At 35.9% G+C, this 72,089-nt stretch overlaps 1 protein-coding gene across 4 annotated transcripts; it reads right to left on the bottom strand.

Annotated features, from left to right (window-relative positions):
* Positions 1-13,684: 13,684 nt before the first annotated feature.
* LOC131148762 (ABC transporter G family member 28-like) lies at positions 13,685-36,682 on the bottom strand. 4 transcript variants are annotated; one of them, XM_058098675.1, is made up of 14 exons: positions 36,032-36,634; positions 35,861-35,937; positions 34,684-34,959; positions 34,180-34,243; positions 33,938-34,084; positions 33,713-33,747; positions 31,204-31,277; positions 29,520-30,436; positions 28,379-28,675; positions 25,342-25,836; positions 24,707-24,855; positions 24,176-24,465; positions 23,916-24,049; positions 13,685-14,000 (listed from the first exon to the last, which is right to left on the bottom strand). In XM_058098675.1, exons 1-14 carry the CDS (start codon positions 36,271-36,273, stop codon positions 13,997-13,999), a joined length of 3,201 nt encoding a protein of 1,066 aa, XP_057954658.1. In that variant the 5' UTR covers positions 36,274-36,634; the 3' UTR covers positions 13,685-13,996. The 4 variants fall into 4 exon arrangements, with proteins under 4 accessions (XP_057954658.1, XP_057954656.1, XP_057954657.1 ...); XM_058098673.1 differs by lacking the exon at positions 13,685-14,000 and adding an exon at positions 17,054-17,242 and having other exon boundaries at positions 36,032-36,682; XM_058098674.1 differs by lacking the exon at positions 13,685-14,000 and adding an exon at positions 17,054-17,242 and having other exon boundaries at positions 23,887-24,049; positions 36,032-36,553.
* Between the last annotated feature and the right edge of the window lie 35,407 nt (positions 36,683-72,089).

Raw genomic sequence — 72,089 nt, forward strand, 5'->3', positions numbered from 1 at the left:
TAGTATTTAACCAAGATATAATACCAACTGTGATGAGTCGAACACTTCACACCTTGTGAATGGCCATGCAAAACTAGCTGAAACACTCTTGTTTAACTAGTCAATCAAGAAATTATAAACATAAGTTGAATGAAAAGCAAATAGTAGTAGTAAGTAATTCATATAAGCAAATAACAGGCATGTGTTAATCATTGAAGTAACATAATTCATTAACAACAATTCTGTAAGCAATTTGTGTTTAGCAAGGAATGTTAGTAGGCTAAACACGTTTACAAAATGCTAGTGAGTTTTACACGATTTATGAACACTCACCCTCGCTTAAAGAGCTTTGTACATTACTTTATCTCTGACACAAGGAAACATCAAAATGACTAAAGAATCAAACTCCATTCTACACTAAGCCATTGACTTACTCAATTAACAAAACCTGCACTACTATTTGCATTGTAGTAACCCCTCCTATGCACACAAGGCAAGTGGTGACAAGTAAGCATGTCAATAGTTATTTTTTTTACCAAAGAAATAATAACTTTGCTGAATAATGTGAAATAGAGCTAAAATGAAGAGAGGAACAAAAATTGTATGGGGCGGTCAACTAACCACGTAAAGGTGGTCGAATAAGCACATTTCCCTTAACTGTTTCATCGTGCACACTCAAAGGAAATAGAGCCAACTTGATAGCTATTGACCGGCCTTTATAGGGCGGTTATTCGGTCTTATTAAAAATCAAAATTTGAATTTTGTCTCTTTTGATTGGCTTATGGATTTGGGCATGCTACTTGTTCTAACAATTTTAGGTCAAGGCATTGGTAGTTGTTTATTGGCAGTTTTTGTAGTTGGAATTTTGAATTTTAAATTCAAAATTTCAACTTTCTTTCCCTCCCTTTTGCATGGTCTATAAATATACCATGGATGGGATCATTTCTAGGCACACCCGGGGGGGGGGGGGGGGGAAGGAGTTTGTTGCTTGGGGAACACTAAAATTCTTTACTTGTTGGAAGGAGATTCACATTTTTTATTTTTTATTTTTGAGAGCTATCGCACATTCTTTACATTCTTCATTTTTTATCCTCTATGTTTTTTCTTTTTTAAATATTTTTCCAAACTAGCATACATAGAGTTTCATTGTTCAGGTTAGTCCTCTCATTTTTTATTTTTTTTATATTTCATGTTTGCATTTCATGTATGCATGCATAAATGTACACTGTTATGATTTTTTTCATGTAGTTTAGTATTTTGAGTTTAGATTTGTGTAAAGGTGATGAATTTGGTGTTTTGGTGAAGTAAGACATGCATATGTCACTATCAAATTGATTTTGGTGTCATTTCTTTCAAAAAAATGTAATTTTTCAAAATGAGTATGCGAATATTTTTATCCATTGTCCCATATATGCATGTTGATTTTTGGCATTAGTATGTCATTAAGATAGGTGTAGAATAGACTGAAAATTTGGATTCGAAGACACATGCACGAAAATTATGAAATAATGGAAATTGAATGCAGACAGTCGATCAACCTCGAAGGCATGGTCAACTAGTCTTCCTCCCACTAAGGAACTATCAACTAGCCAGTCCAGAGGGCATGTTTGTCCATTTTTATTGACTTTTCTTGATGTTTTGGATTGGAACTTTGTTCATATACTCTCTAGAGTGTTTACTAGAGTTTGATGGCTGTTTAAATGATACTAGTTTTATGGTTTTCTTCTTAAAAAAATAAATAATGCCAACAACAATAACAATAACAATAATAACAACAACAACAACAGTAATAATAATAATAATAATAATAATAATAATAATAATAATAATAATAATAATAATAATAATCATCATCATCATCATCATCATAATTTTTTCAATGATTTCTTTGAAAGAGAGTTTTTTTGTTTTTTATTTTTTGTTTTTTTTGGAAATGAATGTCCATGATGCGTCTTTTGTAATTTTTTTACAATGTTTTTTTCTTGGAATTTAAGTGTTCTCATGGTAAGTTTGTGGTTCTCCCCCACCCCCCCACCCCCCCCTCCCCAAAAAGAACCAATAATTTAACTTTTTTTTTCTAGAAAATAAATCATTTTCAAAGTGATAAAAACCTAATATGCGACTTTAGGGTGGAAAAAATGGTTTTTTCTTTTCTGAAACTTTAGTAGTTTCAAGGCTCTGTTAATTTAGAGAGTTCTCTGGAAAATCATATTATTGTTAGAAAATACTAATTTTCAATGTTCTTTTAAAAGTCCAAAATATTTTTAAGTAAAATTTAGAAGTGTTCTGGCGAACTACAAGTGGCTTGACATCTCTTTTAAGATAGAATGTACATCAACATAGATGTAGCGATAACTTTTAAAACTATAAAAATTCATTTTCCTTGTCTATTTTTCTTGTGCATTTCTTAATTTTTTTTGGAATTTTGCAAATGCAACAAGTAATAGGGTATTTATGGGGCATAGGTCTCTATACACTATGAAAGTCATTTCAAAGGGTTGGGTCATTATATGTTATTTGGAAGTGAAAAAAATAAAAATAAAAAAATCGCTCATTAGGGGATAGTCAACCTGCCTTTGAGGGTGGGCGATTGGTCCTTGCCTTCTCTCATTTCTTAAAAAAATTTTAAAATTTCAATTTCAAAAAATTAAATTCTTTTAAAAGAGACACATACACACAAAATAAAAGTAGTAATCATTCTTAGAATGAGTGCTTTAGAGTAGTATCCTCTTAATTCTTGTTTTAAAGAATTAATATCTTACCTTCCCTATCAAAAAAGTAATCTTGAATCGAAACTCTTCGAATTTTTTTTTTTTTTGGCCTTTTCAAAAATATAAAAATAAAGTGATGAATACATTTTAGTAGACGAAACTTTTTAAAAACTTTTCTTTGCTAATTCTAAATGTTGGGTATGGAAATGTAAATAGGATAGCCGTATATGGGATGGCTAATGCCATCATTGCCTCCCAAGCATGCTTTAGAATAATGTATGAATTGTTATAGAATGGAAAATTAAGGCTTTGATCATGTTTTACACTATATTTATCAAGAAGAAAATTGTGAAGCATGCCCTTTTGTAATAGGATTTTAAATGTATTGGCTATGAAAAACCAATACAATATGTTAAGACACATGGTGTTAAATTTCCTATAAAATTGTTCAAAATTTCCGTTGAAATTTATGCTTTCTACCACCCTTAAAATTTAAATGGTAGAATTTTTGTTGAAAGTTTTACGTATCACTCAAAATTTATCAAGATTTCAAAATTTTATCCATTTTTTATAAAAATAATTAACAATAGAATAAAATTTCTATTAGCTACAACATCTTGCTTGTCTGTTTATGTCTAAATCATCTTTACCATATAAGTTGTCTCGACGTCCCAGACCCACCAGAGACCACTGCTCTAGCAATCGGAGTGCGGCTGCGAATTAGGAAAAATGGATGTGAATTTTGAAAATAATTTTCATGGAAAATAATGTGTGATGAAATCGCTACTAACCTTTTGAAGTGCGGTTAGAACACTTGATTACTACCTCGTTAGGGGTAAAATCCGTTTGCGTTACCAGAGTCGGGTTCGGGCGTACGGTTATGCGAGGGGAAAGTATTAGCATCCCCTACGCACCAATTCTTATGAACGGTACCAAATTATTCGAAGATTATCTCAAAATAAATTTAACAAGTCTTTCAAAATTACTACCTTTCAAGAATCGAAAAAAATACACAAAATAAAATACTATATAAGTATTCCCTCATAATCGGGACAATCCAATACTCCGAAAAGTCCATGCCCTTTGTTGCAATCATCGGGACGGAAAATCAAGAAAAAAGGATACAATATACGGTCCCGAGGTTTTGAAATCTGTAAGTTTTTCTAAGTATAAAAGTAGTATTTCGGGAGGTTTTTGGACTTTGTTTGGGATGAAAATAATTTTCTAGGGCCTAACAAACATTTTTGTGATTTTTCCTAAGTGTGAAAACATTTTTTGTGATTTTTAAAATATTTTTTCTGAACTTCAAAATAGCACAAATAAAAACCATGAAAATCAAAGTATGAAAATAGTTTTGGGATTTTATGAGAATTTTGTAATTTTTTGTAAATTTTCTGCCTATCTAAATAATAATAAAAAAGTGAGATGAAAAAAATCGAGGTGAACTGGTTCGGAGAAGGAGTTGGTTAAGCACTAACTGGTCCGGGAAAGACCCAGTTTAAAGTCTTGATCGAGACCATTGTCAACACGCGACGCCTATGGGGCGAGCAAATTAGCGTATGTTTTAGAGTGTGTAGTTGTATGTTTCAATGTGTATGTGCATGAAGTGTGTGAAAAATGTGTGTGCATGGATGTGTGTTACATACATGGTTGCATGGTGCATGTGAGTTTTAGTGTGTGTGGGTGATTTTAAATTGGTGGGTTAGTGGTGTGTGTGTGTGTGTGTGTGGGTGGGTGATTTTGAATTAGTGGGTTAGTGGTGTGTGTGTCAGTTTGTGTGTGCAAGTAGGTGTAACAGTGTGTGTTCAGGTAGTTGTAACAATGTGTGTGTTTAGGTAGGTGTAACAGTGTGGCGTATGTTTTTTATTTTTGTGTAATGTGTGTGTAGATGCGTGAGTTTTTTTTTTTTTGTGAAACAGTGCGTGTATGTGTGGTGTGTGTGGCAGTAGGGGGTGCATGTAGGAGTGTGAGTGCGTGAAAGTCGTGAGGTGATGCTGGGAGAGTGGGTGTGTGCAGGCCATGAGGTAGTGTAGGTGCTGGAACTGTGAAGAGTGAGGGTGGCTTTGCTGAGTGTGGGAGAGAGAAGATGAGTGTAGAGACAAAAGAGAGAGGCGAAGCTGGTGGCAGGCTGGTTACTAGCGATGATGCTGCGGTTGTCGCGCCAGAGGATGGCGGAGGTGCGGCTGACTCTGGCTTTCTCCTTCTGCTTGAGATGTTCGGGTTTGCCTTGACGTCGGCAAGGAGGGGCGGCAATGGTGTGTTGGGCTTTTTGTGGAGCCTAGTTGCGTTTTAATTTGGATGACGACCCGACCTCTATTTAATTAGAGATTTCTATCCTAAGGCTTAGTCCATGGAGCGAAGGCTTGGGCCGTAAGGAGATGAGTATGTTGCAGCAACTGAAGCTGGAAAGGAGATGATTTGACTACATGGTTTCTTAGAAGAATTGGGTAAGAAGCAGAAGATGGGCATTCTACACAGTGACAGTCAGAGTGCAATTTTTCTTGCTAAAAATTCGGTTTTTCATTCAAAGTCGAAACACATACAAACAAAATACCACTTTATCCGTTACCTCGTTGAAGATAAGCTGGTAATACTTGAAAAGATATGTGGATCTAAGAACCCAACAGACATGTTGACTAAGGGTGTTACTATTGAGAAACTGAAGCTGTGTGCAGCTTCAGTTGGTCTTCTAGCTTGAGGAGAGGAGGTTGAGTTGCAAGGATGAGGGGTTGTTTTTAGAAGGATTGCAGTTGATATTGGTGATTGAACTAGTCTCTAAGTGGGAGATTTGTTAGGCTTTTTGTGGGGCCTAGTTGTGTTTTAATTTGGATGACGACCCGACCTTTATTTAATTAGAGATTTCTATCCTAAGGCTTAGTCCATAAAGCGAAGGCTTGGGCCGTAAGGGTTGGTGTGGAACCTTAGGCGCAACATATAAAAAGGATTGTTTTCGGGTGATTAGGGTTGGTGTGGTTGTACCTGCAAGAGAGCGAGAGCGAGAGCATTGTATCCCCACACTCTCTGTGTTTTCTTCCTGATAATATTGAAATCCCAGCAACTCCGTGGACGTAGGCAAAATGGCCGAACCACATAAATATTATCTTGTGCGTGTGATTGATTTTTTTTTCTTTGGCGTTATTTTTCTCTATTTTGTTTCTCATAGTTTTTCGGGAATTTGTTCGTTATTCCCAACACGGTGCGACGGTGAACGGATGGTGCGACAGAGACAACTGGAGACGAGATGGAGCAGGTTGAGATGCTCACGGCCGAGGGTGGTGGTGACAATGACTGGGGATGGTAGCTTCAGCTCGTCCGCATGGAGTGAGGAGGTAGAGGTCATGGGAGCTGCAAATGAAGGATGAACAGCCGGAGAAGATAGGCAAGAGGAAGACCGTGGGAAGGTGACGATGAATAGTAAAAAGAGAAAACCTCCCTGTGCGTGAATAGTGGAAAATAAAAATGGAGATCCCTCCAATTCCTTCGATCTAAAGCTCTCTCTAAACATAGAGTGTGTATGTTCCTGATGGTTTCAAAAATTTTTATCCAATGGAGTTGGTAAAACTGTTCACTGAGTGCTAAATATGCGAAAGAGTTTGAATGTTCGATGAAGAGAGAGAACTTCTAGAGGATAGGACGGAGAGGAGGCAAGAACAGAGGATGGTTGTGTACTTGGCTATGTGTGCTTTAGGTAGCTTTTTACAGTCACACAAGCTTACATACTAAGTGGGCCATGAACTCCATAATAGGTTCTTAATGAATTAAAGCCTGCATGTACCAGTACGCAGATAATAGACAGGTAACTCAAATTAACTTTTCTGTCTCACCTGTGTTGTAATGTCCGAATCAGCAACTGTGGAGATGAGGATCCATGAGCTTCCGCCACGCTCCTCGCACCTTCTGCACGGCAGCGCCACCCAAGCGAGCCACTGACCGTCGGCGAGGTCCGCCAACAAAAGCTATTCGTGAAACAACCACCGAACCAGCACGGGGACAGAAGCGATATGATCGCACTTCGCCGCCAACGAGGACAACAGCTCAATGATTTTGGTTGACGAAGTGGCAAAAGCCGTGGAGGATGTGGCTACGGTGATGGGCAGAGGTCTGGGAGACGGGTATTTTGCTGTTGAAGAGACGAGAGAGTGGGGAGAGGTGAGCTCGGGTGATGAGGGTTTGCTATTGGTGGTGTTGAGAGGTGTTGTGGGTGATCTGGGTTGGTCGTGGGTGGCCGAAGATGGTGAAACAGGGAGGTGGAAAATAGGGAAGGCTCCTGCGAGAGGGTTCAAGTTCTGGAAGAGATGGATTTGGGGAGTGAGCTGGGTGTTCATGACTGGCGAATGAAGGCGGGGCCACGGGTCTGAGAGATATGGGAGAATGGGTGATGGCCGGGCTTCCCTATGGGTGCTGCAGTGGTTGCTGTTATGATAGATATCAATAAACAACCACAACGGAATAATTCTTCTCCCTATATGCAAGCAAATATAGTGTATCTATACTTTTATACATGCTGAAAATAATAAGAGAAATAATCAATCACACCAAGTCACAAGAATACAAGCAGTTTTTTACGTGAAAAACTTTCCCGGTGTGAGAAAGAAAAACCACGAGACCTAGTCCAGTTAAAATCTCCACTATCAATCAAATAATGGGTATACAAAGTCTTCTCTAATCGTAATTAGAGAATACAAAAATCTCTCATCAAGATATCTACAATCTTGACAAATACAAAGAGAATTAGAGAGAATATACCAAATTTTCGGTTACTGTTCACGGGCAAAAATCCCAACTCCTGAGCTCCAATCCGATCTTCACCGTTCAGATTGTAGCTCCTTGAGTCGTGAATCTCTCCTCCAAATTTCAGGTCAATCGGACCACAGACGAAGCGGGATTAGACTCTTGATGAAATCTGGGCAGTATGAGAAAAAATCACGTTTTTCTCTCTTTATTTTGAGAAGTGACGGCTCCTCTCTTCTCCCCTCTCTTTTTACAACTTCCTTTAGGTTTTCCACACTAAAAGGGTTGGGCTTGATCTTTTAATAAAGCCCACTTGGACTTTCCTCCACATGAAAGGAAATAACCTAACAGTTGCAATGGTTGTGGTGGTGCTAGAGGAATTGAGTTGGTGATGGTAAGATCGGCGACGATGGAGGAGTTCGAAGATGAGGGTGAGGATGAGCGAATTGTAAAAAGATGGTGAGGGCAGTGGATCAAAATGGAGACTGAGAGTGAGCGAGAGATATGGGGAGAGTGAAAGAGAGTGAACAATGCTTGATGAGAGGGCTGCCAAGGTGTTCCATGAATAGTGTCGAGTGGGTGCATTTATAGGGAGCTTAGGTGGAGAGATTTGGAGGGCAAAAGCACGCAGGAAGCCAAAAATATCCTAACATAAAAAATATTCCCCTGCCCCTATACGTGCTTTCTATTTGGGAGGGAATTATTTCCCTAGCGTGCAATGTTTTTTCCTTTTTTGAATTATTTATTTTTTATTGTCCAATTTTGTCTTCCCCAAGAAAAACTCGGGTTTGAAAATTAAAACTTGATTCTCGGTAACGGCGGACCCAGACTTGAAAATAAGAACGACTCAAATAAAAATACTCAATTTAAAAGACCCAATTTAAACTTAAACGACTCCATTTGGGAACTCACTGACTCGATTTAAAAACTCCCTTCAAAAAATTTGAAAGACTTAGTTTAAAGATTAATACTCAATTAAAAATTGTAGGACTCAATTTAAAATTAAAAGACTCAATTTAAACTACAGGATCCCGATTTAAAACACCGGGACTTGATTTAAAACCACCGGACTTAAATAAACATACCAGGACTCAAATAAATGTGTTGGGATTCCACTAAAAATACTGGGACTCGATTTAACATATCGAGACTCAAGTCAACACATACCGGGACTCGGTAAAAACACTGGGACTCGGTAAAAACATCGAGACTCAATTGAATACAAACCAGGACTTGGTTAGAACACTGAAACTTAGTACAACACTAGGACTCGATAAAAACAACGGGACTCGGTACAAACACTGGAACTCATTGAAAACATACCGAGACTCGGTTGGGTTTCTCAAAAGGGTCGTCCCATTTCTGGGGCATGAAGTCAACTTTTATTATGCCGGGTTTTCTAATGAGGGCTTGGTAAAAATTAGGGTGTCTACAATGATATCAACTTGATTTGTGAATTTCATTCATACATATGAATTTGATATGTTTAATATGATTATTACAATACAATTATTACACCTTATGCACCATATACAAATCCTTGATGTATTTTATTTGTAATATTTTAGTTTTGAATCTTGCATAATTATCTCATTAGTCTCTAATGATTATTAGCAATCTCTAATGATTATTAGAAAGAATTCCATGATTTAATTTTAATTTTCATCATGTGCGTAAGTCAAAATTGAATTTGACATAGAGTGAAAATTTTTGTCGAAATTTTTGTAATTTTTTTGCCTCAAAGTTTGATCCAAAATTAAAGTTTAAAACCTTGGACTACTTGTGCTACTACTTAAATTTATACATATTTGCCCATAGATAGCAACTTGTGATAGTCGTAGGTGTCGCAAGATGTGGGAAAGTAATAATAGGAATTGTGAAAAAAAGTTCACACACACAACCATGCCCAAATTGAATAATAAGGATATAATTTTCTAAAATAGGACTTTTAATGTCTTTTGGTTAATTGTATTTACCTTTCAAACCCTCTTCAATGAGCAACATGGTATTATTTTAATTTTAGTGCGCTATATGAAAAAAGAAGAAGAAGAAGAAGTTATACTTCTTGTATTTTTTTTTTTTTTCTAATTTTTATATGTATGGAAAACTAATAGTCTTACAAGTCACCACCATGCATGCAAAATGTTGTACATGGAGGCTCTTCATAGTGCGAAGGGTTTGAGATTGAGAATCATTGCCCCATATTCATGGAAATACATAACTAAATTGGCTTATGTTTATATCATTTTTGTGCTACTTTTAAAATTCTACTCATGGTGACAATTCAAATGATGAATGAGGTGAAATTTCTCCTCTTCATCATATTTTGGATCATATCTATACCCATAGGTTGGGATTGGGGCTAGTTGTGACTAGAGCCATAGGAATAAGCATATGCAAGAATGGATCATAATTTGGTGGATAAAAGACTACTATCATGAGATCTCTTGTCATCCAAAGTCTCTAAATCTACGAGTGACACCACGTGAGAATGTTTGATTCCTTTATTTGAGATTGTGGGCTTAGGTATGTTCCTTTGACCAATGCTCATTTCAATCAAGAGGCCTAAGGAGATACGTAGATTTTTTCTCGAATTGATGGATTTTATTAATTTACCAACGTTTGGGATGCTAAATTTCAAAATGTTGTTTAGGAGGTTTAAGTTACGTGGTTTCACACCATTGTTTAGTGTTCATAGGTTTCAAACTAGTTCAATAAGGCTCACCTTGTTCAAATTTGAAAATATGTGGTGGACACATCCTTCAAGGAGTGTCTTTAAGAGATAAAAGGCCAATTTCTAGGGTGAGAAGCAAGCTTCACTTTTATGAAAAATAATTTGTAAGTGTGGAATAAATAGGTGTATGGCATTTAAAAAAAGTGAAACAAAAATGAAATCCCCTTTCAGGTTGAAGGTTTGGATAGGGGGAGGAGCTTGCCATGGAGTGAGGAGGATATAGTTAAAACGATTTATCTTAATGATGATTTCGAGGTGATTCTTTTTTTGAGAGAATCATTGGTTGGCTACAAAAGTTGAGGTTAAAATTAGTGAATGAGTGGATTGCAACAATAGATTGTTTTATGAGGGTGGCTAATCATAAGCAAAGGGAAAATTTTACTATTTAAAGGGCTACAATTGGATTTGGGTTGCTGTTTAAGAGATCATGAGAAGATTGGCGAAGTTTTTGTAGACTACAAAGACTTATAAAATATCAACAAAGATTGAAGATATAGGTACTTCGTTAGAGCCCCTTATTGACCTATTTATGTTTTTTTTTTTTTTGGTGGGGGGGGGGGGGGGGGGGGGTGGGGGGAGGAGATTGATAAGGCTCTATGATTAGAAAGGTCTTTTGATGTCGAGGAAGTTAAGGTGGTGGAGTTTGGGATGGATTGGGATAAAGCTCCATAACCTAGTGGTTTTACGATTTCCTTTCTCTCAAAATAGTTGGGAAGTTAGTAGCCTCAAAGTCATGTTCTCTTAGTAGCCTTGAAATTTGTCCCCAGCATCTTATAATTTTGATTGCCCCATCTTAGAAAAAGTTCTACTTCTCTCTTTATGTTACTTTTATATCATGGTTTCATGTGATTTTTAACCTATTAATCCATTTTTATTTAAATTTTAAACTTACTTTGATTGTCTTTCCCAAGTGAATAGATCTATAGCTTTTATTTGATGAATTAACCTAATTCTAATGTGCAAGAATTAGTGCACAAGGCCCCTACGCGACTAGAGGGTTTTTAGGAGGGTAAGATGGATGCAACCTTACCTTTATGTTGGGAAATTTTGTTTTCATAATTTGAACTTATGATCTTTAGTTTCAAGTGCAATACTCTTATCATTAAGTCAAGGCTCACTACTCCATATTCTAATTTTGAAAAATGAAATATAGAGCATATTATATTTATTGTATAATATTGAGTGAGAGATTGTTTTCATATTTAAAATATAAATTGTATTATAAGTAGTTTGTATTCACTTGCACAAAATAATTCAAGAAATAAAGAAATTTCATTCTGTTTTGATGGTATGAGAGGTAGGTTTCTAAACCTTAGTTAGCCATGGCAGACGCTGTAAACAGCACAGCTCCGTCGTCCGATCGATCCCTCAACGTCCACTCTCTATCTCAACCGAAAACCGCTGTAAATGGCGGCGGTGGCGACGAGCTCGATGTAGACGACATCTTCTGGACTGGCGACGTCGGCACGGATCAGGCGCGCTACCGATGTCATCGTGGGATCCCACGGGCGGAGAAATCTAGAATCCTAGCCGCATTGCCTGACAATGACCGGGATGGGATTCTCAGAGGCCGCTGATCTTGTGTCGCGAAGCTCCAATTTCCTCATCGTCGTTCTCATCATCATCATCGATGTCGTCATCGTCATCATTATCAAGGATGATTCCTTCCACAACTGGACCCTCTTCGTCGCGGATCCCCGGCGGTGCGAACCCAAGAAGTTCAGTGGTCGTAGTGCTCGCGCCAGGTTCCAGAAGTCCTACGGCTACAAGGCGCTGCAACCCATCCTCCTACTCGGCCGCCACTGCTTCAAAGGGGTCGACTTGCGCATTCGCGTCAAGGGCGGAGGCCATATCTCCCAGATGTACGCCATCCACCTTCTACATTCACAAACACAGTATCAACCGTCGCACGGATCAAATCCCCCTCGGACCTCGCAGAGACGTCTCAGTTCACGAAACAATCGAATCGATGTGCTAAAAAAGACCAGGTGATTTCTCCGACTAGTCAACGTTGCCTGCGCGTCTCGTCCGCGGTCGCCTTTGACGACAGAGCGCGAGTAGGATGCCAAAGGGAAGAAATGCGTTGCGTGGCCGAGAGAAGGAAAAAGAAGAAGACTGGATCGAGACTTTGATAGAGAGATTGGGATTGATGAGAAAAAGTTGAGGCAGCTGGCGGACTAGACCTTGGTTTGTTGTTACGGAGCATCTTCTTTCACAAATATTTCTTCGGGTTTTTTTAGTGCAAAGAGGTAATTTTTTGCAAGTTTTAAATATAACCTCTAGATCCAAAACTTATTGGATTATTGATTCTGTTGCATCTATTTACATGACCGATGTCAATTATCTTTTTTCGTCATATTTACCTTACGCTGAAAATTTGAAAGTTAAAATTGTAGATGAATCATTCTCGTCTGTTATAACCAAAAGAAATATCTGACTCTCTAACTCCATCACACTAAAGTTCGTTCTTCATGTTCCTAATTTATCCTGCAACTTACTATCCATTAGCCAATTAACTAAGAATTCTAATAATTTTGTTAAATTCCTTCCATCTCATTGTATTTTTCAGGATCTATCAACTGTTATTTGTGATTCTTCATCTGTTTCTTGGGATAGTGAAATTTTGTTATGGCATTCTATGATGGGTCATCTAAATTTTCAATATCTAAAACATTTATTTTTTTTCATTTGTTCAAATAAAACGTCTTTTGAATTTCAATGTGAGATTTGTGAACTTACAAAACACTAGTATAATTTCTTTCCAAAATTCTCATACAAACCATCCAAATCCTTTACCATGATTCACAATGATTTATGGGGGCCCTCACGCTCTCTTAATCGCACTCACACAAGATGATTTGTTACTTTTATTGATGATCATACTCGTATTTGTTGGGCTTACCCATTTAAAGATAAAACTGAAGTCCGTTCTATATTTTTCAGTTTTCACTCCATGATTCAAACACAATTCTAAACTCACATTCAAATTTTACGTACTAATAATGGTATTGAATATTTTAATAATATCTTGGGACATTATCTTCAAGAAAATGAAATTGTTCTTCAAAGCTCCTATGTGGATACCCCTCAATAAAATGAGGTTGTTGAATGTAAAAATAAACATATTCTTGAAGTGGCTCGGGCATTAATGTTCACTACAAATATGAAAAAATATTTTTGGGGCAATGTCGTTCTAAAAGCTACATATCTCATTAATCGAATGCCTAGTCGGGTTCTTTCTTTTGCCACCCCTCTCCAGAAATTCCAAGAATGCTTTCCCAACTCTCAGCTCCACTCCAATCTCTCTCTAAAAATCTTTGGGTGTATTGCACTTTTTAATGTCCATGCTCACAATTGGGACAAATTGGAACCTAGTGCCATTAAGTGCGTTTTTATTGGTTACTCTAATACTCAGAAAGGCTACAAATGTTATGATCTTGTCACAAAAAAATCGTTTATTACCTTTGATGTCACATTCTTTGAAACCACTCCTTACTTCCCTAAGTCCTCTCTTCAGGGGGAGAAATGGAATGAAGATCAGTTTTTTGATTTCTCTATTTATGAATCTGTGCCATACACAGAGTCTACCATTGCATCATTTCTTGACTTGTCATGTACAAAAGATCACTCAGCGAGAGATGCAGAAAAACAAAACAACACGAAAATACTTGTTTACTCAAGAAAGCCAAACACAAAGAACAGGGAGAATCTCATACCTAAGGCACCAAGAGAGTTGGAACCGGTGATAGCTCCGAGCAATTATGAGTCCACACCCAATCATGATCAGGTAATAGATGCTCATGAGCTCCCTTCTGATAAGCTCATGCCTGATGACATCAATTTACCTATTGCAGTCAGAAAACAAACTAGGTCATGTACTCAATATCCCTAATCAAAATACATGTCTTAAAACAGTCTGTTTACAGAGTATCGTGCTTTTACTTCTAACCTTAATAGGATAAAAATTTCAAAGAATATCCAGGAAGCCTTGGAGATTCCTGAATGGAGGGAAGTTGTCATGGAGGAAATGTGAGCTCCAAAAAAGAATGAAACTTGGGATGCGATGAATTTGCTGAGAAGGAAGAAGCCAGTAGGTTGTAAATGGGTCTTTACATTGAAATATAGAGCTGATGGGACAATAGAACGGTATAAAGTTCGACTTGTTGCAAAAGGGTTTACACAGACCTATGACATTGACTACATGGAGACATTTGCACCAATAGCAAAATTGAATACAGTTTGGGTCCTCCTGTCCTTGACAGCCAACTTGGATTGGTCACTGTAGCAACTTGATATTAAGAATGTTTTTCTAAATGGAGGGATAGAAGAAGAAGTCTACACAATGATACCTCCAAGTTTCAGTAAAAGAGGTGAAGAAAACAAAGTATGTAAACTCAAGAAGACCCTTTATGGACTCAAGTAATCTACTAGAGCATGGTTCGACAGGTTTGCAAAGGTGATAAAAAACCAAGGATATTGACTAGGACAATCAGATCACACTATGTTTTTTCATCAATCTAAAGGTGGTAAGAAAACAATTCTGATTGTGTATGTTGATGATATAATCCTAACTGGACATGATATGGTGGAGATGGAAAGATTGAAGAAAGTCCTAGCTACTGAGTTTGAAGTTAAAGACCTAGGAAAAATGCGATACTTCTTAGGAATGGAAGTTGCTAGATCAAAAAAGGGTATCAGTGTCTCTCAGTGAAAATATATCCTTGATCTCCTAACCGAAACTGACATGCTTGGATGCAAACCTAGTGAAACCCCCATTGAAGTAGTAAAGAGAGTTGAAAACTGCGGAATATCAGTTGAAAAGGAGAGGTATCAAAGATTAGTTGGTAAACTCATCTATTTATCACATACCAGACTTGACATTGCATTTGCAGTTAGTGTGGTAAGCCAACACATGAATTCACCTAAAAAGACTCACCTAGATGTCATGTTCAAGATCCTTAGGTATCTCAAGGGCTCTTCGGGAAAAGGACTCTTCTTCAAGAAGTGTGAAAGTAAGGAAGTAGAAGTTTTCACAGATGTAGATTGGGCAGGTTCAGCGGAAGATAGAAGGTCTACCACCGGATATTGCACCTTTGTATGGGGAAATTTGGTGACTTGGAGGAGTAAAAAACAGAATGTAGTAGCTCGAAGTAGTGCTGAGGCTGAATTTAGGGCAGCTGCACAAGGGATATGCGAAGGACTGTAGTTACGGAAACTCTTGGAAGAATTTCAGATTCCGGTAAAATTCTTTATCAAACTCTACTGTGACAACAAAGCAGCCATCAGTATCTCTCTCAATCCAATTCAACATGACAAGACTAAGCATGTAGAAGTAGACCGACACTTTATCAAAGAAAAGGTTGAAGAAGGAACCATTTGTATGATGTATGCACCTAGCAAGGAAAAAACAGTAGACATCTTTACCAAAGGGTTAGCCCAACAGAGTTTCGATAATTTCATCTACAAGTTGGACATGATCAATATCTATGATCCAACTTGAGGGGGAGCGTAGATATCCCGTGTATCTTGGAGAAATTTAGGGGGTATTTATTGTATATTATTGAGTGAGAGATTGTTTCCATATTTAGAGTAAAAATATGTATTATAAGTAGTTTGTATTGGCTTGTACAAAATAATTCAAGAAATAAAGAAATTTCATTCTGGTTTTCAACATATACATATATACAGAGACACGCGCGCACGCACACACACACATACATATACATATACACATGCATACAAGCACAAATGCATGCATGGACATATGTATGCATGTATGCATGTATGAGTGCATGCTAAAGCCAATTTGATATGACTTCTCTTATATTCTTATCGTTTAAACTTTACGTATTTGTAGTGTTGCCTATGCTCAACTTCTATGTCCTTAGTTGATGTAGAGATAAGAGGCCATCTTGCTCTCAAATTTATGTGGTATATGGTTTGGAGATGAAACGTCTACTTTTGGTTATCAGAATGAGTAGGTAACCTCTATTATATAGAAATCACTCTCTTTCGTTTGTAGCTAAAACCATGTCATTATATCTTTGTCCATGAATCTTAAAAATGCAAAACCTACAAATAGAAAGGATGAAAGATAAGTGGAGATCCTTTTGGTTTTGTCAGATACGGCATTTATATAACACACAATATTCTAGGTTGCCCATCTTTTATTAATGAGTTTTTTTTTTTCCTTATATTAGAAATTTGTGCTCACAGGACTAGTTTTTCTTCAATTACAACCATTTAGGAAACATCACCTCCATTACCAATTTTGCAAGAGATGCTACCCGCTTGCTTAGATCTAGTATTGATTTTGGATTTGAGGCAAGTCATGAAGCTGCTAACCTTAAGATGGACTAGGGCACATGGAAGTTGCCATGCCCTCATTAGGTATTCAAGGAGTAAAATCCTAAAGGTAGAGAAAAAGTTTCTTTTGTTGGTATTCTGAAACAGTGAGATACCATTTCTTTAATAGAACGTAGCATATTTGAGATGAAAGATATTAATGTTTTTGCATGAGGTAGGCATTGATATGACCATGGATTTGAAGGAATCTTTTGCCATGGCTTCATAATTTGCCTTTATTGAAAATCACATTTCTTTCATCTTGATATTTGCAGTTACAACAAATCTCATAATTGTAGCAACTGTTGGTCTTGATATCACATACAAGTGGAAGATCTTGATGCATTACTCGTATAATGTGTATATAGAATTAATGGGGAGTATTTGTGGACAAACAAATGCAATATACTTACACTTGTTTGTATTATGCTCCGCATGAAGCTGCTTCAGGACATTGACATGTGATGATTTTTAGGAGGTTTGAAACCCTTGAGAGAAATTTTCATCATTTACTAAGATTGAAGTCTTCTATTTTGTACAAGAAGAAGAAGAATAAAAATGAAAAGGAAGTATATTGAATTAAATTTATTTCTTTTGGAATATTACCATACAAAAGAAGGCTACGATACGACTAATTATACCAGTAACAATCAATAAGGTTAGACAAAGAATCCAATCATTGATATTATAGTCATAATTCAAAAGTGAACCGCATCGTGTTATCAACCACACTCCAGAGTACCTGAAAGTGTTGGAAAAACAAAATTTGAAAAACCAAACGTTATTTCCCTTATATATGCTTAAAATATTCAGTAAAGCATTGAGTTTTTAACCATTTATGTACTTGAAACATTCAGTATAGCAATCCACTAATTCTCAATATAATGCATAATTTCCTAAGGCATCAGAAACTTCATGTTAGTTCATAGAGCCATTGAGCTGTTCAATTAATGCCAACATGCCCTGCCAAAAGATCTTCTGTATGGTTTGCCTCTTGTTTTCATGTCTAATAGAGTTATTTAGATATTTCTTTTCTTTTTTCATCAAAGCATTAATGCCACAGTTAGCTACTATAATATTGATGCCAACATTGCTAATCAAGTTTTATTTCTCTAAATAATATCTACATGGGTAATCTGTTTTGAGTATGTGTGTCTTAGTGTTCATTTGATCTTTGGAAAGAACTTTAAATTGTCATAGAAAAACCTTTTAAAACATTGAAGGAAAAACTAAACTAGCATGTTTTAGATCACCTTGTCAAGGACTTCTTTTGGAGGAACTTTTATTAAATTATCAATTGTGTTACTTTTTAAATTTTTGAATTTTATTTTTAGGGATTGATAATATTTTCTACTTATTCATTTCCTTATTTAAGTTTAGGGGAAAAGCCCATATAAAGGCCTTCTATAGGTATGTTTGGGACAACTTTCACTAAGAATCGTAATTGAAATAATTTAAGGTTTTACTTTATGAAAAGATTAGGCCTTCCAATAGAGAAACTAAAAATCTGGAATGTGGTAGCTTTTTGGTGATGTTTGCTCTATAAAAAGGTTATTCATTAGGAATTAGGGGGAATAAAAAATATTAGAAATGAACCCTCCTTGAGAAGATATATTTGGCAGACGAGTTCGATTGTTGAATGACTATGAAGAAGTTGTTTTATGGGAAGAGCTGAGTTGGAGGCAGATATCCAAAATGAATTGGGTTAAGGATGGGGATTTTAGTACAATATATTTTTATAGTGGCAAGTAGTAGGAGAAGAAGGAAATTTATTATGGAGTTGAGAGGATGATGAGGTGTGGTTACTAGGGATCTTGCTTGAATAGAAGGTTTCATTTTATAGGAACCTTTTTTCATTAGAGGGTATGGCTATGGTTGAAGGGATGGATTGGTGCCTTATTTTAGCAGACAAAGCTGATTGATTAAAGATACCTTTTGAGGAGGAGAATGAAGGTGCAGTTTATGATATGGAAACAAACAAGGCTCCTTGGCCATATGGGTTTATATAGGTATTTTGATGGGGCATATTGGGAGTTCTTGAGAAGTGATCATTCCAAAGTTTTTCGTGAGACTTTTGGTAATGGGATCACTGGATGGAGTATGAATTGTACTTTTATTACCTTTTGTGCCTGAAAGAGATTTTGTCATTAGAGTTAAGGATTTTAGGCCAACTAGCTTAGTAACTAACGTTTATAAGATATTGACTAATCTGTTATCAAAGAGAATGGTTGCAGCCCTAGAGAATACTACTTCCCAGAGTGCTTTTATCAGTCATAGGCAGATTCCATATGCAACTTTGATAGTGAATAAGGCAATGGAATATGCAGTTTATAAAGAAAAGAGGGGTCTAATTTTGAATTTGGACTTTGAAAAAGCTTATGATAGTGCAAGTTGGAGCTTTTGATAGGGTTATGGATGGAAAAGGTTTTGGTTTGAGATGCAGGAGATGGAATTAGAGATGTTTATTTTCTATTGGTTTTAGTGTTAGTCAATGAAGAGGCTAGGTATTGGTTTCAGAGGAAATCCTCTTTCTCCTCCTCTTACTATCATGGCTATTGCTTTGAGTTGGATGACTGATGCCCTATTCAATGGAGGTTTTGTGGAAGGACTCATGGTAGGCCACGAGGATTTTACCATATTGCATCTCCATTGATACTTTCTATCTTTTAAAGGATCTGGGTTACTTATCGAATTTGATGTCCCATTTTTGGAAAAATGTGTAGCAGTTAAGAATTTTCTAAAAGTGATATGTGGGTTTAGGTATGATATAGATCATTTTGCTAGGTTACCAAGTTGTGCAATTTTGAGTAGGTATTTTAATTATTTAGGTGCGACCCTTTAGGAGATAATTCTATCGCTCACTCAATTGGAACTGGGTTTTTGAGAGAGTGGCTAGGAGTCTGAATGTGCAGAGAGTATGTTCTCCACTTTTGGGGTTGTACTACTCCTATCCATGCTCGTGCATCCTCCATTTGATTTGTATTATTGAGTGTTGGTGAGTGGTAGAGAGACCTAGTGGGTTGGGCAACTATATGTAGGTTTAAAAGGAAGGTGGTGGGGTTCTGGGTAATTCGATGTCAAAAAACATCGCCATGGGAAGTGGTTGGCAGTTTCTTTTAGAATCAAATTCACTTTGGCACAACATAGTTTGCAATAAATTTAGTTTTGTAGTCTTCCATAAAATGGATGGGATACTAAAGTGGATTGATATAACTTTGAAAATTTATTCTTAGATTTGTCATTCTTTCTTTCCTCCTGTCCAATACAAATTTAGGGAGAGAACTTGATTTTAGGAGAACCACTACATGAGGGAGGTGAATTTGGCTTGCATATCGTCATCTTTTTTATTATTTTATCATCATTAATCCCCTATTTTGTGTCTTCCTCTTTTCATAGGGGGGATGATCATTCTATAGACTTCCATTTTTGGAGAAACCTTAATGGGTTGGACTTTTGACCAATTTGCTTGATTCTTTTCCAATAAATTTTGGAAAATAATAGAAAAGGTTTGGAGGTTAGATTCTTCTAGGGATTTCTCTTGCAAGTCCTTTTTTTCTTATTTGATTCATGATAATAATATTGCTCCTTTCGCTCCGTACTCTTTGATTTGGAAACATTTGGTTCTAGCATCTTTCAAGAATATTAAGAATGTGATGGAATGTCTGTAACATCTCATTTGCACGTTTGTTTGAGCTTAGGAATCTGACTGGACATATTCACATTCTTGAGAATGAAAGGACTTCTATGAATTATGGGCATCCCATTCTCATCTCCCCCTTGGGTAAATATCATGAAAATCCCATTCTCATGGGAATCCAACTTTTTGGACCAATTGCCCTCACTATTTTGCTTTTGGACAATAATTCCCCATTAACATAATATAATCACACTCTATTATTATATTTAATAATAAATTTAAATATTTAAATTATTGCAAATATTAATTATTTTAATTGGAATGTTAGTTAAATATATTATTTACAAAGTTTTAATTAAAAATTTAATTAATTTTTAATTATAAATAGTTAATAGAACATATTATAATGGCATTTAAAAATAATAATTAACATAATATTATTTATTTTTTAATTGTAAAATATTAAAAATGTTAATTACATATGGTACTCAGAAAATTTTAATTAATTTTTTAATTAGACAATAAATGAAATGTCTAATTAAAGTGTTAATATTTAGGCTAATTAACATTTTAATTGACATTTGTAATTATTTAATAAAACTCATATTATTATTTTTTTATAAATATTCAATATAATAGTTAATATTAGACACTACATCATCCCCAATTATATCAATTAATCAACTATTAAGTGTTAAATGTTTTAAATTTATAATTATTAAAAATTTTAGGATATATATATATATATTGAGTATGTATTCCTAGAAGGTTTTTATTTTGAAAAAAAAAAAATAATTGTTCTTGATACATTCATTATACACATGTTTAAGGTATAATATTTGTCATCTTTTTAAAATACCTATCAAGATTCTTATGTTAATCCAAACATTAACATGGGAATCATGTGGACATTCTTACATATCTTACAACGCAAACCAAATAAAAACACTCCCATGAGACAAGCTTCCTATTCCTAGAATGAGATTCCTAATAATATATTTCCATGAGAATATTTTCGATGCCATGAATCAACATCCTCCCCTCCCCTGCCCCAAAGGATCCATTTAGTTTGGAAACATCTTTATTTTTGATTTTTTTATTTTGCAAAGAATTATAAAAAATTCAAATTATTTTGTAATCTTTCAAGATTCATATTAAAAACATTGAAATAAAGAGCTTGTTTAGTTGTGCAAGAAAATTTTCATTTTTTGATTTGTAAATTTCAAAAGAACTGTGAAAAAGACAACTTATTTTTCAATTTTCAAAAAATTATATGAAATATTCTGGATAATGAATTTTGGGCTTTGAACTTGGATTTATGTGAATTTGTAATAAACTCAATACATGGTCCGCACAAATCAAATCCCAAAATCTAAATTCCCTACTCCCATATGCAAATTAAGAAGTTAGAAATGTAAAAAATAAAAAAATAAAAAAATTTCCAACTTCCTATGAAAATTATAAAAATTGAAAAATAAGATGACATTTTTTTAATTATATGAAAATATAATAGAATGCAAAATTATTTACACTAGCAAATAGTGTTAGAATTGTTTATTATCGTTCATTTTTTTTTTTACAAATATTTTAAAATTAAAAATAACTATTTTTTTTTGTAATTTTTTAGAAAAAAAAAAACTAGCCCTTAAGTCCCCATCTAAAAGGAAAGCTTTTACCTGGGCTATGATCCTTGAAAAGCTTGATACCAATGACTTTCTTCAGCTTGAGGAAAAAAATTAGGTCCTCCAGGAGGACCAACATGGCCCTCCCATCACACCCTACCATCCAATGAAAATATTCCAAATAATATATCTCACATGGTAGCCCACATATAATCTGATGGAACCCACTATATGGAGTGTTATCATTAGATGGAAAGGCCTAATGGGTGGACCATGCTGGTAATAAGGGCCCAGTTGTCTCACATTTGTGTTGTGTGTTGGAGGATTGGGGAGACGCTTCAGATTGGCTTTTTGGAAAGGGAAAGGATAGGAAAGTGATACATCATTTGACAATTATGTAGGGTGTTTGGTTGGAAGGAATGCCAAATCTTTCAAAGGTGCTATTTCTAATAACTTGATTTGGAGTAGAGTAGTGTCTCTTGCGTGATCTGTGCTCTGGCAAATGTTTGCTTTCGTTGTGTGTTTTTTGAATACTTATGGCAGGATTGGTTGGCTTCGCTTCTTAGCCTTTGTTTATCAGTTGTTTTCCTTTTGTAAAGGGAGGATACCTTGTTCTCCTTCGTGTTGTATATTTAATACAATTCTTTGTTTATCAAAATAATAATACTACTAGTAGTAGTAGTAGCAGCAGCACTAATGTAGTGTTTTACTTTTCATTCAATTTTCTTCATTTTTCTGTTAGTTTTCTTTTAGTTTCCTTTGTTCCCCTTATTGCCAATTGGTCCAACATTACCTCGTCTAGTACTTCTCTACATATTTTTAGGACATGACCACCTTCCGGTGTGATTGGTATTGATTTAGCATAAATTAACCACATTCCATGGTTCATGTCATGGCACAATTAGATTGTTGTGTCATGAGTCCCTTACTCCCCCTTCCTTTTCTGGGTCACAAAAAAAATCCCATATACAGGATTACAAGCCATGATTATAAGATTAGACAAAAGGAACATTTCAAAAAGTATAAGCAAGAAAGGATAATGCAGAGATGGATGAGAAGAATAAAGAAGCTATGTTTGAGGATGACACATACATGGCCAAATACCCTTATGTGAAGCACTGTGAATGTTAGCAGTCACAAAAACCTATGGAGGAATAGAATATTGAGGCTTGGTGCCAAATTAGCAGAGCAAGTTTTGAGGACTCTTCAAGTCTTCTTTTGTGCACCTGAAGTGGCTTGCTAGTTGATCAAGCCAGACAAGCGATGGGAACAGTGGCAGCGTGCATTCGGGGAATGCGAATGGGTGGAAGAGAAGATAACAAAACTCCCTTCGTAAATATTGATATTTAATGGTTGACCTTGATGGGAGAACAAGAATGTACTCTAAGGAAGTAACACTAGTACACCTAGTGTAGAGACTAACCTTCTGAGGTTCGGAATGTTAAAAACATTACGTCATGGTATAAGAAGGCAATTGAAATTTTAATAAAGAATCTAACCACATATGCAGACACTGGCATTCGGTTAAATGTCCAAATGGATTATATAATTGCATTACCCCAAGAATATTGGTTAAAGGCTTACAGCCACTGGGAGCACTACAAGTTCCAAAGGCCTAGCTTGGTTATGTATATTTATATTAGGCATTCATGCAACACCCAGTGCCCAAAGCTCCCATACCGTATCAGGGGCCTAGGGAGGAGTTGATGTGCAAAGCCTACATCAACAATTGGAGAGGTTGTTTCAGTGACTTGAATCTGACATTCTAGTTTGAGTGTAACATCCATACTATTGGGTCTAGGATCACCCTCAGTTAGATGCATTCAGTCTCTTCTGCTTTTTACTTCTTACACAGATAAAAGAATTACAACCCTGATCTATCTCATTATGTTATGCTTCCTTTCTTCTACCATGATTGTATATTTTTTCCACTTGCTTATATGCCTTGGATTAAAAAATCTAGGAACTTACTATTTTCCAAGATTTCAAGAAGTTTTCAGTTAAGACACCTTTTTCAATATCTAGATATGCACTAGACCCCTCTATGAGGTTGCCTATTTGCCAACCAATTTGTGGCATGTGTGTACTGAAGCATATACAAATATAACATGTAGTCAAAAAAATTACCACATATAGAGAGAGTTATCGGGTCAAACCTTTCAGCATTTGCTATCACAAATGCTTCCAAAGCCCATTTAGTATAGCACACATTTGCCAGTCCCTTCACAAACTCATTTCCATTGTTGTGGTTTGCAACAAGAGTCAAAACAACAGGAACAAGCACTGACCACTACGAAAAAATAAAAAAGAAGCAAGTCAAGTGTAATGAAATGAATAATTATTTTTTTGATTGAAAGGTAAAGAATAAACATAAGGCATAATTCTTTTTAACAACTCTAGAAATTCAAATTCTCACCAGTTGGGCTGGACCAGGTTCAAATAGGATGGCAAATGCATAAGCCATACCAGTCACACAGTATACCAAGCAGAGCAAAACGATGTAATTATCTGTGAAAGTTGATCTGGGGTTGTTAAAGAAGTAGAACATCGACAGATAAACCACAGGCTTGATGATTGTATTAAAATGGTCAATTGTATCCTTTGCGAGGAAATAAGCTAGGCTGCTCATGCCAGATCCACTTTCTCTCCAATAGTGCAATTTATCTGTGGAAAATGATCTCAGAGCAGCAATCTTGCAAAGTAGGGCTGAAAGAAAACAATTTTGAAGGGTGAGTAAAGATGCATGGTATTAAAGACACTACTTCAAGGACGCACAGTATTAGATGAACAGTTCAAATAATTGCAGGAGTTGCTACCTAAATTGAGATATACATGAAGATGGTTGGTCAAAGTGATACAAAAGTTTTTGAATATAGTCAGAGCTTCAAGGAAGCATATTAAAGTCAAAAAAGACATCAGATATGAAAGAACTTGGCATTTGACTTACAAACTGCAATGACTGTGTAAGTATAACCAAGTGCTCCAAACGTTTCATCGCTCACTTTTGCTAGTGTTCCTAAGCAAACTCCAGCAAGCAATAATATAAGATAATCTACAGCTTGTATCCTAGCATCCCTTAGCCGCTGCTTGCCAACCCTGAAAAGAAATAACAGTCGCATCACATATCAAGCACCCATTATTGAAATGAATGTAAACTTGATGAGAATGGCCACCCAAGAGGTAAAATGTGATTTTATTTCTCTAGGTGCAACTTATCACTTGATCAACCTCCTGAACTAATTGACTTTTCCTCCTTCCCCCAGCAACATAAGTGCACTCTGTGCTCACTGAGAAATGCCTCTTGCAATTCGGTACCGCAAAAAGATTTCTTGATAGCCCAATTTTCTTCCTGGTATTTCAATTTTTAGAGGAGTGTGAAGGAATTAATTTGGATTTTCATTGCACAGGAATGTGTTTCTTGCAAGCCAGATAGGAAATGGTTGTGTATGCATGCATGTTTATATGTACATATATGTATATATGTATGTATCGTATCATCAAGTACAATAATTTCAATTTATATTTGTCGAGAAACAGTATGTTGGTACAACTAAAATATGATGCTGGGGATCCTATGCATACCTCCCAAGGAAGTATCTGTATTGCCGGTAAACACCCGGGGTTAATCGGTCGGATAAGTCTTTAGATTTTGAGAAATTATGTTGTATATTGTCCCTTTTCAACTCAACTGTACACTTCATATCTTGCCATAGGTCTCCAGCAAAAGAATGTTCTTCAGGTGCACCAGCAGAAGAATTTCCTCCATGAGTTGAATTTCCCCCATGTGCAGATCCTTCTAGCCCAGCAGCCTCATCAAGCATATCGGGGGGCAGTGGGTAGCCATTGTGAAGCATCCATCGAATAGGAAGTTGTTTATAATTGACACCTGAGCTTGTGCTTGGTTTTGCTATGCCCTCCAGAATGTCAATGAAGTAGTCTGGAGGATTAACACGCTCAGGGACCTGGATACCAAGACTAGAAAAGTATTCTTCAACTTTCTTCACAGATCCATGATATGCAGTAAGACCACCTTTTGCTAGAAGTATCAAATCATCAAACATCTTGAACAAAGTGTAGCTGGAGCAAAAAACACAAAAAAAAAAAAAACAATTACCTTGAGGTAATTCAAAGTTAATTTCAATATGACAAGCGATTAACTACACCCCAGATCCCTAAAATGTAATTTAAGTATGCATAAAATTTTCATTTTTCTAAGAGTTGCCAGTGATGTATATCTTGCAGACTGCAGAGTATAACCATTGCAAGGATCCATAAATTTCAACTAAAGAAAAAAAATATTTTTTTGCCATGAGTTCAACTACACAAATCATGTTTAGCCATTCTACTTAACATACCACTAATTGTCATAAGTTATTAGATTTTCTATAAATTCTTTAATTGCCTTTTTAGAAACAATGCTATTGTAATTAAGCAGGTTGGAGTACACATAGCAGGCAACTCATTTTCAAATAAAATAGAAAATGGATAACAAAAGTGAAAGAAATACATTCTAGAAAACCAGGGAGAATAACAAAATGGATATTATCATCACAAATTATAACTAAGACAAGTAAACAAAGAGTGAGTCGCTAACCTATAATATAAAATAGAAAGAATGACAGCCTTCAAGTCTTCAGTCTTTAAAAAAAAAAAAAACACAAAACAAAACATATTAGAATTGTTAATATGTTGTTAATCTGTTAGGTAGTTTAGTTGTTAATTTGTTAGCTATTATTTTAGTTGTATTTTCCATTTCATATACTAGTATAAATACTAGTATAAATATCATTGTAAAGATAACTTCAATAATTGGAATATTACAATTTTATTTACTTTACATGGTAACAGAGCATTTTCCTTCTGCTCTGACGCTCTCCATCTCCCTTCCCGGTCGTCTCCTGTTTTTCAAGAACTTGCAATCTTTCATCCTCCCACGGCACTCACTGGTGATTTCTCCGTATTCCGTGCTCTCTTTCAAACTCTCTCTCACATTGTCTACAGTTGTTGCGTTTTGAGGAAGGCCAAGCACGCCATTGAGGACTTCTTGTCTGAACTCCAGCGAATTTTATCCAACTCAAAAAGAACACATGACTGCGCGCTTCGTTACAAGACATCTCAATTTTTCAGTATTCTGGAGTTTGGATCTGAAGGCGAGGGCCATGGCGTCATTACCGGTGAACAGACTAGTGAATCCGTCCATGGAGACTCATGGCGATCTCTCTCGATGCCATTCCTCACCAAAACTTATCAACTTGTTGATGATCCTTCCTTCGAACGATCGTTCTTTGTAGATCTATTTTTCGCTTCTTATTTTAATGTCTTTTTTTTTTAATCTCTGAATCTTGCTGGATCGCTAAATCTTGGAGTGCGACTCGCTTCTCTCCGAAGCTGTCTCAAATCGTCGCGATTCATATGTGCAAGTCAATGTTCGCCTCTCAGAGCACTGCTCACCGGGCTCCATTGATTGTTCCGATTGTTGTTGCATAGTTCATTTCTTGTGGACTCTTCAACTCTTTTCAGTTTGAAGTTCAGAATCACCTATTTTTGCCTCCTGAAAGATCCTCTCGCGAGCATTTTCCGCTCTCTCAGTTTTAAGAAGTGCTTTCTTTAACTTGATGAGGAAGGCAACTCATAGAGCCAACTCACAGAGCCTTCAAGTATCTTTGCCTTCGCCACTCATCTTGGGTCCTCTCACGACCTTGGGTTTTCCAGCCACTTCTTCGGCTCCGGTGTCCTTGTTTCGGCACTCGGGTTAGAATGTGGCTCGTATATATGTTTTCTTTGATTTTTTTTTTTAATTGTAGTGATTGCTGGTCAGGAGCTTCGCACCTTAGAGTGACTTCGTAGCTCTCCATTCTCATTTTTGGTTTGATCTGCTGGTCCGTGTCGTCGTCTCCATCTCGTCTCCAGCTCACTTGTATTGGGTCTGATCTGCTGGTCAGCCATTCTTGGCTATGCCGTGTTTCCAGAGACAGTTAATCTCTTGGAGTTTCTTGATTTTGAAGGAAATTTTTACAAACTTTTCCTTCGTTTTGGGCCATATCTTTGGTCTTCATTTCGCAGCAATTTTCGTCTTCGCCGGCACGTCTTGCCTGCTTTATGCATCGGCATCTTCTCCTACGGATCATCTCCGTCGCCGTTGCCTTCTTTGCTGCTGTCATGCTTCACATTAATGTTTTGTTTTCATCATCTTTTTATGGCAAGATGGCGATGTGAAATCTTTATTCACCATCTCCATCTTGAGGGGCGTATTAGAATTGTTAATATGTTGTTAATCTGTTAGGTAGTTTAGTTGTTAATTTGTTAGTTATTATTTCAGTTGTATTTTTCATTTCATATACTAGTATAAATACTAGTATAAATATAATTGTAAAGATAACTTCAATAACCGGAATATTACAATTTTATTTATTTTACAAAACAAAAAAAGAAAAAAACAAGAATCCCTGAGCCACAAGGCTCCTCAGTTTGCGAGGGTAAGGGGAGGCTCATCATGGTACGCAGACATAACACACTCAACTCAGCAAAGTCTTACCATGCAACAAATGAGGAATGAAATAAAAATGAGGGCAGACAAGACTTCCATAAAATGTGCAGTCATGCGAAATTTTGGACTTACCTTGGTTGGTGAACCACCGTACAAATGTTCACTCCTTCGAGAGCTTCACGGCGAAGTGCTCTAAGTAGCAACTGAGAAGATGAACTGTCCAAACCAGATGTGGGTTCATCTAATATTAAGAGTGAAGGTTCCATGACCATTTCCAACCCAACATTCACTCGTTTTCTTTGGCCTCCAGAGATCCCCCGCTTTTCCACTGTTCCTACCAGGGAGTCCCGCACTGCCTGCAGCCCCAGGGACTCAATAACTCTTTCGACAACTAAAACTTTCTCTGGTTTTGGTAGGTCAGCTGATAGCCTTCAATAATAAAAGAAATTCAATGAAGTAAAATAAAATCAATACAGCTAAAAACAAGAGCTTAAAATGGGAGAACCCTAACAAAAAGCACGACAAAATATACTTTTGGCCTTGACCATATCTTAAAGAAAATTCTTATGCATAAGAATGCAAGCACAAAGTTATGAATACTACTGAGATTGTTGATTGAGTGATTTCCATGGGTTTTAAAGTTGTTGAATGTGATCCAGACCATTATAAATTGAAGCTCATACTGGAACAAAAAATGTATTTATTTTTCAGCTTCTCCAGACTTGACTTAAACTAGTTGAAGAACAAATCAATGGCAATCCCATTGTTCTTCAAAATGATTACTAAATTCTTATTCATAACAGAAAAATGAAATTATGTGACATGCTTATAATCAAAAGTGAGCAAGAAAAAAAAAAGTTTCTATAATGAATATAAGCTAATTGGGCAAATTAAAATTCAACCAGATCAAGTTTTCCCTAAAAACATTCCTAAGCTTCTATCCTTCAAGAACTTGAAGAGTTTCAAGGTTGCTTAAAGGGTCCACCTAAACACAGGTCAATATATGAATATTAGAAGACCGAAGATAAAATTTTTTGCATTAGTCATAAAAGATCAATCTAATTATTTTATGTCATAAAGACCATAAGGTCCTACAAGCATGATGTTGAAGTAGAAGCACAACAACGACCAATAGTTACTGATGAAGCTGTGTTGTTCAATAATTTACTCCTAGGACATCTACTTGGTAATTGGAAAATGCAGCACATCTATTCCAAAGAAAGATGGAAACTCAAAACTACTGATGATTGTGGGGGAAATAATTTTGGCATACCTGCACCTTGCACTGAACCAGAGATTCTCCTCCACTGTCAAGTTTCCGTGCACTATGTCATCTTGTGGCACAAAACCAATAATTTTCTTGTATGAATGGATAGATTCTACCTTTCCATTTATAAGAATCGTACCACTCATAGTGCAACCTGTTGCTTTTCCCGCCAAAGCAGAAAGGAATGTTGTTTTCCCAGCCCCAGATGGGCCCATGACAGCAGAAACACGGCCAGGCATGATTTTCCCTGTTACGCACCTCAATAAATGTTTTTTTTTCCCTTTCAAGGTAAGGGTTAAATCTTTGAAAGCAACCTCAATTGTAGGTCTTTTTTCAATTTCAACGTCAGTAGCCATTGAAATTACCCCGGAGAAGGTCAAGTTCTGGTGCTGCTCCTGTAGAGCTTTTTCCTTCTCAATCTGACCATATGCATACTTGAAAATTTGACTGTGAGTGTGCAGTTGCTTGCCCTTGGGGATATTCTTCTTCAAATTTTTGTCCCCAATCTGCAGATTGAAACCTTCATTGCTTTCTGGGTCATCCTCAATTGCATGCATCATCTTTGTAAGGTTACTACGTTCCTTTTTCTTTCCTTTTGAGGTAGCAGATGATTGCTGAGATGCATCTGGCACCATAGGTGGCAAGGCAGCTTCTGTTCCGGGTTTAGCTTTACTCAGAATCTTTAGCAGTCCTGATTGCTTTGTAGATTTTCTACGAGAAAATGTACGTGATAGCTGTGTTTGCAATCCAATTGCATGCTTTTTGGCCACATCTTTTGCAGATTTCCATCTTTCACGTGCTTGTGCAGTTTCTCTTGCACTTTTTGCAGCAGCTTCCCTAGATTTTGCTTGTCGTCTTTCCCGAGTAGTGAGAACTTGATCAGAACAGTTATACATAATAAGAAGCAAAAAACTTAATGCAGCCTGCATTGACAAGTGAAACCATTTTGTGACGGGTTGACAAGATTCAAATGAAAAATAATAAAAGAAATAAATTAAGGAAATGCATTGCTTTGTATTGAGTGCGGGAATCATACTGATAAGTCTAGAAAACTTTATGGCTACTTAACTTTGACCAGTAATGAGAAATGAAGAGTGTAAGAATTTTACAGAATTTTTGGATACAAGCAAGATGTTACAAACTGATTAGTAAATTAATTTGATACTATTAATTAAGCCTTTGAAGATCCATGTTTCAAGGAGCAGAAGGCTCATGTTTAAGCTCAATGTTTTAAAAGGCAAACACATGACGCTATAAGTCTTGTGCAATTGTGCAAAAAGTACGCCTTCTGCAAAAATCTTTGGTTGAGCCTCATACACTTGAGTAGGTTCATTTTAAGTCATATTTTGTTTAAAAAAAACTAGAAAATTTTAATCAGAGGTAACAATGAGTGATCAAGGAATGCCTCAATGGAAATTCAATGTATATAGTGCGGCAATACCTGTTAAGCCAGCGAAGTTATACAATGAAACACATAACTCTCTTTGTTTTCAGTCATTGATATTGTTATTATGCCCACATAAGAAATCACTCAATGCATGCTACCAGGAGTTGATTGTAAATGATAGGTGTAAAGAGGAAAAAAATGATAGTCTTAACAACCAAAAATTTGTAGAATTTTTTGTGAAGCTGATACAATTATTCATTGAAGCTCAAACTGTTAGCATTTTAACATAAACAGACCACTTACAAAAAGCATGATGCCATATGCAGTAATATTCTGATTTGCTGAATTTGGATCACAAGTGGTCATCCGGAAGCACCCTGCAAGTTATTTGTAAAGGTTATATGCTTCTGAAACAACAAAAAAGAGAGGGAAATAAAGCTTTGAGCAAAAGGATGCATAGAAGGATGATAAACAGAAATACTTGAGCAGTTTAGCAATAATACGATAGCACTGCTCCAACATTTTAAAAGAAATGACAGCTACAATTTATTGATTAGCCAATATTCTTAATTCTTATAGAGCTCTCCAAGCAGGTCATTTACCCTGAGTACATACAGAAATGACTGCAGCACTTGTGGAGATGCTCCTTTAGGCAAAACATCTTCATTTGACTTGGCAAAAATGAGCAACCAAGTGGCTCCAATATGCCAGGGAACTCCTGAAAACTCCCTAAAGGTATAGGTCTATGTCAACAACCATAAGTGGTGTGTTAGAATCCAATAAAATTCCCTAAAATTGATCTCCAATATAATGACTCCCAAACCAGTTTTCCTCTTGCCTCTACAAACTTCATCTATAAGCATGATCAAAAGCCAAATGATTTGACCCTACAATTCTTCAGAATAAATAAAATTTAGACCTATGAGGGGCTTAATGCAAGGGAATTGCTTTCGCTTTTTTTATTTTTTATTTTTTTTTTCCCCAGCATACTATCCCTGTATCTTATGTGGAGTTGGGAACTTTTATATTAATTTTTTATGAGAAATCAATGCGGCAAATTCTCAAAATACTAGTGCCGCATTTTCCCTTTCCAAAAAGGCCCTTTTAGGCCATAGCAGCTTAGGTTCTTTCTCTATTTAGTTGGCTTGACCTATGGTAAAAATGTTAAAGATCAAACATCTGCTTCTCAGCCATGATTACAACAAAGTAAACCATCAAAAAGATATTCCATAAAAAAGAGACTGCCCTTGTAAAATAGTTGTGTCAAATTACCAGTTGTCCTAAAAACCCAAGCTATTAGATTGTGAGTTAACAATGTGTAACAAATATTTGCATGGTACAACAACAACAAAACCAAGCCTTAAGTCCCACTAGGTGGGGTCGGCTATATGAATCCTTTTCCGCCAATTTATGCGATCATGGACCATTTCTTTTAACAGATTCAGGGATATTAAATCCTTACTCACTATCTCCTCTAAAGCTATTTTAGGTCTACACCTATCCCTTCTACTGCCCCCCATAGTAACTAACTCACTCTTCCTCACTAGTGCACTATGTGGCCTGCGTTGCAAGTGTCCATACCATTTGAGTCGTCCCTCCCTTATCTTATTCTCTATAAGAGTTACACCTAATTTACTACGAATATGTTCATTCCTTAATTTATCTTTCAATGCACATATGAGCTTGTTATATAACACCCATCATGAGACATGATATAGTTTTTAACAGATAATGATAAATATAGACATGAACAGAATGTAGGCCCTCCTTTGTAATCCTATGTTCTATGTAACATCTAATTAGATTATCAAGGTGATATGAGAAGTAGAATTTGTATTAGAAAGAAGGGAAGGAAGAAAATGATAAGAGAAGGGTTTGCAGTTGAGACAATACTCCAATAGACCAACAGACCCTTGTATATGTATGTATTTATGTACACACACACAATCGAAATGTGACACCCCACTTGACAAGGTTCCCATTCAGGACCTTTACATATATATACATAACATTTCGATTGTGTGTGTGTACATAAATACATATATACATACATACATACATACATACATATATATATATATATGTGTGTACATACATACATACATACATACATACATATATATATATACATACATACATACATACATATATATATATATGATTGAAATGTTACACCCGATGCCAAAGGCTCCCACACAGAACTATTCAGTAAAATATTATATGCTTGGGCATGCTTCCACCCTTAGGATTATCTAATGTCCTCTACAACCATAAAATTCCAAAGCACCATGCTCACATCATAGATTTTCCAGTGTAAAGCTTATACATTTTAGTCCTCAAAGAACAATGTTGACCTGGATTCTGTAATGTTTAGCTAAAGGCATGCAATCACTCCTTATCTAACCTGATATTTATATTAGCTATGGCAACACATATTTTCTTTAAAATCCACAAGTCAGTAGGTAACTCTATGATTTTAAAAAACAATAAATAAAATCACACATGAAAGCATAGGATACAATACGTTTCCAGTTTCATGAATTTGAATGTTAAGTTTTTAGACAAGTCATCATCTCTTTCCTCATCATCATGCTTAAACATACAATTTGGATGTAGTTTTCAACATCATCAAACTGCTAACATTCAGTCTAAGCAGACAAATTAATATCTATATGTGATACCTAATCCATTTAAGAGTCCTGGTCGGATAGTTTTTCTTTGATCTCTCCATCCAGGTTTTTTTTCGGGCATGAGATGAAATTTAAATTTCATTAATCTAACAGCAAGTGCTTGCAATTAAAATGAAACTTACTTATTTGAGATGTTGAACCAGTCCTGCAATAATATCTGCATTACAAGAAAAAAAATAACATTAAATGTAAAGAAAGTAGACATCAGAAAACAATTGTACATTATCAGAAACATGCACTAAGATGATCCAACGAGATACAAAACTTCAACGATGAAGCAACAAAAACCTCAGACACATGGAAAAAAAAAACAGAAAAGTCAAGAGTTAGGGGATAATTTTCAATACCCACTACTACAAGGAACTTTTTTGACAGTGGATGGACAGTATGATCCTGCTGAACAGAATACTTCACTAGTGCTCCCAACATCAGCCCAGACATCTGCTCCACCACAAGTATGGTTTGGCTGCCCAGGAGGTAGTTGGTAAGTGTACCTGCAGAATTTTTAAACTAATAAATGTTTATGCATGCTAAAGTGCAAGAAATATAAAATGATTCAAACAGCTTAGGAATGACAAGATGAACTTACGGATCACACACACCAGTAGTTTTGTTGAGTTTTGCTTGTGGGCAATAGGAACCTAATGGGCAAGCTACAATAAATGACCCCAATCAAGTAAAGTTAGAACATTGGAACTTCCAACTCTGTCAATAACTTTTTGAAAAACATCACAAATATTGCAATTACAGAAAATTATACATGATCATAAAACAGATCCAAAATCCATTTCGTTAACCACCTATGGGAACCACTTTATTTTCAAAATTCCTTAAGAACACATCAATGACTAGTATAAGTCTGGCTCTCTGTCTCATCACTACTCTAGATAGCTTCAGTACAGTTTTTCCTAGTTCGTTACTTCTTTGGAATGCGCCTTTTTGCAATTTTACCCAATTGCAAAAAAAAAAAAAAAAAAAAAAAACTTATTTAAAGCAATATAACTCTGTTTTGTTTCTTTTGCATTCAAAAAAATTTTGCTCCTTTTTTCTTCTAATCATAAACTTCATCATTTTACTGTTGGAAAATACTTACGTATCATGCAAGTGATACCATGAGGGCAGAAGAAACCTTCGCAACAAACTCCACAGTCTTGAGATCTGACAGGCAAGTCCTTTGAATTTTTTATATCAACTTTCTGGTTTGGACCAACACTGCAAGCCCATCCAGGCTCGCATCCAGGTAGCCATGTGGTTAAGTTACAGTTCTTGTTTGGTTTCAGGTAATTGGTACTCTTTGACCCACTCTCAAAGAAAGTATTGAAGTAGAACTTTATTTCTGCTGCCGTGCACAAACGCTGCATGAGATCACCTATTGATCCACCCAAAACAACATCATCAGAAAAAACAATTTTTTATTTTTACAAAATGACATTTTAGTAGAAAATGAACAGCAGAGTAAGTAGGAAGATTTAGGGTTGGATGACTGCTTTTGTTTGATCTACCGCGCCTCCACATGATCAACATTCACAGCAACACATGCCCAAACATCCAAGTCTTAACTCGAACTGCTTTGATACCACTAGATTGCAAGAAATTATTGGGTACACTCGGGTGTCTGTATCGGAATCAACATGATTTCACCGTGTCTATTAAAAAAATAATAATTACTTTTTAATATAGTTAACATCATGTTTACCTAATATTTTTTCTTAAATATTATTGGAGACTCCATCAAGGATTTTGTTTGGGAAAAGAAAAGAAAAGAAAAATAAAGATAAAATTCATTTCCCTATGTATATTTTTTTATATAAAATACTGTACAAAATAAAAATTTATTTTAATATGACTAAAAATTAAAAAAATTAAATATTAATGATTTGTAAAATCAAATTTTTGTTTATAGATTTTGTATCTTTTTAAAATTTTTTCTCACTTTTCTCAAAAATCAAATATGAAAATGTAGATTTTTTTCGTATTTTCTTTTATTTTTTCCCCACATTTTTTAAATTCTTAAGTCGTGATCCAAAATCTTAGGAAATGACATCTTGACCCATCCATGTGCATGCATAAGTTTACTCTTCCTCCATTTTTACAAGTGGGATTAATTTAGAAGTGGAATTTCATGCTCTACAAGACCTTATCTCCTAATTGAATGTGTGGAATATAGGTAAGTTCTTAATTATCTAAAAAAAGACTCTTAATTATCTCACATTATAGACTGCACGAACTCAAAAGCAACAAGGAACTAGATGAATACAGTAAATTCGAACCTTTTGTTTTTCGAATGCAGTTGGACAAAAATGCCAAGTCTGATGTGAAATTGAATGCTGCATTCCATTCTGCTTGCCTGCAAGACAAGAAAACTAAGCATTAAAAACACAAACAAACACACATACAGAAAGAGAGAGAGAGAGAGAGAGAGAGAGAGAGAGAGAACTGACACATCTTTGATGCAGAAATTTAAGCGACGGAGAATGTCATCGCTGAAAATGGCGGTGAGGTTGGTAAGACGGCTGTAGACGAGCTCCGTCAAGAGCTGAACGGCCGCCGGATTACCCATGGCGACATCTTGGCTTTTGGCATCGTCCTGACATCTAACAACTCCCCTTAAATTCAACACCACCACCAAAATTACCAGTACGCATATACTCCCACGCCTATTAGCCTTCCCTAATTCCCTCATACCGCTCCTCCACTTCCCCAAATTAATTAAGCAGACGACGACGACGACGACGACAATACATTTATCGAACCAACCAACAAATCCAGTCGATGAAAATGAAAAGTTTAGACCTGTAACAGCCGCCGAGCAGCTCTCCGAGCATATTTGTGCATTCCCCTTCTATCTTTGTAATTACCTCATCAATAAAACTATTTTTACCTTTCAAAAAAGAAAAGAAAAAAAAAACATGCAATTCAACTGCAGAGAGAGAGAGAGAGAGAGAGAGAGAGAGTGAAAGAGAGAGTAGCCAAGGTTTGGAAATTGGAAGGAAGAGCAGCTTTTCGGAAGAAGAAATGGCGCGGAGGAAGATTTGGCGACGTAGGAGGAGAGGAGAGGAGAGAGAAGGGTTTTTAATTTTGGACCGTTGGATAATTTCAAATCTTGTTCAAGAGAGCCATCGGACTGGCAAATCGGAACAGGTGGTTTTTCCGCGAATTTTTTTTTTTTTTAAAAAGGGGGACTCTGTGAAGACAACTGTGCATATGATTGGGTGGCTGAGAATTCCTGTTCAAGGAATTAGCTGCAGGCGATATGGAGTTTTTTCCGAATTTATCGTGTTTTTTTAAAAAATATATTAACTAATACCTTTTTCGTGAAAATAATTTCCGGAATAATCTTGATGTAATCTTGCTACTTGGAGTATTAATAATGATATCATAATATTAATATTATTTTTAAAATTTATGTAATATATATTATATATAAATTATCATATTAATATATTTGATCACTAATTTTGGATTTGAATTCACAAATCAAAATTTAATATATGAGTGCATGCTCTCAAGTCTTAATTAACAAAACAAGTGTTAGAAATTTAAAAAATAGTAAAAAATATTTGTTACATTTTCTATATGAATTTTAAAAAATAAAGAACGTCGTTTTTAATTATTTAAAAAATAAAAAATAAAAATAGAACTATTTCTACAAGAAAATAGTATCAAATTTTTTATATTGTTAATTTATTTTAGAAAAAATTTCTAGAAAATGAAAAATTGGCTACTTTTAAAATATTTTTTTAAACTAAAAATAAAAATTAAAAATATTTTCCATAACTAAATAGACCATTAATTTTGTTAAAGTCTTCATGATATTTATTTTTACATTTAACCGGTGATTAGAAAGTCATATATGATGGCAATTTTTATATTTTGAGGAATATAAAATTTTAAAAAATGTGACACTCTTATCTTTATGCTCACATACGACAATGCTTACAAAATATGAAAATTTTAATTTCATGCAACTCATGAGAATCTTATGTAGAAATTTTATTTTTATTATGAACCAAATATAGAAATGGGTATCATGTATATATTTTCTATATTGATATAAGATAGACTAAATAAAGAATCTTTAAATCTAGTGAACAAAACAAAACTTTTAAGTAAAAAAAAATTAAAAAAATATATTAAATAGATATAATTAAATAGGAATTTTTTCGTTTTTTCAAAAATTTATTATTCTAAAAGTAATAAGAGAAAGAATTAAATTTTGTTTTATTTCCTAATTTATTACGTATGAGATTTATTTCCCAATTTATCATTTTTTTAAAAATATATTAAAAGAATTTATTTCTCTATTTATTACGCAGAAGAATTTATTTCCTGATTTATCATTTTTTAAAAAATATATATATCAAATAATATCTTTTTTAGGAAAATAATTCCCAAAATGACAGGTGGCAAATCTCGCTACTCCAAGTAGCGAGATTACGTCAAGGTTATTCCGAGAATTATTTTCCCGAGAAATGTATTATTTAATATATATTTTTTAAAAAAGGATAAATTGGGAAAAAAACTCGCATGATGTGCGCTCGGTGCGATTTTCAGAGATGGTTATTTATTCAAAGATATTAAAAAAAATACATTTTAAAGATGAAAAATATAATTATTAAACTACACTTAATGGAATATTTTTAAGTAAAATTATAAAATTATAAAAAGGAAAAATATATAAAAACACAATAGTAATACACATTTACATATAAAAACATCATTGTTGTTGCTAAAAATTGAATGACTTTCGAGGATCAACCTTGACCGCGACCACCTGAAAATGGATCAAACAAGAATAGTTTGGAGAACCCAGGATATATATTCCGGAGATCACTTCGATGCTTAAGTTAGGAATCGAGAGAGATTTAGATTGCAACAGTAAAGAAGAATATGGATGAGAATGAGATGCTTACCTCCTCTCGGAGTATCCTTTTATAGTGATGGAGGCATGCCCTCCTTTAATTTCATATTGATGGGTGCATTATTATGTTAACGAGAGGTTATGGATAATTTAAGAGTATTTATGCGAGGGGTATTAATGGTGATTTTATAATCGTAGTCCCTCATGAATGTGCCTATGGATTTTGGGTATATCACTTGCCCCCCTTTACTCTCGAATTTTTGAACTAAGTTTCTTTTATTTAGAGTGTTTTGAGGCCCTCCACCCTGGCCTATTTGGGAGCTTCCAACAAAATCTTAGTCGGTTGTCGAGTGCCATGGCTCAATTCGAGCCAGTTGCAAAGCTTCTCAGCTCAATCTGAGCCGATTAGAGGAGCTTGTTGACTTAATTTGAGCTGGTAACTAGATGGTTTGGCTCAATCCGAGCCAGTTACTGAACGATTCAGCTTAATTTGAGCCGATAAACTGAATGATTTGACTCAACCTGAGTTAGATACAGTGCTCTTTGTCTTAAGCCAAGCTAGTTACCTTACTCTTCGGCTCAATCTGAGGTGGTGTTATTCCTCTTTTGCTTAATCAGGACTGACCATTTCCCTCTTTGGTTGAGTCTGATCCGATTACCTTCCTATTCGACTCAATCTGAGTCGGGCCAGTGTAATTCTTCTTTGGCTCAATCCAAGCCAATTGCCTTCCTTTTCGGCTCAATTTGAGTTGATTGCCTTCTTATTCTACTCAATTTGAATTGGTGTAATTCTTTTCAGCTCATTTGAGATGATTGCCTCCTTCTTTGATTCAATCCAAGTCGATTGCCTCCCTCTTCGATTCATCCGAGTTGATTGCCTTCCTATTCGACTCAATCCGAGTCGGTGTAATTCCACTTCGGCTCAAGTCGAGCTTATTGCCTTCTTTTTAGGCATAGTTTAAGCTAGTGAATATGCTTTGAGGCAAATTTTTAATCAGATAACCAGACCTTTTGTTGACCTTATAGGTCACACCCGGTTTTGATAATGAAAAATACTTGGTGTATTTGATGGATGTTTGAGGATATGTGTAGGTATACTGTTGGCAGATCAAAATGATGGCACAAGGAGTAAAAGTTGAAGGCCCTGAAGATCCTATTTATGTTGTATTTAAAATCTTTATTCTTTATGGGTTTGTAATAGTAAATAGGGTCTAGACTGTAATAATTATATGCATCACCTGCATGGTATGATAGGTAAGCTCAAAATGAAAAAAACCTAGAATGACCCTAGGACACCCACACATGCACATATATATATATATATATATTTGGTTAAATGGAATGGGTGATCACATGATTAAACAGAATCGAAATGCACTTAAGTTGCATGCTCAGTCGACCGTATTGCACAAGTACAATATCACCTGGTTGACCGAATCGAGACCGAGTTAACTATTTGACCAATGTCTGGTCGACTGTGACATGCTAATTCATTCTCACCCAGTCGACTGAACTCCCTTAGAGTAAACTCTTTGACCTTACGGTCGACTGAGCCCAAAACGTAAGCTAACGCCCTAGTCGACCGAGTTCCTACATGTGAGAACTCAAAGCTCCAGTTGACCGAACTACTTAGTTCAAAAGCTCCCGATCGACCAAACCACGCTAAAAAGGAAAATCACCTCTAGAACCTGTTTGACCGATCGACCGAACTTCTAGTTCATTTCTTACCCGGCGGACCGAACTTGCACAGCTCGATCAACCGAATCTGCCTTCAGTCGACTAGTGCTCTTAGGATGCCCCATTATTTTTACCATGGTTGAAATATTTAAACGGGGTTCATTGTATTAAAATGTATTAAAACATTTATAATAATTCCATATGTGTCCTGAATTGTTATATTTTTGGGGAACTTTATATATACCCCCTTATTTGGAATCATTAGTATCAAATTAGCAATCTTAATAAGGAAAAATCCTTTGAAATTCGAAAATCTCTTATACTCATTTTTTAGCCTTCAACACTCATTCTTACCAAATTTTATTATTCAAATCTCTTTGTAAGTGTGATTGAGTGTTCTTCTCATTAGGTTTAAGCTCTCCCTTATTCTTATTGATTGAGGTTATTTTATTAGAGAGCTAAGCTTGAAGTTTACCTAGGAGACTTTGTTAATAAGTCTTCCCTAGGAATACTTCATTGAGTCTTTGAGTTTTGCATTGTCATTGTAATACTCAAGGAGTTCACTTTGGATTTTGATTTCTAAAATATTTACAAATCATTTTGAAAATATCTCTTGTGCTTATATTTGAGAAATATATATTTTGAAATATTTGCTTGAGTGTCAAAAGATCTTTGTTGCTATACCTTTGATTAAGATCATCATTTTAATACAAAGATCAAATAACTATTTTTACAAACCATTGTTGAATATCTCTTGTGGTTCATCTCGATAAAAACTATGTTGAGATATTTGGAGTATACTTGTGATCTTTGCTAGTACACTGTGATTGAGAATATTATTTTGACACAAAGATCCAATCACTTGCACTCTCATGTACTGATTGCATTATTGACATTAATTTGAGAGTAGACACCTAGGCTACACCGAGCTTATCATATCTTATCATTTGGTAGTGTGTTGATTAAATTGGTACATATCAGTTTATGTAAGAAGCAATTCCTTGTACACAAAAATTGTATTTCAAATCTTTCGTATTCCAGGCACAGGTATGAAGAGGGAGACTATCCCTGTTGAATAGTCCCGGACTGACTTAGACCTGGTAAGGCGTGTTGGTTGAGGTCAGCCCCACTAATTGACTTAAGTGTAACCGGTGCCACTCCACTCGTTAAGTGAGCCTTTAGTGGAATCCTCGGGCTTGCGAGTTAGAGGCGGGGACGTAGGCACAGTTGGCCAAACCCCGATAACATATCGTGCGTGCATTTTATTTTTCCGTAATTTATTTATCGCACATGTATGTTATATTATGAATGTTGTACCTTACTTAATTTTCGAACGTTATATTTATCTGCACATTTGGAACTATATAGATAGACCCTAGGTTGCGAATATACTGCAATTAGATTAGCTAGACCTAGGAATAAATTTTAAAGTTCCAATTCACCCCCCGCCCTCTTGGGAATACACCAAAGTTAACAATTGGTATGAGAGCCTCGTGGCATTGACTCAAACGTTTTTGCTAAAAGATCGAGATGACTCTCATTGGTGTATCCCCATTCAGAGAGGGACAGTCACCTACCAGCCCTCCATTGTTTTGTGGTGTTGATTACACCATCGGGAAAATTATAATGAGTATATTTATAAAATCTATGAGTATGAGGGCTTGGCAGGTGATTGTCAAAGGAATTTGTATGCCTGTAAACGAAAATGATATTACCTTGATGCATGCAAACTCATATGCCATGGAACTATTATATTGTGCTTTATATTCTAACATCTTTCTTGAGATCATGGCATGTCATAGTGCACAGGAAATCAAGAATGAACTTGAAAGAAAATATGGAGAATCCTGGGAAAATTAAAACACCACTCATGGAGTGGCAAATGATGGGGTTAGTGCATTAACAGAACAAAAGGTATATGATTCTCACTCTAACTCATTTGAGGATTCATGTGTTGAATTTTGTGTTGCTACATGTGTTGAATCATCTATTGAATATTGTGATAATCTTGTTGCTGATGCTCATGATGATTCTTATGAAAAATATTGCAATATATTGTATGATGAATCAATTGGTATTCCTTGTGAAAATTTTGCTGTTATTGCATGTAATGATTCATGTGAAAATTGTTGTGTTAATTCTTTTGATGAATCATGTGTTGAATACTATGTTGTGTCACATGCTAAACCATTTTTTAAACATAATGATAATTCTGTTAATATTGCATATGATGATTCATCTATTAATTCCTATGATATATTTTGTGATGAATCTTCAAATGTTTCTTGTGATGAGGGATGATGGTATGAACGCATGCAATGATTCATGTGTTATTCAGTTTGATAAATCCTGTGATGAATCATTTGATGAGATGCCTTTATGTAGAAAACTAGAGAAGACTTCATTTAAAATGCATAAAATTCTAGTTGAGATATCAAAGAAGAAAACATTTTTGAAAAATAAAAATGAAAAGAGGCAAAACACTTAAATGATTTGAAAGAATATCAAGCCACTCTAGAAAGGAGAAAAATTGAGAAGGTTTTGAAAATCATTTGCTTAGAAAGAAAAATTAAATTTTTTTTTTTTTTCAATTCCTCAAGTGAGAAAGATAACCTAACAACCCTTTCGGACTTAAAAAGAAAAATCCTTTCAAAAAGGATTCAGGTTGTTTGCATAAAACCAATAGTCTAGCCTCTCTGAGGAAAAATAGAATAAATAAGTACAATCTTTTATGTATATTCAATACCTACTTATTTTGCAAAACTATGTGGCACGTATGGTTTAATTGCTTACTTAGAAGTGTCAAAGTCTTATAAAAGGAAATGAAATGGATAATTATCAAAGCAAACCTCGTAGGACTTAAGGAAAAATGGATTCAAATTGAAATTATCTTCTAGTTAATTTTTCCTTAGTTTCTAGGTTTAGGGGTTGTAATGACGGTAAGTCTGGGAAGTGGTCTTTGCTTAAAATATCAAATCTTTGTATATGCTTTAACTATGGCATATTGTTTTACCAAGAACCGTTAGAGAATCACGTCAGTGTAGAAATATATGTAATATATCCAATCTGAACTTAAGGAGTTTTTGGTCAAAACTGAAAAATTGACCATGCTCGGTCGACTAAGGCATTGAATGAAATGGAGCTCCCGATCGATTGTCACATTGACTCTGACCGTGTGGTCGACCGACCCATCATGAGCTTCACGAACTCGGTCGACCGAACCTGTCGGTCTACCCTTGGTCAACCGAATTGAAAATCGTGTACCTACCTCGGTTGACCACCCATTTCAATACAAGGTGCCTTCGGTCGACCGAACACTACCAGTTTGTGAACAATTTAAAGGGACGATTGACCGAACCTGTTCCTGGTCGACCAAACCTCGGTGCTTATATACATCCTTCACGTTCAGATTTCAGTTTTCACTAGAAAAACTTCAGAGCTCCTTCACTGTTCCTCTAAGTATTATCTCGCATTCTTAGACCAGTACCAAACCCATCTCCTCCAGCTTTCATGGCTCGTCAAGATGATTGTATCGAAGCCTATGATATGGCGCACGCTGAGGACAACTAGTTTTGGTCAGAACAAGCCAAAATCAAATATGTGCGGGAGTTTTTCCTAAAAGAAGCTATCTTGGGTAAGATTCTAGATCTTGAATTTATGGAACAACATTTTGGGAATATTATGAATATATTCCATTATGAGGGGTGGAAGACCTTTATCTCTTATTAGCCCAATGGCCATTACCCTACCTATGTTAGGTTATTCTACGCTAACTTAGGTAACGATGAAAATGGGTATTTCTCCAAGGTAGTGAGGACAGACATTCAATTTGATGCAAAATATTTATTTGATGTTCTAGATATTGATCGTGGCGATTTTGAATGCCTTAACTCAATAACTTATTGGATACACGAACAAGATTTTACTGTTGCCACTTTTGCTAATCTAATTATGTCTAATCCACTGGCCGCTAGTCAGAATCACCCACCTCAATATAAGCAATTCACCTTAGAGGCTAAGATTGTGCACCACCTGATTACGTACAATATCCTGCCTAAGGCAGGATCTAGGGTGCATGTCTCCTTCCTAGACTGCTTTGTCATGTGGTGCTTATTCGCTCGGAAAAAGCTAGATTTACCCAGCTTGATGATTCGGTGGATGATGGCCAAGTGACTCACTCGAAAAATGAGCAGCTTGGAAGCTATCCCAAGTATAGGAGTTACGTCGTGTAATATTAAGCCCAAGGGCTAGATCATCTCCTCAGGGAATGCATTTTAATCTCAATTTCACGTTCTCCCAATCGAAAATAAAAATGTACTGAACTCAGTTCAGATTCGGGGTTTTTCATAATTTTGGAGACTTAAACAAAAACTTAAATTAAAGTCCTAAAACTAGCATACTTCAATTTAAAGAGTACGAATGGAAACTCTAATCTACCTAAGGAGACATCAAAACACACGCTAATTAAAAATGGTAACATTGATCATGGAATTAAAGCACGTAGTGGAAACATAGACAAAATTCAAACACAGATTAAAAGACTAAAACTTTAATACAATCCAAGAACTCGAACCAAAGTTTAACTATCAATTGACTTAAATGAGAATAAAACACATTAAAAACATAAATAAAAGGAACTAAAGGAATGATAAATAAATAAAAGGAGTTAAATTAAATCCATCCAATCTAATAATAACATTAATTAAAAGAAACATAAATAAATAAATATTAAACTCCACTAAAACAAATTAAAATACTTTAACACCCATTCAAACAATCTTTCAAGATTCTCATAAGCAACTAAAGAAGAGAAAAGAAATATTTTGTTGCAATTGAAAACAAAAGAAAGAAAAGAAAAGAATAAAGGAGAGAGAGAGAGAGAGAGAGAGAGAGAGAGAGAGAGAGAGAGAGAGAGAGAGAGAGAGAGAGAGAGCATGAGAGCTCGGCCATGGCAGCAGATGCAACTGCTTCTGATGCTGGAGAGGATGGCTCGGGTTCCAGCTGGTGGAGAGTTGTGGAACAGGGGCTGGAGAGAGCAGGGGGCAGGTTGCAGTGGTCTCGGGTTCCAGCAGAGTGACTGGCTGCAACAGCGGCTATGCGTGGTCGTGAGGATCTGCTGGAGAGGAATAGCTGGCTATGGACTCAGGGTAGAGGATGAGGTGATTTGCTCGGGTCTGCTGCTGGTATGGAGTGGGATGGGAGCTGCCTGCTGGTGTGCTGTAACTCTGGTGTGGCTGGGATAGCAAGAAGGAGCTGCTGGCTTTCGGGTTGCAAAGGGCTAAGGGAGGATAGGGAACTGAAAGGAAAAGAGAACAGAGGGAAGGAGGAAGAAGGAGATTAAGAGAGGAAGGGGATCTGAGTGAGAGATAAAGAGGAAGAGCTAGGGAAGAAGGAGGAGCAAGGGAAGAGAGGTTAAGAGAAGAGAAAAGGAGACAAGAAGTAAAAACAGAGCAAGAGGTTCGGCTGGGGGCAGCGCCCAACAGGGGAAAAGGTGGAGAATAGTAAATTTAAATAAAGGAGAGGGGAGGCTTGCCCTAGACCCAGATGGAGATAACCCGACCCAATTGGGTTTGACCCGGCAACTTGACCCAACTCGAATTGTTATATTTTTTTTTTATTTTTTTCATTCTTTGTTCATCGCAAATATGACTCTTCTGGATCCCGTTTCTCGTAAAACTTAAAACATGAAACTTGTAGATAATCCTTTCCTTTTTCTTTAGAAATTTGAATCGTCTCGATCGGAGCTCATATGGAAAAGTTATGCATGAAATACGAACAGGTGTTGATTTTGGTTTCCGAGATTTTTCCTGCAACAAAAAATTACGAAAACTTCATAAATAATGCAATAAAGTTCAAGAATGATGATTTTGGCACTTTATTAAAATATTAGACAATTTTGGACATTTAATTAAAAATATAAACCGTAAAGCTTGGGTTAAGATGCCCAATTACGCAGTTTTGACGCGTAATCACACCCCCCAACTAACGTTTTGCTAGTCTCTAGTAAATGACGTAAATGAATCTCAGGGCGGTGCCTACAACTACATACTCCGGTGATCATGAAATCAATGCACATGCAACATAACTATACCACTTCACATACAAGAACATAATTGAATTTCACACAAGGTCGTTCATATTCAATGCACACGACTCCAAAGCACATCACTCATGTAAGTTTCATCATTTATATGTCATTTAAGAGTAGTATACTCACATGAAGTTAATCAGTGGCACATTCAGAGTTAATGCAATCATATAAGTTCGAGTATAAACAGGTAAACTCTCGAGGTGTGTGTGATGTGTGTGACTCAGTACACCTAGGACGCCAGTGGACACCTACAGAACGGTCACTTTGACTTGGCCTAACTGGTATACCCTCAAGAACACTCAAAGGAATGGATTCACTCATCATATGTGAGGAGGAGTGTCGCGATCAAACAGCCCACATATTAAAAGGAACAATGCTAAGTATATGGAGTGGATTAGTCTGGAAAGGATCTAGCCTATCTATGAGGTGTGTCGGGTCTTTCACCCTAGCATCTTCTCACCTACTCGCCATATCCAACTGAGACCACCCTAGATCAACTTATTCACAAACTTGTCGTGAATTCATCTGAGGCATTAATCGGTTGAAGAATCTTCGTACGCGAAAAATATGTGTCGTGTCCTTGATTCTTTGTGATATGTATGTGGATCAAGCATTAGCGTTTCATCTCATGTGCATGTTTATTTCTTGTTCTTTCTTCTACTCATTCTTCATTTTCTATCTTTTCTTGATTAATTAGGACAATCTTAACACTTCTTTTGTAATCTTCATACAATCAATGGGAATTGAGCTCGAATAGGGGTCTATGAACTAAGTCTATCTCTAGGGGTGGCTCAGCCTTCACATCTTGAGTAGGCTACAAAACCTAAGTTTCTATCTCCCCACTAGGTGTCACCTCTAGGCTAGCAAATCAAAACATAGACTAGTGTACAAAGGAATCATCCAGAAAAAGAGAATTGAGTTCCATGAACTCTGATTTGATATTAACGCTCAAAAGGACGATAAATAGCTCAAGGATATCTCACAAGGTGTCATAGTCTCCACGAGTGCTCTCTTAGTGCTCACAGGAAACCCTAGGTGCAATGAATCACGTGAATGTGTTTATTTAGTCTTCTGAGATGCCGTGTAAATACAGGAAATTATATAGTCAAATTAACACGAATGTACTACCAATCGATTCTTTATGGAGTCATAAAATCATATAAAGAGAAACTATGCATGATTGACTCAAGTGTGTCATTCTTAAGTTATACTCGAGTATGTGAAAGGTATACGCAATGTTAAGCATGACACAATGCAATGTAATTCCTTCAGTGCTCCTCCTTTATTTCTCTCTCTTTTTTATTTATTTATTTTTTGTTTTTTTTTTGTTTTTAAAACCCAGTACGTGTACGTGTACAGTGTCACATGCGAATGCTCATCCCCCCCAACTAAAGTGGAACATTGTCCTCAATGTGAAAGCATAGGGAAAATAGAAAATACTGTGCATGGGAAAAGTAAGGTGTACCTGAGTGGCGAAATAATGGAAAACAAAGATCGAACTACTAGAAAATAGACCTGAAAACTAACTAAAAATAAAATAAGATAAAATAAAAGGAAAAGAAAGAAAATAAAAACATCACAATTGTCTGGCGGAGGCTCAGGAGGAATTTCGTCTGGTGGCTACAGGTCTATAAATTGCATCGGCGGGTCTCCAAATTTGAGCCGCCAAAATCGATTAGTCTTCAAACCTACACGAAAATTAACCTCAAATGAATTAATGCGTGTCAGAATACCAAACAATACGTGCACAGGTTGACTCTCGTGTGTGGACAAGAAAGGGTCTTTATTCAACATCGTGTCCAAGAAATGTGCTTCTTTACGAACTAACGTGTGATGGGAAGTTATTGGAGCAATTACTTGTAGTTCTTCAAAAGCATTAACATTAAAAGTTTTACCTGGTTTTTTAAAAATTATATGCTCACCAGACTGGTCACCCTCTTTATCGGGTGTACATATCATCATACCACTGCAATAGTCTGCCTCCACATTAGGCTCCTTAACATTTAATTCAGGCGGGAGTGATGGTTTCACGATTTCTGAGCTCGGAGTATGAGGTACCACAGGTTGGTACTCCGTATGAGTATCAGTCTCCTCATCAACTAACTACTCCGCTTGTAGCCCCGTTTCCTCTGATTTTTCGTTGAATTCATCTATTTCAGCCATGACTTCTAGTGCTGGGACAACTTGTTGTCCGACGATGAGCATCTCAGGTTGGGGAAATTCTTTCTCGCTTCTCGAAGTAGTGGTGGTCTCTACTGTCTCAAGAGAAACATCGTGTATTTGTTGGTGTGGCTGCTGGTACTCTTGAGGACTAGGCTGAGGTTCCATGGGCAATTCTTCGTTTTCTAAGATGTCGAGCTGCATGCTTATCATATTAATGGTGTCCCGCAATTCATTATTATGATCGACTTGAGTTTGCATGAACTTCTCGAGCATGTTCGCCATCTGAGTTATGCTATCCTCCAGAAATTCTGACGGCGTACAACTCTGAGGAATCTGTTGTGGCTGGTATTGAGGCGGAGGAATATCAGGGTAGTTTGGTGGTTCGTATGCATCACCACCACAAATTGTGCTGATAAGGTGTGCAGTCATGGGTGCCTGAGTGTATCGTGTGTTGCACTGTGGGACATTGCAAGCTAAATAATCAAAGAATGATAATACTTGATCTGGATCCTCGCTGACGGGCTCTCCATTAGACATAGTCTAGACAAAACACTTGCAATCAGGGGTAAGAGTACTATAAAAATAATCAGCTAACCTCCATGAGTCAAACCCATGATGTGGGCAAGTACTTAGCAGATCCTTGAATCGTTCCCAACAAGCCCGAAATGTCTCGTCATCCTGCTGCACAAAATTAAGAATTTGTTCCTGCAAAAATTGAGTTTTCTGTGAGGGACAAAATGCATGTAGGAATTCACACTCCATTCAACCCAATTAGTGATAAAGTGAGGTCTCAATGAATGAAACCAGATCAGTGCCCTATCCTGCAAAGTAGCAAGAAATAAATTTAGTCTAATAGATTCGTCAGTTCTAGCATGAGAAAAAAACATGTTGCATGTTAACTCAAACTCTGCTAGGTGCTGATATGGGCACTCAGATTCCGACCCTTTGAATTCGGGTAGCAATGATGTCCTCCCACGCTGCATCATGAAATTAAGCTCGTCATAAGGAAGAACAGTGGAAGAGGATGCAGTGGCATATTCAAGCTGCAAAAAATCCATTATCGTGCGCGGTGCAGGTGCAGCCATTTTTCAAAACTCGATTTTTTTTTTCTTTTTTTGTTTTTTTGCTTTTTTTTTTATTTTTATTAAAACTAATAAAAATGATGGGAAAAACATAAATTTGAGACTAAGAACGACATTTCCCGACAACGGTGCCAAAAACTTGACTCACTCGAAAAATGAGAAGCTCGAAAGCTATCCCAAGTATAGGAATTACGTCGTGTAATATTAAGCCCAAGGGCTAGATCGTCTCCTCAGGGAATGCGTTTTAATCTCAATTTCACGTTCTCCTAATCAAAAATAAAAATGTACTGAATTCAGTGCAGATTCGGGGTTTTTCAGAATTTTGGAGACTTAAACAAAAACTTAAATTAAAGTCCTAAAACTAGCATGCTTCAATTTAAAGAGTACGAATGGAAACTCTAATCTACCTAAGGAGACATCAAAACATGCGCTAATTAAAAATGGTAACATTGATCATGGAATTAAAGCACGTAATGGAAACACAGACAAAATTCAAACACAGATTAAAAGACTACAACTTTTATATAAACCAAGAACTCGAACCAAAGTTTAACTATCAATTGACTTAAATGAGAATAAAACACAATAAAAACATAAATAAAAGGAACTAAAGGAATGATAAATAAATAAAAGGAGTTAAATTAAATCCGTCCAATCTAATAATAACATTAATTAAAAGAAACATAAATAAATAAATATTAAACTCCACTAAAACAAATTAAAATACTTTAACACCCATTCAAACAATCTTTCAAGATTCTAATAAGCAACTAAAGAAGAGAAAAGAAATATTTTGTTGCAATTGAAAACAAAAGAAAGAGAAGGAAAGAATAAAGGAGAGAGAGAGAGAGAGAGAGAGAGAGAGAGAGAGAGAGCATGAGAGCTCGGCCATGGCAGCAGATGCAGCTGCTGCTGATGCTGGAGAGGATGGCTCGGGTTCCAGCTGGTGTGGAGTTGTGGAATAGGGGCTGGAGAGAGCAGGGGGCAGGTTGCAGTGGTCTCGGGTTCCAGCAGAGTGATTGGCTGCAGCAATGGCTATGCGTGGTCATGAAATACGAATAGGTGTCGGTTTTGGTTTCCGAGATTTTTCCTGCAACAAAAAATTACCAAAAGTTCATAAATAATGCAATAAAGTTCAAGAATGATGATTTTGGCACTTTATTAAAATATTGAACAATTTTGGACATTTAATTAAAAACATAAACCGTAAAGCCTGGGTTAAGATGCCCAATTACGCAATTTTGACGCGTAATCACCAAGATGATAGGGCATAGGGTCATTATGCCATATGGAGGGATTTTGAACAAGTTATTTTGAGGAGTGGGAGTCATTCGATTCAATGTATTCGTGTTGAAAAGGAGGAGGTCCATAGATATATTCTCCACTGTCACCTTGACACTAATGGGATATGAGCTGGTCGGCAACATTTGGTTGTCATATGGTGCGAGGGGTGCAGCAGCTCATGAGGAGGTCTCACAGGTGTTACCACCACAGCCCATGCCGCCGAAGAATACTGATTTGATGGCCGCCATCACCAGCCTTTCTGACTCCTTCGGGCAATTCATAGGATTCGTTTAGTCAGATCTTCAAGATTTAGCGTCATCATCTAGTGCACTTCATGATGAGTTTACACAGTTCTCGATCTCTTCTGTGAATCGGTTCACGGAGATGGAGAGGGTCATTGCAGTTAACTTCAGTGAGTTGAATGACCAGATCTAGGAGATGTAGGATGAGAGAGATAGGATGACGATGGACTTTGACTTCGATATGGGCGATGGGGCTGATGGCGGTATAGATGGGGGTGAGATCTAGCTTCAGGGGAGTATTCTGCAAGGTCAAGAATTGTCTTTATGACTCATTATCCTTTATATTCTCTAGTTTGTACTTATAAACAACTTTTATTTTTTATTTTCTTTCTTTTCTCTTTTCTTACATACTATACTCTCACCTGCTGTCCATTTTGGACTTTGCAAATATTTGAGTTATCTGCTTTTATTTATATCTGCTGGTTGGTATTGATTTGGGAAAGTCGTGGTTGTCTATTTCTTAGGTATTGCATGTTCCCATGATTATGTTTGTGTGTAACTCATGTATGTATATGCCTAGATGATAGCTTTCTATTCTCTTATTGGATATTATGTGATAAACGACATATAAATCATTATCTACCTAATTGCATAAATAATTTAGAATGCCTCCTGCATGGCGGATGCAACGGATGTGCAATTGCTTACTGGTAGATAATTATGTTCTCGCATGGCCTAAACTTATGATATACTGGCTGTTGGGAGTCTTTAATGCAGGTTTATTTGGGAAATGTCCTATTTTCAGACGACATGCTGCCAAAATTTCGATGGACTTTTCCAATATAAAACCTTGTCCAAAGATTTTTATAATAAAATTAAAAGTTAAATCTTTTTGAAAGGATGAGTGAAAACTTAAAAAAAATTAAACTTCATCCTCACATAATCATTAGGTATTTAAGGAGCATAGCTCCATCCCTAGGGAAGGACCATAAAGAACTCTATGCATCATGGTTTGACTTATTAAATATTAAGGCTCTTCTAAGAACCCTGATCATCATTATATCTCGTATGTTTTGATATGGATTGTTCTCGATTATGTGCTTTATTTCATGCCTTAAAGTATGTCTTCTGATGCATGCGTGATCTATAGGGATGATTATACTGATTGAATGGTAAAATGAATAAATCTTAAATCCAGTATATTTGTTTTAAAAGACTTAAAAATTGATTACTTACACTTCTTGGCATTCTTAATGAAATATTTATCCATCTAGTCTAAACAGTTTATTTCATCTAAGCTTGGATTCAATTTGTTAGGAGGAGCTTTCAAATAAGTTTACAAGTCTAACTACAACTAATATAATTGTTGATATCTTGTATTAGCTTAGACTTTGTGAAACTTGATTATTGTTTGTGATGCATAATTCTCATATCTACTGCCAAATGATGCTTGCATTTATGTTTTACATTTTGATCATACTGGAACTGTTTGAGTAATTGTGGATAAATTGGTAGGTCTTATAAACTCAAAAAAGGTCATTTTTATACAGGATTTGTTTTGGAATGTCTTATTTTCAAATGACACTCTGCTGAAATCTTTTTAAAATTTTCCAAACTTATTGTGTATAAAAATTATTTTTACCCATTGCCTAAAACTGTAATTTTAATAATCCTTTTTGCTGTTGCCAAAAGGGGGAGATGAAAAGGCAAAAAATTGGGTTGAAATTAGGTTGCACTTAATGCATATTGTTAGGGGGAGCCATTTGTCACTATACCCATATTTTTTGTATGGTGTATTTGTCATTATCAAAAAGGGGGCGAATGTTGACCTTATAGGTCACACCCGGTTTTGATAATAACAAATACTTGTTGTATTTGATGGATGTTTAAGGATATGTGTAGGTATACTGTTGGCAGATCAAAATGATAGCACAAGGAGTAAAAGTTGAAGGCCTTGAAGATCCTATTTATGTTGTATTTAAAGTCTTTATTCTTTATGGGTTTGTAATAGTAAATAGGTTCTGAACTGTAATAATTATATGCATCACTTGCATGGTATGATAGGTAAACTCAAAAAGAAAAAGGTCTAGAATGACCCTAGGACACCTACACATGCATATATATGGTTAAATGGAATGGGTGATCATATGATTAAACAGAACTGAAATGCACTTAAGTTGCATGTTCGATCGACCGTACTGCACAAGTACAATATCACCTGGTCGACCAAATTGGGACCGGGTTAACTATTTGACCACTGCCCCGTCAACTGTGACATGCCAGTTCATTCTCACCCGATCGACCGAACTCCCTCAAAGTCAACTCTTTGACCTTATGGTCGACCGAGCCCAAAATGTAAGCCAACGCCCTAGTTGACCGAGTTCCCACGTGTGAGAACTCAATGCTCCAGTTGACCAAACTACTCAGTTCAAAAGTTGCCGGTCGATTGAACCGCGCTAAAAAGGAAAATCGCCTTTGGAACCTGGTTGACCGGTCAACTGAACTTCTAGTTCATTTCTTACCCGGTCGACCGAACTTGCACAGCTCAGTTAACCGAACCTGCCTTCGGTCGACTAGTGCTCTCGGGTTGCCCCATTATTTTTACCATGGTTAAAATATTTAAACAGGGTTAATTGTATTAAAATGTATTAAAAAATTAATAATAATTCCATATGCCTGAACGGTTATATTTTTGGGGAACTCTATATATACCCCCTTATTTGGAATCATTAGCATTGAATTAGCAATCTTAATTAGGAAAAATCCTTTGAAATTCAAAAATCTCTTATACTCATCTTTTAGCCTCCAACACTCATTTTTACCAGATTTTACTGCTCAAATCTCTTTGTAAGTGTGATTGAGTGTTCTTCTCATTAGGCTTAAGCTCTCTCTTATTCTTATTGATTGAGGTTATTTTATTAGAGAGGTAAGCTTGAAGTTTACCTAGGAGACTTTGTTAATAAGTCTTCCCTAGGAATACTTCATTGAGCCTTTTAGTTTTGCATTGTCATTGCAATATTCAAAGAGTTCACTTTGGATTTTGATTGCTAAAATATTTTACAAATCATTTTCAAAATATCTCTTCTGCTTATATTTGATAAATATATATTTTGAGATATTTGCTTGAGTTTCAAAAGATCTTTGTTGTTATACCTTTGATTAAGATCATCATTTTAATACAAAGATCAAATAACTATTTTTACAAACCATTGTTGAATATCTCTTGTGGTTTATCTCAATAAAAATTTCTATTAAGATATTTGGAGTATACTTGTGATCTTTGCTAGTACACTGTGTTTGAGAAAATTATTTTGACACAAAGATCTTGTCACTTGCACTCTCATGTACTGATTGCATTATTGACATTAATTTAAGAGTAGACACCTAGGCTACACTGAGCTTATCATATCTTATAATTTGGTAGTGTATTGATTATATTGGTACATATCAGCTTCTGTAAGAAGCATTTCCTTGTACACAAAAATTGTATTTCAAATATGTTGTATTCCAAGCACAGGCCTAAAGAGGGAAACTAGCCCTGTTGAATAGTCCAAGACTAGCTTAGACCCGATTAGGAAAGCTAGGTGCGCCATCCTAGTAAGGCGTGTTGGTTAAGGTCGACCTCGATAATTGACCTAAGTGTAACTGGTGCCGCTCCACCCATTAAGTGAGCCTTTAGTGGAATCCTCAGGCTTGCGAGCTAGAGGCGGGGACGTAGGCATAGTTGGCAGAATTCTGATAACATATCATGCGTGCATTTTATTTTTCCATAATTTATTTATCGCCCATGTATGTTATATAGTGAATGTTGCGCATTACTTAATTTCTGAACGTTATATTTATCTGCACATTTGGAATTGTACAGATAGACCCTAGGTTTACAATATATTGTAGTTAGATTATCTAAACCTAGGAATAAATTTTAAAGTTCCAATTCACCTCCCCTCTTGGGAATACACCGAAGCTAACACCTTTATTTGAGCGGCCTTCTACCAAACAACTTTTGTGAAGCTACTTATATATGGTGTCATGAGTTGTTCTCATCTGATGGGCATGCTTTGGGGTCTCGTGAGCGGTGCTCATCGGATGGGCCATTTCTTGGTTAGATGTGCTCACTTTTGGGTTGTACCATGAGCTATGCTTATTAGATGGGCATGATTGTAACCGTCAACGGTTTGCACTACAATTGTTGACGTTTTTAGACAGAATGCAAAGGACTCCTCTCGGCTTCAAACCTTCGACCATTTGGCCTAAACCGTCAACTATTTTAATTGGCACACGTCATGAAATTCAAATTAGGAGACCAGTAGATTGGGTAGATCGGAGGTTTTTCCTCCAGGGATTGTTACAGGGATGGTTTAGATAGGATCTAAGGTTCCTGTACACTTAGGGTTCATATATAATCAATGTTTGTACCCTAATTTGTAAGCTTGACATTATTGATAGTGAGAATTAGAGTTGCTACTCTCGTGGACATAGGTAAATTGCCAAACCAAGTAAATCTTGTGTCTTTTTATTGTTGCTTTTGTTCTTCTCATTATCGAGTGATTGTTTCTTTCTTATTGTTCATTATTAAGTGATTGGATTGATTGTTTATTGATTAATTCGCGAGTGTGTGAAAGCTTTTGTCGTGCATGCACGAACAAAAATTGGTATCATAGCTGTTGATACACAATGGCTGGGATCTCTTCGATGAAGTTCAATGTTAATAAGTTTGAGGGGATGGGGAACTTCGGACTTTGGCAGAGGAGGGTGAAGGACTTGCTAGTGCAGCAAGGTATGGTGAAGGCTCTATACGGAAAGAAGTTAGACGATATGAACAACGCAAGTTAGAAGGAGCTGGAAGTAAAAGTTGTGTCCACGATCCGACATTGTCTAGCTGAAGACGTGATGTATCACATCATGGATGAAGAATCGTCGGTAGTGGTTTGGTTAAAATTTGAAAGCTGGTACATGTCCAAGTTGCTTACAAACAAGTTGTATCTTATGCAAAAACTTTATTGGCTTAAGATGACAGAGGGTTCAGACTTGACTTAGCACATCAACACTTTCAATCAGATCATTAGTGATTCTAAAGTGAGTTGATGTGAAGTTCAAGGAAGAGGATAAATCATTGATGTTGCTGAATTCCCTACCGATGTCTCCTACATATGAGAACCTAGTTACGACACTGACTTGGGGGAAAGAAACCCTGGAGTTGGAGGACATCACGAGTGCATTCTTAGGGTTCCACCAAAGGAAGAAGGCTAGGGATGAGGGTTCACATGGTGTAGGGCTCATGGAGAAGGGGAATCAGGATCATGGGAGAAGTAACTTTTGGGGTGGATGGAGGAGCCATAGGGCTTGGTCCAAATCCAGGAAGAGGAAGGGCGTGCAGTGTTTTGAGTGCGAGAAAAGAGGGCACATAAAACCTAAGTGTACAAAAAGGAAGAAGGGGATTGCTAAAAGCAAAAAAATTCCATCAAACACGGTGAATGTAGTTGAAGAAGGAGACTTTGGGAGCGATGACAGAGATATGCTCTTGACTTCATTGGGTCAGATGAGTTTGTAGATTCTTGGATCTTAGACTCGATGTGTTCTTATCATAGATGCCTAACAAGGACTGATTCACTATACACAAATTGGTGAGTTCTAGTTCCGTTCTAGTGGGGAACAATGATGCATGCAAAGTGGTCGAGATGGGGGATGTTAGAATCAAGATGTACGATGGTGCGGTGAGAAAGTTGTGTGACGTGAGGCACATATCGGAGTTGAGGAAGAATCTAGTTTCATTAGGCACCTTGGATTGTAACGGGTTCAGTTACAAATCTGAAGGTGGGTTAATAAAGGTGAGCAAGGGAGTTCTGACTGTGATGAAGAGAAAGAGAGTGTCAGGTAATATATACATGCTGCTAGGTACCATAGTTGGAGGTGGTGGTGCAGCCGCAGAATCTGAGTCTTATAGTATCATTTTGTGGCATATGCGTTTAGGGCATATGAGTGAGCACGGAATGAAGGAACTTCAAAAGAGAAATCTTCATAAGGGGGTCAAATCATGTAAGCTGGAGTTCTACAAGTACTTTGTGCTTGGGAAGCATAATAGGGTTTAGTTCATGACAGTCACACACAAGATGGAGGGAATACTAGATTACATTCATTTAGACATTTGGGAACCATGGAGAGTAGCATCACGAAGAGGGCATCTGTATTTCATGAGCTTCATCGATGATTACTCACGAAAGGTCTGGGATTACTTCATGCGGCACAAGTTGGAGACGTTTGTCAAGCTTAAAATGTGGAAAGCTGAGGTGGAAAACCAAACTGGGAGAAAGATCAAGTTCCTCAGGATAGATAATGGAACTGAGTACACAAACTCAGGTTTCAATGAATTTTGCAAGCAGCATGACATAAGGAGGAATTTTACAGTATGTCGAACACTACAAAAAACATAGTGGGGAAAAAAGGATAAATTGAACCCTAGTTGAAAGGGCTCGGTACTTCAGGTTATATATTGGGCTCACCATAAATTTCTAGGCCAAGGTGGTTAGTATGACTTGTTTCTTGGAAAACAGATTACTAAAGGCATCACAGAATGAGAAAGTTGCTAAGGAGGTGTGGACATGTAACGAGGTAGACTACTCTGGATTGAGAGTATTTGGGTGCCCAACCTATGCGCAAATTTCCAGTGAGGAGAGATCTAAGCTTGAGGCAAAGTCTAGACAGTGCATCTTTCTAGGATATCAGAAAGGCGTGAAAGGGTTCAAGTTGTGGGATATAGTGGCAAACAAGGTGATGATTAGTAGGGATGTAATTTTTGAAGAGAAAACCATGTTGTCGCATACTTAGGAGGAAATAGAGAAACAGGTGCCAGAAAATCGTAGCAGCAACGAGCATGTGATTTAGGTGGAGTTGGATACTCAAGGCAGACATGCAGGGAGTCCTAGCCTGAGAAATCAGTCGATGGTGCAGGTGAAGTCAGAAACTCATGGTGGAGACAATGGTGTTTAGAACACAGGAGTTCAAGCTTGGATGACCAGAAACCACGTCATAGCATAGTTGTAAACAGAACCAGATGCGTCGTCAGGCCACCTCCTAAGTACGATTTTGACGATCTAGTGTCTTATGCACTTATCACCAGTAGCAAGGATCCTACTACATCTTAATAGGTCATGCACAACTAGGAGAAGGGTAGTTGGATAGGCGCTATAAAGGAGGAGATGGAGTCATAGTATAAGAACCAGACGTTGGACTTGGTGGAGCTTCCAATTGTGAAGCGGGTGATTGGATGCAAGTGAGTATATAGGAAGAAGGAAGCAATTTTAGAATGGGAAAGAGAGAAGTACATGGCTTGCTTGGTAGCAAAGGGATACTCCAAGAGGAAGGGAGTAGATTATGATGAAATCTTCTCCCATGTGGTTAGGCACACTTCCATTAGGGTAGTGTTGCAACTAATGGAGCAACATGATATGCATCTGGAGCAGATGGATGTAAAGATAGTGTTCCTCCATGGTGATTTGGAGGAGCTATTTTACATGACATAACCAGAAGGGTTTAGCCAACCTAGACAGGAGCACTTAGTCTTCAAATTGAAGAAGTCACTGAATGGGCTAAAGCAGTTTTCGAGGTAGTGGTATGAGAGGTTTGATGCCTATTTGATCTGTATTGGCTACAAGAGGTGTGAGTACGTTGATGTGTCTGTGTGAGGAGTCTTGATGACGAGTCTCTTATATTTCTATTGTTGTATATTGAAGATATGTTGATTGCTGCTAAAGACATGATCGAGGTAGATTGATTGAAGACTATATTGGGAAAAGAGTTCGACATGAAAAACTTAGGTGCAACTAAGAGGATGCCTGTTAATTGTCATGGAGATTCGCAGGGGCAAAGTGTAAGAACCTGGTTTGGTATAGCACCAAACCGTCAACAGTTTCGTAGGACTTAGGAAAAATCATCAATGATTTTAGTCGGGAAAGGTTTGGTTTGAGACCACAGTTTCAAACTACCGAGAGGTTCTGAGGAAGAGATACAAAGGTTTTGGTTTGGTTAAAGGCCAAAGCGTCGATGATTTTCGTCTCGGACTGAGAAGCTATAAATAGCACTTAATTCATTTTAGGTTCATTTTATTTCATTTCTCCTCCTTCCCTCCACTAGGGTTTCATTGCTCCTGGGTGTCTCTCTTTCTCTCCCACAAGTCTCTCTCTCTCTCTCCTACGGCCTCCTGGGGCTCTAGCATGGCACCTTGTCACCTCTCTCTTTGTCCTCAGCTTGCCGGCAGCCTTCTCCTCGTCATATTAAGGAAACTTAGGTTCATTCCAGGGAGCGTGGTAGGCGTATTTTTAGGAATAGGTAGCAGGAATAGATTATGTCAGCTTTTTCTCAAAATTGAACCGATTAAACTTAAGTAAATGGACTCGTGAATTTTGTATATGATTTTCTGAATGATTCAGGCATATGAAATTGATGGTTTTGATTATAATATGTATTTGGGGATAACCAAAGTGAATAGGTTAATCATCTATATTTCCTCAAAAACATATATTTTGAGTTTAATAAAATTATGCAGATGATCAGTGTAACGACCTAAAAAATCATACCATTTTTTTTATAATTAAAATTACTCTTATACCCCTGTATTATCTAGTATAACATCTCAAGCCGCAGGTGGACACCAAGGAAATTCCTATTATAAAGATAACATTCCTATGCAGCGAAAAACATAAAGTTATACGCCCATATTTACAAAACCAGAACTCAGTAATTTTTCAAACATTAATACATACATATCTACCCAAAAATCCTCCACTAGATCCCTATAAACTACTAATAAATACATCTCCCCAAAACCACTTACCCTTCTGATAGGGCAATATAACAATCCCCTCTACCTCTGAGCCTGATCTGCAAATCTAACTGGATCACCTAAAATATGTTAAATTACTGGGATGAGACAACTCTCAGTAAGAAGAAATGTGCTATTACCAGTGTGTGGCAACTGAGCTTACATAACTAATATTCTAATAAATAATTGAAACTGAGTTAGCTTGTAAAATAATAAATAGTACAACTCACACCTATCTAGCTTAAAATACACCTGTAATATCTCAGCTTTCTAATTATTCATACTTCTAGTATTATAATATATTTTCTATTATTCTATAAATCTGTATACATATAAATAACTATGAAAACTTCCTTGAAAAATTGTTTGTCATGATTTACCCCACATAACTGGTTATGCGGCCTGTAGGTGGGACTATACACTATTTACCTACCAGTGCTAGTCTAACTATATGCATAAACATGCTGGTCTGGATACCAGGGAACCCTCTACCCTACCTGTAGCACAATCGGTAATACCATACTCAATTTGAGATGTATGGTTGCACTATCTATACTGTATAACTGCAGTACCGTGCTCTGATACTGATTTGATCCATCAGGGTCTGATATAATATAATATACATATCTTACTGTTTCATCATGATTCCAAAATAACCATAATACTGTAAAATTGATCCGAATATAATGTATCATCTGAACTAAAATAATTGTAATATATGATCTGTATGATTTGTAATATCTGAACTAAATAAACTGTACTATCTGAGTGTTATGGTTTTATAATTTTGGAAATCATGGTATTATGTAAATATTGTAAAGTATCTATCTGTGTATATACTATAAATCATAATTTTATAAATCTGGTAAAACATATTTCTGTATATATACTGTAGATCATGATATTTTGAAAACTGTATAAATTCTATACTGAACAATACTTACTCAAGCCACACAATTAATGAATAAAACTTATGTACTGAAATTTATATAGCTGTATAATTAATACTCTGTATCTCATACTCAATTACTATAATTTATTGGAAAAATTCCTGATTTAACTAGCATAGCATATTTCCCTTACCTAACTAGTTAGGAGATCTGACTCCAATTATATTCCTACGCCTGCCGCGTCAAACATTGAATCCTATAATAATAATTTAATTAACCCATCTCATAATAATAACCATATCTGCCTTTTCCCCAGGCTCACATTTATCTTTTATTCATAAAATTTTCGAACTATTAATTATTTGTCAATATTACCTGAGTTCCTGGGAAAACACATGTTGGAATCCTCAACCCATGCCTGAGGTGTTTGGAAACCCAAACCCTGCAATCACAACACCCTAATTTAATAAACCCAAACACTTCCATCTAACCCAAAATCTGGGTTTAGAAACCTGATAACTACTAAACTCTTAAACAACCTACTTACCCTGATTTTGGGATGGTGTCCAAATTCTTCAAAACAAAATTTTGCTTTGGCTAAGTTGTATAGAATCTCTCCAGGATCATTGTGGTAACTTCTCAGGGAGAAATGGAGCCAGAAACTTAGAGGGAAGGTGAGAGGGCCGAATTTTAGAGAGAGAAAATGGAAGATACTAAATCCTTCATTGAAAACCCAATTTCCACGTATTTATATGTGGTTTGACACGTGACTTTGTCGACGAGCCACGTGAACTGATTGACTAACCCTGCTTTGTTCTTTTCTAAAAAATTTTTTTTTTCCTTCTCTCTATAATTTAATAATTATAATTTTCGGGTCTCTACATTCTCTTTTCCTTATTAAATTTCGTTCTTGAAATTTGCTATATATGTTATACACCACCCTCTAAGGAAAACTTGCTACTTATTTTATTAATTACCCTCACTTATGGCAGAGGAATACCGTGGTTACAATTAGGATTCTGTGAGATTACAAATATATTCATAAAAGAAAATTCTCTCAAAACCAAAACACTACCTATCCTATATTCTACTATACAGTTTATACATCAATTACTTTGTACTATATAAACGATATTAAAATAAAACTTATTCTAACTAATCTGTTGCTATTTCTTCTCTGTCTAATATTGATCCCTACTAAAAAAATGTGGTTATTTCTGCCATATCTCTTCCTCTAGCTCCCACGAAGCCTCTTCCACTATGCGATTCCTCCACAGGACCTTTACTAGTAGAATTTTCTTAGTGCGCAACTCTTGTTCTTTTCTATCTAAAATCTGCACTGGTGTTTCTTCTTATGCTAGAATATCTTTGAGCTCTATCTCTTCGTAGATGATCATATGGAAGGGATCTGAGCATATTTCCTCAGCATGGAAACATGAAATACATCATGGATCCTGAATAAAGCTAGTGGTAAATCTAGTCTATAGGCGACTGAACCCACTCTCTTAAGTATCTCAAATGGACCGATAAACCTAGGGCTCAGCTTACCTGTTGACTCTATAAGTCCAATCTGGTTTTGATAATGACAAATCACTTGGTATTTGATCTATGCATTGAGTTTGAGAACATGAACTATATTAAACATGCACGGAAGGATAACAAGTCATGGAAGCCATAAAGAGTAAAGTATACATATCTGGGCAAGATCCATGGAACTCAAAGAGTACAAGGATGAAGATGCAAACAACAATTTCAAGAGCGTCATGGAAATGGGTACTTAGAACTCATGTATTAACATTTTCATATGATTTAATTTGAGGCTCAAATCATGAACTAGAATGACTTTAGGACTTATGCATTTCATGAACATCATTAGGGGACTTTCACGGACTTAGAAATATGTTTAAAATCCTAGAAAGTATTTTTATAGAAGACCCAAGAGAGAAAGCAAAACAGATTTTTGAACTAGAAAGAAGAAATTGAGGAAATGGTCACTTCAGTAGCTTGAACTCAACCTCAGTCGCTTGAAGAATTTCTTCAGAAGCCTGAAGATTAAGTTCAGTCGCCTGAAGAATTAATGGTGAAACATAGAACCTGGCTGAAGCACTTCGGTTGCCTGAACTTGTCACCTTAGGTGCCTGAACTCGACAATTCAGAAGCCTGAACTTCACTTTAGTCGTCTGACCCTGTATCCAAGTTAACTTTTTTGAAACTCCAAGGAACTTAAGTTGCTTGGGCCTTAACCTCAGTCGCCTGAACTTGCGGAAAAAATTAAAAAATTAATTTTTAATAAGAGAACTCGCGAGATATTTTTTGATCCAACGGTTGAGATCTATTCTAAGGGTAAAGCACATATATATACATCATCTAAACCCTAGTGCAAAAGCTAAGATCAATGAGAATAAACAAGAACAAACCTTTGGCATTCGCTTAAGGAGAATGCATGTTTAGCTCAATTGGAACATATTTCTGAAACTTTAGATTGGGATTTTAAAGTTCTTATGTCGAATTTGAGCTGAGGCTACCTTGATTTACAAAAGACAATCTTGCAATCATTGTACACTCCGTTTGGTATTGAGGTTTGGAAAATCAATCTACACGTTAATAGTTATTCTCATAAGAGTTTATCATCTATACTAATTTGCTGATTGATATATATTTTTCAAGGAGCTTTTCATTGCAAAATACATTTTTGAATATGTGTTAAGAGGTTGATCTTAAGTGTGCATATATTAGATCATTTTGATAAGATTAGCACCTGAGAAACAATTTTGTCATTTATTAAATATTCTTGAGTCAAGTGAGTTTTCATTCAAAGACTTGATATTTTTAATATTATAAGACTATTTGTTTGAATATCCATAGAGTTCATAGTGATATATTATTAAAGGATATTTTTCTAAAGATATTACATTGGTTTTTGATCTTTGGAATACATATCCTATATATATATATATATATATATATATATATATATATATTTTGCATATTACAAAGATCATTGTGTGATTGAATATTTGAAAGAAAGTTGTTGATTTTGATTGATCTAATATTCAAGACAAAGTTTTTGAATAAGTTCACATAAGATATTTGTGCATTTTCGCAAAGTGAACTAGAACCTTAATATTCTCCAAAGTGTTTAAATATATCATTACTTGGGAGTTTTGGAAAAAAGGGAAATTGTAAATTGAAGCATATTCATTCATAAACGATTGTATCGTTTCATACATTGTGAGCTTCAAGTTTTATCATATGATTATGTATTAGGAATTTGAATTGTACTCACTAGCTTGTTGGAAGCAAATTTGAGTGTTTTATAGATTTCATTGTATTCACGGTACGGATTGTGAACCAAGTTTGAGGAGAGAGTTGAACCTCTTGCAAGCAGCGGATTAGGGGGGAGTTGTACCTATTGTAAGCAGCGGATTGTAAGGGAAGCTCCATCCCAATTTAAGAAGCAGGGATTATGGTGGAATCCTTGAGTGGGTTGCTCAAGGCAAGGACGTAGGCTGGGTTGGCTGAACCTCATAAAAACTGCGTTTGCATTCTCTCTTCCCTTATCTCTTTATTTTCCACATTGCATTTCAATATCTAACTTGCTTGCATATGTTGAATAACTTCACACACACTTAATTGGGTAAAAAGGAAGTCATTGATATAGTAATTTAAATCAGCTTCAAATCCCTGCCATTAATTAGTTAAATATAAAAATAAGGATTAATTGGTAAATCGTTTCAAAGATTTTTTAAAAATACCCAATTCACCCCCCTCTTGGGATTACACCTAAATCAACATTTGGTATTAGAGCGGATTTACATAGACTTAATAGTTTATTATTAAAAAAATCATATGACACATATCGGTATAACTCCATTCGGTGAGGGACACTCATCCACTAGACCACCAATTTTCTGTGGTGTAAATTACACCTATTGGAAACATAGGATGAGCATATACCTATTAAACGTAGATTGGTAGGTATGAAAAATAGTGACTAAGGGAAATCATGTTCCCATGAAAGTAATTGATAAGGTAAATGTACCTAAATCTGAGAATGAATATACAGAGGAAGATTGGAAATTAGTGCAAATCAATGCTATTGCAATGTTTTCTGTGCATTAGATGTAAATGAATTTAATAGTGTAATGACATGTAACTCTACTAAAGAAATTTGGGAAAAATTTCTTTAGTAGAGTTACATGTCATTACGAAAAATTAGAAGTTACATATGAAGGCACCAAGTAAAAGACAGTAAGATAGACATGCTCACTAGTGATTATGAAGCATTTAAGATTACAGTTGATGAATCTATTCAATCAATGTACACTATATTCACACACATCACAAATTCTTTAAATGCACTTAGAAAAACTTACCCTACTTATGAGTTGACCAAGAAAATACTCAGGGGATTACCTCCAGTATGGGAAGCAAAAGCTACGACAAAAGCAGAAGAGAGAAATCTCAAGGAGATGTTGGTGTACGAACTCATTGGATCGCTCATTACCTATGAGCTAGTAATAAATGAGAGAAAGAATGAGTAAAGCAAAGCAAAGAAAGCTACAGCACTTAAGGCATCGTCAAACAACTCTAGTAAGGAAAGTAATTCAGAATCAGATGACGATATGGCCTTGCTAACAAAGAAGTTCGAGAAGTTCTTAAAAAAGAATAAGAAGTTCAATAGAAAGTTCCGGAACTCAATATCAGAAAGAGGAGAGTCAAGCATGAGAAAAAGAAGGAAGATCCTCCAACGTGCTACAACTGCTGAGAGGTTGGACATATCAAGCCTGAGTATCCTAAACTAGTGAAAGCCTCTAAGAAAAAGAAGAAGACGCTGAAAGTTGGTTGGGATACACACAACACTAGATGTTCAGAATCTGAATCCAGCGATGACGAGATTGCCAATCTATGTCTAATGGAACATGATGACCTTGAGGTACAATCATCATTTTCATCATCTTCTTAATATTCTAGTGACTCTGAAAATGAAAATGACATGATTTCATATGATGAACTGAAACAAGAATACTTGTACTCTATTAAAATTCTTAAGAAGAAAACCAAGAAAATTTCTGATTTGAAAAGTAGTCAAAGAACTTTCAAATTTAGTGGAATGCCAAAATGAGTCACATGCATCTCTCATAAAAGACAAAGATTTCAAAATTGAGGAGTTAGAAAAGGATTTGAAAGATAAATATGAAATTCTTTGTAAATTTACTGAAGGACAAAACAATTTTGAAAAACTCCTAGGAGCTGGGATATTTTGTAAAAGAGTCAAAGTCATATGTCCCAATTAAGGATTATCATAGAAACATCACATGTTTTAAATGTAAATTGTTGGGTCACATAAAATTTGACTGTTCTTTCAAAAAATAAAGATGTCAAAATTAAGAAAGTATGGAAAGTCAAAGGAGAAACTAGTGCTAACCCCCATGGACCCAAGAAAATTGGGTACCAAAACTAGTTGTTTGATTGTGTCTTGCAGAGATGCTTAAGATCATCATCCTCAAAAGACAGATGGTATATGGATAGCGGATGTTCATGTCACATGACCGGGGATAAAGCGAAGTTTACATCCATCACACCCAAAGATGAAGGATTTGTCACTTTTGGAGATAATGCTAAGGGAAGGATCATAGGTGTAGGTAAAGTTGGTAATGATTCATCACTTATTTTTGATGATGTTTTACTAGTTGAGGGTTTAAAGCACAACTTATTGAGTATAAGCCAACTGTGTGATGAAGGTTACAAAGTGTCTTTTGAACATCATAAGTGCATAGTTGAACACAAAACTAATAATAAGATACTATTCATAGCTAAGCGTCACGAAAATGTATATACCACCAGTTTTGATAACTTAACCTCACAGAGTGTGACATGCTTTTCGGCTATGAATGAAATTAGTTGGATTTGGCATAGGAGACTAGGACACACAAACATGGACTTAATATCTAAACTAGTTAAGGGAAAAAAAGTTAAAGGATTGCCTAAGACAAAATTTGTCAAAGATAAAATTTTTGAGGCTTGTCAACTAGGAAAACAAGCAAGATCAAGCTTTAAGAAGAAGAAAGAAATCTCCACTACTAGGCCACTCCAAATGCTACACTTAGACTTATTTGGACCAAACCCAATTCAAAGTTTAGGAGGAAAATCATACGCATTTGTCATAGTTGATGATTTTTCAAGATATACATGGGTATTATTCTTAGGTCACAAAGATGAAGCATGTAAACAATTTATAAACCTGTACAAGAAAATCCAAAATGAAAAGGGATATACTATCACTAAAATTTGAAGCGATAGGGTTAGAGGATTTAAAAATCAAGGCATGGAAGACTACTGCAATTCATTAAGAATAGCTCATAACTTTTTAGACCCTAGAACACCACAACAAAATGGTGTAGTTGAAAAGGAAGAATAGGTCTATACAATAAATGGCCAGAACTATGCTTAACAAACATAAATTACCTAAGTATTTTTGGGCTGAGGCAGTGAATACCGCCTTCTATGTTCTAAATAGAGTCCTAATTAGACCATCACTTAATAAGACTCTGTACGAGTTATGGAATGGCCATAGACCAAACATATCATATTTTCATGTCTTTGGCTGTAAATGTTTTGTACTTAGAGACAGTGAACATCTAGGAAAATTTGATGTGATGTCAGATGAAAGTATCTTCCTAGGGTATGCCTTAGATAGTAAAACTTACAGAGTATACAACAAACGAACATTAATGGTTATAAAAATCTATTCATGTAGTGTTCAATGAGTAAAATCCCTTCTAAAAAAGAACTGATGAAGATGAAATTGAGACAAATAAGGAATTTTAGAAACTATCCATTGAGAATGATTCAAAAAAGAAAAATGAAATTAAGGAACCATCCAGTGAAACTAATCAAATTGAAAATGAGGTTAATGAACCACCCAGAGAATGGAAGTACATAAAGAATCATCCCATTGATCAAATAATAGGTGAAACATTATGTGGAGTAGCCACACAATCGTCACTTAGGAATATGATGAGTCATTTTGCATTTCTATCTCAAGAAGAACCTAGGAATGTGAGTGAAGCAATTGAGAATGAATCATGGGTGTTGTCCATGCAAGAAGAGTTAAACCAGTTTGAGAGAAACAAAGTATGGACACTAGTTCCTAGACCTGAGGATAAGTCAATCATTCGAACAAAATGGATATATAAAAATAAGAAAGATGAACATGGTATAGTTGTGAGAAATAAGGCTAGACTAGTAGCTCAGGGATATAACCAGGAAGAAGGAATTGATTTTGAAGAAACCTTTGCACCTGTAGCTACAATGGAAGCCATTCGAATGCTTTTAGCATATGCAGTGTTTAAGGATTTCAAATTATATCAAATGGATGTCAAGAGCGCATTTTTAAATGGATACATAAATGAAGAAGTATATGTAGAACAACCCCCAGGTTTTGAAAACCATAAGAATCCAGAGCACGTGTATAGACTGACAAAAGCCTTGTACGGTTTAAAGCAAGCTCCTAGAGTTTGGTATGAAAGGCTAAGTGGTTTTCTACTAGAGAATGGATTTATCAGAGGAAAGATAGATACAACTTTATTCATAAAGACTAAGAAAGATGACATTCTCCTAGTTCAAGTTTATGTAGATGATATCATATTTGGAACCACAAATAAAGACTTGTGCAATGAGTTTGCTAGCACTATGCAAAATGAATTTGAGATGAGCGTGATGGGTGAACTAAATTTCTTCTTAGGACTTCAGATCAAACAAGAAAAACATGGAATCTTTATAAATCAATCGAAATACATCAGAGACTTGCTCAAAAAGTTTAACATGGAAGATGGAAAAATACTAGGTACACCTATGAGCACTTCATTGAAATTAAATAAAGATGAGTAAGGTATACCAGTAGATGTTAAGCTTTATCGTGGAATGATTGGTAGCTTAATATATCTAATTTCCAATAGACCTGACATAATGTTTAGCGTATGTTTGTGCGCAAGATTTCAGGTGGCACCAAAAGAGTCACATTTTCTAGCTGCTAAATGAATACTTAGATACCTAATAGGAATCGTGGAAATTGGGTTATGATATCCTAAGTGCACATCTTTTGAGATTATCAGCTATTCAGATGCTGATTTTGCTGGTAGCAAAGTGGATAGGAAGAGCACGAGTGGTACATGTCATTTGTTAGGACATTCGTTAGTTTCTTGGTTTTCCAAAAAGCAAAATTCAGTTGCTCTGTTCACAGCTGAGGCCGAATACATCGCAGCAGGTAGTTGTTGTGCTCAAACGCTATATATGAAGCAACAACTGACAGATTTTGGGTTAAGCTATGAAACAATCCCTATAAGATGCAATAATACAAGTGCAATAAACATCTCAAAGAATCTCATATTACATTCACGAACTAAGAATATAGAAATACGACATCGTTTTCTTCATGATCATGTGCAAAAAGGGGATGTGACACTTGAGTTTGTAGCACGAATGAACAATGGGAAGACATATTCACGAAACCACTTGCAGAGGATAGGTTCATCCAAATTAGGCGTGAATTAGGTCTGATGCATAGTCAAGAGGTTACCTAGAATTATATTAGATGACATAATTCAGGGGGAGCAACATTACTTAATTTGCTCAATTCGGCTCATTTATTCCCACTCGATATCATATTAGTAAACATTTGGAATCAATATTCGATATCACATTTTTAAGATGTAAACTTTTGGTATCACATTAACTAACATTTGGTATCCTCACAAAGTCTTTGAAATTTGGCATACTGTATATGTTCACAATGCAATTTAAATTCCCCAACACAGATTTATGCATTAGCAAGGCAGATGGTTGCTGTCAAAAGGGGGAGAAGAAAATTTTTTTTCCAAATCTAATGGTTGAACAAGTTTAAAACTTTAAGATTTCAAAGGGAAGAAGAACAAAAGGTTATGTCCACTTATGTATTCTCATTATACACCTTTTTGTTGATGTCAAAAGGGGGAGAAGAATCTGACTTTAGGAAAAAATAAGAATCTGGCTTTAGGAAAAATTTGGGCAAAAATAATTGACAACACTAATTGTGTAAAAGGGAAGAAGAATCAGGTTATGAGAAAAATCAGACTATAGGAGAAGAATCAAACTAAACAACTTGTGTATGAGCATGAGAATATTTGATTTGGAATCAGTCTAAACAACGTGTGTGTGAACATGAGCATATTGTATTTGGCATGAGCATATTTCACACTGAATATTTGATGTATTAATTAAGGGAGAGCCTTGTTAGGCGTAACCCATTTTATTTTATATTTTTGCTCGTGTATTTGTCATCATCGAAAAGGGGGAGTTTGCTTACTCTATGAGTCTAATCCGATTTTGATAATGACAAATCACTTGGTATTTGATTTGTGCATTGAGTTTAAGAACAAGAACTATAATAAGCATACACGGAAGGATAACAAGTCGTGGAAGCCATAAAGAGTAAGGTATACGTATATGGGCAAGATCTATAGAACTCAAAGAGTACAAGAATGAAGATGCAAGCAACAAGTTCAAGAGCGTCATGGGAATAGGTACTTAGAACTCATGAATTTACATTTTCATATGATTTAATTTGAGGCTCAAATGATGAACTAGAATGACTTTAGGACTCATGCATTTCATGAACATCATTAGGGGACTTTCATGAGCCTAGAAATATGTTTAAAACCCTAGAAAGTACTTTTATAAAAGACCCAAGAAAGAAAGCAAAACATATTTTTGAACTAGAAAGAAGAAATTTAGGAAATGGTCACTTAAGTAGCCTAAACTCAACCTTAGTCGCTTGAAAAATTTCTTCAGAAGCCTGAAGATTAAGTTCAGTCGCCTGAAGAATTAATGGTGAAACACAGAACCTGACCGAATCACTTCGGTCGCCTGAACTCGTCACCTCAGGTGCTTGAACGACACTTCAGAAGCCTGAACCTCACTTCAATCACTTGACCCTGTATCCTAGTCAACTTTTTCGAAGCTCTAAGGAACTTCAGTCGCCTGGGCCTTAACCTCAGTTGCTTGAACATGCGGGAAAACTTAAAAATTAAATTTTTAATAAGAGAACTCGCGAGATATTTTTTGATCCAACAGTTGAGATCTATTCTAAGGGTAAAAGCCTATATATACATCATCTAAATCCTAGTGCAAAAGCTAAGATCAACGAGAATAAACAAGAACAAACCTTTGGCATTTGCTTGAGGAGATTGCACGTTTAGCTCAATTGGAACATATTGCTGAAACTTTAGATTGGGATTTTAAAGTTCTTACGTCGAATTTGAGCTTAGGCTACCTCAATTTACAAAAGACAATCTAGCAATCATCGTGCACTATGTTTGGTACTGAGGTTTGGAAAATCAATCAGCACGTTAATAGTTATTCTCATAAGAGTTTTTCATCTATACAAATTTGCTGATTAATATATATTTTTCAAAGAGCTTTTCATTGCAAAATCCATTTTTGAATATGTGTTAAGAGGTTGATCTTGAGTGTGCATATATTAGATCATTTTGATAAGATTATCACTTGAGAAACGATTTTGTCATTAATTAAATATTCTTGAGTCAAGTGAGTTTTCATTCAAAGACTTGATATTTTTAATATTATAAGACTATTTGTTTGAATATCCATAGAGTTCATAACGATATATTATTGAAGGATATTTTTCTAAAACATATTACATTGGTTTTTGATCTTTGGAATACATATCCTCTATATATATTTGCATATTACAAAGATCATTGTGTGATTGAATATTTGAAAGAAAGTTGTTAATTTTGACTGATATAATATTCAAGACAAAGTTTTTGAATAAGTTCACCTAAGATATATTTGTGCATTTTCGCCAAGTGAACTAGAATCTTAATATTCTCCAAAGCGTTTAAATATATCATTACTTGGGAGTTTTGGTAAAAAGGGAAATTGTGAATTGAAACATATTCATTCATAAACGATTGTATCGTTTTATACATTCTGAGCTTCAAGTTTCATTATATGATTATGTATTAGGAATTTGAATTGTACTCACTAGATTTTGTTGGAAGCAAATTTGAGTGTTTTATAGATTTCATTGTATTCATGGTTCAGATTGTGAACCGGGTTTGAGGAGAGAGTTGTATCTCTTGTAAGTAGCAGATTAGTAGGGAGTTGTACCTCTTGTAAGCAGCGGATTGTAAGGGAAGTTCCGTCCCAATTTAAGGAGCAGGGATTATAGTGGAATCCTTGAGTGGGTTGCTCAAGGTGAGGACGTAGGCTAGGTTGGCTGAACCTCGTAAAAACTGTGTTTGCATTCTCTCTTCCCTTATCTTTTAATTTTCCACATTGCATTTCAATATCTAACTTGCTTGTGTATGTTGAATAACTTCACACACA

Source organism: Malania oleifera, chromosome 2 (genome assembly GCF_029873635.1).
Source record: "Malania oleifera isolate guangnan ecotype guangnan chromosome 2, ASM2987363v1, whole genome shotgun sequence".
Taxonomy (NCBI): domain Eukaryota; kingdom Viridiplantae; phylum Streptophyta; class Magnoliopsida; order Santalales; family Ximeniaceae; genus Malania; species Malania oleifera.

Coding starts and splice junctions, on each gene's coding strand:
- LOC131148762 (XM_058098673.1), bottom strand. CDS start 36,273: ATGAGGGAATTAGGGAAGGCTAATAGGCGTGGGAGTATATGCGTACTG. Junction 31,278..33,712: donor TGGTTCAACATCTCAAATAA/GTAAGTTTCATT, acceptor AATAACTTGCAG/GGTGCTTCCGGATGACCACT. Junction 30,437..31,203: donor CATATGGCATCATGCTTTTT/GTAAGTGGTCTG, acceptor TTGTCAATGCAG/GCTGCATTAAGTTTTTTGCT.